General features: G+C 37.1%; 3 protein-coding genes across 5 annotated transcripts; 1 reads left to right on the top strand and 2 right to left on the bottom strand.

Annotated features, from left to right (window-relative positions):
• Positions 1-1,406: 1,406 nt before the first annotated feature.
• Positions 1,407-26,859, top strand: LOC109008414 (beta-galactosidase 9). The gene is made up of 19 exons (XM_035691386.1): positions 1,407-1,699; positions 3,127-3,222; positions 3,330-3,442; positions 9,461-9,527; positions 11,184-11,276; positions 11,775-11,918; positions 13,150-13,238; positions 14,991-15,096; positions 15,652-15,739; positions 15,979-16,100; positions 17,200-17,403; positions 18,308-18,540; positions 19,423-19,538; positions 21,338-21,435; positions 22,699-22,809; positions 23,166-23,276; positions 24,571-24,779; positions 25,014-25,362; positions 26,268-26,859. The coding sequence occupies exons 1-19, from the start codon at positions 1,514-1,516 to the stop codon at positions 26,409-26,411; spliced, it is 2,679 nt and encodes an 892-aa protein (XP_035547279.1). The 5' UTR covers positions 1,407-1,513; the 3' UTR covers positions 26,412-26,859.
• A 794-nt stretch (positions 26,860-27,653) lies between these two features.
• On the bottom strand, positions 27,654-32,825 carry LOC109008453 (RPM1-interacting protein 4-like). Of its 3 annotated transcripts, XM_035691456.1 has the most exons (5): positions 32,558-32,804; positions 30,621-30,700; positions 30,084-30,224; positions 28,483-28,674; positions 27,654-28,238 (listed from the first exon to the last, which is right to left on the bottom strand). In XM_035691456.1, the coding sequence occupies exons 2-5, from the start codon at positions 30,669-30,671 to the stop codon at positions 28,206-28,208; spliced, it is 417 nt and encodes a 138-aa protein (XP_035547349.1). In that variant the 5' UTR covers positions 30,672-30,700; positions 32,558-32,804; the 3' UTR covers positions 27,654-28,205. The 3 variants fall into 3 exon arrangements, with proteins under 3 accessions (XP_035547349.1, XP_035547351.1, XP_035547350.1); XM_035691458.1 differs by lacking the exon at positions 30,621-30,700 and having other exon boundaries at positions 32,558-32,825; XM_035691457.1 differs by lacking the exon at positions 30,621-30,700 and having other exon boundaries at positions 30,084-30,257; positions 32,558-32,803.
• Positions 32,826-33,748: 923 nt separating this feature from the next.
• On the bottom strand, positions 33,749-55,289 carry LOC109008452 (eEF1A lysine and N-terminal methyltransferase-like). The gene is made up of 16 exons (XM_018988547.2): positions 54,786-55,289; positions 51,673-51,774; positions 51,476-51,542; positions 51,031-51,212; positions 50,527-50,778; positions 49,471-49,554; positions 49,302-49,349; positions 48,976-49,040; positions 48,336-48,384; positions 47,209-47,461; positions 39,897-40,018; positions 39,059-39,139; positions 38,883-38,957; positions 34,912-35,117; positions 34,645-34,795; positions 33,749-34,182 (listed from the first exon to the last, which is right to left on the bottom strand). The coding sequence occupies exons 1-16, from the start codon at positions 55,176-55,178 to the stop codon at positions 33,985-33,987; spliced, it is 2,328 nt and encodes a 775-aa protein (XP_018844092.2). The 5' UTR covers positions 55,179-55,289; the 3' UTR covers positions 33,749-33,984.
• Positions 55,290-60,948: the final 5,659 nt, after the last annotated feature.

The raw sequence follows: 60,948 nt of genomic DNA, 5'->3' as shown, positions 1-60,948 counted from the left end.
TTGCCAACATTGAGAGAAGTGTAGCCATGGTGAGCGGAAGAAGGAGATGTGGTATACTGCCTAAGGTTCATAATGGCTCTTGATACCAAGAAAGAGAAATAAAATAGAGGAAATAACAAAGGATAATTTGAATAAAAATGGTATCTTATTTTTAATGAATGGCAACGTGAACCCTTAGGCTATACAAGATGAGTATTTAAGCTAAGTAATACAATGATATCCCATATTCAAAATTAAAATGAATCCCATAAAATCTGGTATGTTGACATATGATCCTCAGATTTTGTAGTTGGTGTATATCTCTGATTTTCTGCAGTTAGTGTTGACCTCATATAGGATTTCCTGCAGTTGGCATTGATCTCGGATCCTTTTGTTATTGACAACTTTATATTAGGATCTCCCTTATTAGCCGAAATTGATAAATCTTCAAGTTGATCTGATTCTTCCTTATTTTTAAGACTTGCTGGATCATCACTTTGGTTTGAACTTGTTGCCATTAGAGCTCCAATACCTCTCAACGTCTCTCCACTTATTTCGGCAATATTGTGAGCGTCTTCCCCCTTTTTTTCTCTAGGAATCTCGTGCTTCCTTATTACTCCATAGACTCTCACTGTTGTTGAGTGTACTGAGCTGTGGTATACTGCTAATAATGATGTGATCAAGCTATGATTAGTTTCCATTAATATTAACTAATCAATGCCAAAAAATGCTGATCAAGACATCATGAAAGTCAAGGTAGAAATACTACATTAAGAATTTATCTTAATTATACTTTTTTAATCCTATAAAAAAAAGGGTTCTTAAACTAGGCTGAACAGAATATTCATTTCCTTTTCGAAAAATGATAAAGATGCAACTATTGTATATGACTTTTTTAAATAAAAAATATTTTTTATAAAAGATAATTTTAAAAGTATCATTATTTCACAAAGTAGAGTCTTGAAGTGGACTACATCATGTAATTAATTTTTCGAAATTTTCTTATTTTCAATTTAAATATCTTTTCATCAAAATAATTTCAACCATTAAAATACCTTTACCTCAATTTTGGTAAAATTTAAATAAATAATAAAAAAAAACAACTTTACAAAACTTAAAACGACCTCTCATAAATTTTTTTTCTAAAATATTTTCTCCATCTAGACATATTTTTAATGAGCACAACCATTTTCACAAAGCCTTTTAAAATTTTCTCAAAAATCAAAAAAAAATTAAGAAACAAATATAGGTTCCCCCATCCGCCAAATCCAAAAAACTCTGGAAAGGATCTGCTTGTCCTCCACAAGTTGGTTCTATCAAACCGGTAGTTTGATATACAAAAAACCCGGTTCACCATCCCGACCAAATGTCTTCTGCAGGCCGGTAGATGAACTGTCGTCTTCCTCGTAAGTACGATATTTTATCTCATAAAATAATAGGAAATAAATAAATAAAACAAGCTCTCTCTCTCTCTCTCTCTCTCTCGCCAGTTTTCTTCGCTCTCTTTTCCGCTTTGGGATCATACTCTGCGAGAATGGGTGTGAGCAGAGCTTTGCTTCGTTTTCTGGTGTCATTGTCTTTGATCATCCAAGCAGCAGTGACCACTGCCAACTTCTTCAAGCCATTCAACGTGAGCTACGATCACAGGGCGCTCATCATCGATGGCAAGCGCCGCATGCTTATCTCCGCCGGTTTCCACTACCCCCGCGCCACTCCTGAGGTTCGCTCCTCATATTCAATTATGCCTATGGCTCCCTTACCGTTTCAGATTTAAGTACTTTCTCATGCTCCGTTTGTTTGCCGAAGAAAACGTTTTTCTTAGCTTCTATTTTTTCCAACTCAACTGGGCCTGCTGTAACAGTATTTGTTTTAGTTTAGTTCATGCTCTGTTTTTTCCATTTTTTGCGCCTTATCAGCGATATTAGATTCTTTAGCTTCTACCAAAAAGAGAAGAATGGTGTTTGCTAAATTTGCAATCCATGAATCCCTAAATAAATAGAACACCAAGCTATGCAACTCTCAAGGAGTCAAGCGCAAAATAGTGCAATAAAGATTGGTTGCTGACTCCATAGGGAGTGTTTAATCAAATAGTTGAGAATTTTATTGGGCATGTTTGGTTTCAAAAAAAATTTCAGAATTTTTAGAAAAGTTTTCCATTTTTTTATCCAAACATCATACATCAAAAGTAATTTTCATCCATCATAAAAATTGTTTCTTCTAATCATTTGCCTAAGTTTTAACTTATAACAAACTCACAAAAATTTATAACTTTGATAAAAACCCACAAAACTTATATCAGAAAAATTGATCCAATTACATTTTACAATTCTACTTACGCACTTTTAGAAACTTAAATACAAAACACATCTCAAATTTTTTTTATACAAAAAACTTTTCATTCTACCTACACATTTTCTTAAAATCCAATACGAAACACATCCAAAACTTTTTCAAGAATTCTAAAAGATTTGAGAAATTTTCACTTATCAAACGTGTTCCGAGGAATAGCAGCATTTGGCCCCAAAATGCCATCCAAGGAGTTTGTTGGGACCCTGTTAGATGACGCTCTCCGACACACCTCATATTCGTTTTCTTGGATTAGCACATTTCATCCTCATTTTCAATTGCCCTCAACCCCATGTAGAGAAGCCTGGCATTAATGCCCACTCTTGTAGTTCAGATGTATTCAGTGATTTTCACATTGTAATTTTTTTGGGACAGTTTTTACCTATAAAAAAAAATGGGGACAAATTGTAATTGCCCTTTACTATGGAATAATGAAGTAGGTGGGCACAATATCGGGCAAAGAGACACCCACTAAGGACGATTTGACTTCATAGAAACACTACAGCTCACACATTTGAGCTTCCGATAGTTAGGACTATAAACACTTTAGCCAAGCCACAACTTGGTTAGGCTACACTGTGTTCAACTTACAGGCACAAGCTACTTTTAATTTCATCTCTAATGTTGCACTATAGTCAGCTTCTCTCTCTCGTTCTTTCATTTGTTCCTGATCTGATTTTAATGCTTCTAGAATGTTTATTGACCATTTTGCTTATAAAAGCAGATCCTTTAGCTTCCCCTGCCATGTTTGCTTTCTCTGTCATTTGATAGGCAGTTATTGCTTTTCTCACATGATGTCAGATGTGGCCTGATCTGATTGCAAAGAGCAAGAAAGGAGGAGCAGATGTGATCCAAACTTATGTCTTTTGGAATGGGCATGAGCCAGTGAGAGGACAGGTGAAATAAATACTTTTTATGGCTTTCTGGTAGCCTTGTGTTGTTTCCCTATACTGGATATATTTGTTTCTCAAAGAGTTAACTTTCTTTCTTGACTATTTGTTCAGTATTACTTTGAGGGGAGATATGATATCATCAAGTTCGTGAAGCTCGTGGGAGCCAATGGACTCTATCTCCATCTTCGTATAGGACCTTATGTTTGCGCTGAGTGGAATTTTGGGTCTAACCTTCTGCCCCCTTATACTTTAAAGTTGTTTTTTCACCCTAACAGTACTTGTTGCATTTTCTGCTTATAACTCAATTCATATAACATGATGGCCCTTCATCCTGTCAAAGTTTACCACAGTGCTGCATGATTGAGAAAGGTTTTGATTCTGTTAGGAAGTGAGCCAACCATGTTTGTGCATCTCCTGAATGTTTAATTGTTCTTTCCACCATCTGCTAAGTGCTTGCATGATATTACTGGTCTATGCGATTAAAATGCATGCTTGTATCATTGGGCATGGAAACCATTTTTCCATCCCCTTATACAGGAACATAAGACAATACCATTTATTATTTTAGGGTATAAGGTATCCGTACATGAGTGAGTTATGGATTCTAATAGTTTTTTATTTTTATTTTTATTTTATATATATATAAGTAAATGATTATATTGATGTGAATAAGCATAACCCAAGTACACAAAATGGTATACAAAAGGTAACACCTATTTAGGAAGAGGAAATATAAACTAGAAAATCATGAAAATCGAGGCCACGAAAATCCACAGCTGTGGCCCATAGAAATAGAGTGCTGACAAAAAATAATCTAAGTTCTGCCAAAGAACGCTCCTTGTCTTTAAATGTCCGGTCATTTCGCTCCTTCCATAGGCACCACAGAATACATATCGAAACCATTTTCCACACAATTGAGATTTGTGGGAGACCTCGTAAATTGGTCTAGCTGGCTATGAGCTCAATGATTGTGGCAGGCATCACCCAAGCAAGATCTAGCCTGTTGAACACTTCATTCCATAACGTTCTAGCGACCTCACAATGCAACAACAAGTGATCCATAGTTTCACCATTTTTCCTACACATGCAACACCACACTACTATGATCACCCTTCGTTTCCATAAATTGTCCAAAGTCAAGATCTTACCCAATGTTGTTGCCCATACAAAAAATGCCGCTTTAGGAGGCACCTTATTTCGCCAAATCCTTCTCCATGGAAACTTAGTGGTCTGTGATTGTGTGGGGTCTTATAAAAAGAGCGAATTGAGAATATACCTCTACTGGTGGGTATCCACCATATCGTGTCAGCGCCTTGTGTGCTCGGTATCTTTGTGTATAGAAGACCAAAAAACTCCTCAATGCTGCCAACTTCTCAATCTTGGGTTGCTTTGGTGAAATTCACGTTCCATTGGACTAGGTCCCCAAAGAACTCCATACAATCAACCACTGATGCAACTTTCTCACGTGCAATTCTAAAAGTTGAAGGGAAAGAATCCTTTAGAGCATGATCTCCACACCACCAGCCAGTCCAAAATTTTATTCTAGACCCATGACCCAACACCAACCGAGTGTGCCTAACATACCCAACCCACTGGAGGAGATTGGAGAGCAAACCTTATCCCACTTGACTAGGTGAAACTTGAATTCATCTCCTAACCCACTCCCCAGAAAATTCCGATGAAGTTTCTCGATGCGTTTCGCCACACTTGTTGGGATTGGGAATACAGATAAAAAGTAAGTTGGCAGATTAGAAATAGTACTTTTAATTAGAGTGATCCTGCCACCTTTCGAAAGATACAATCTTTTCCAACTTGCCAGTCTGCGTTCAATCTTATCAATCACTATATATAGAGAATTTGGTGGAATAAGGCTGATAGAAAAATTGAATTCTCATGCTAAAATTATTCTAAATTAAAATTGAGTCAAACGGAAAAAGGGATTGAGGATGAGTTAAAGAAAAGAAAAACTGAAACTGCTTTCTTTGGTGTGCTTTGCCTACTTTCATGTTTTGAGATGGAAATTGAACCTTTTCTATATGAGTTAGGTTCTACATATTGGGATTTCCAAGAAACCATATTTTGAGTTTTCTTCTGTCATTGTTACCTTCAAAAAAATTCTTTTGTACATTCATACTTGCTATCAAAAGTAATATTAAAAAACTAATATTCTAATAATATTTTATTTAACTTTCAACTTTTATCTCATCTCATCTATGTAACCAAACAAGACTAGAATCAAAAGTTTTTTCATTGTCAAAGGATGGGAGTTTTATGCTCATAACGGAGAGGAGCAAGAAGGTGGTGAATGAGTTGAGGCTCGGGTTGTCCACGGTGCAATGTTTCGCCAAATCTTTGGTGGACTATCTAAAGGGTGACAAGAAGGAATTTTACACCACAGCAAGGGAAGGAAACCGCAGCTTCATTGCACAAAGGTGTTCAAATGGCTGTGTCAATACATGGTGTTAGTGGAGTACGGTGGTGGTCGCAGACGTGGCTTTATCTTCATACTAGAAGAACTGGAAGGTAATAGCTGGAGAAGGATGGCAGAGGCGTGTTATGGGAGTTTGCAAAAGATGGTTGTAACAGAGGAGGGACATCTTTGAGGGCATTGGTGGCGGTTAGTCAACCACAACATCGATCATACTGGGAGGCCTTGTTGCAGACAACGGAGCCGACGCAGTCACGTGGGTGGAAGAGGGGTGGAGATGTTACTGTTAAGGCAGATTAGAGAGACAACATTGTAAGGCATGGTAACGGCCATGAAACCGGCAAGGCCCCTCAGACCACAGGTACAGTAAGTGCTCAATGGAAGGGAGGCGGTAGCAGGCTTGCTTTCGGGCTGGCAGAGGAAGGCGTGTGCAGTACATTGCTGGACTTGAAGGCACAACTGAAAGTGAGACAAAAGGCAGAAAATCCTTTGGGCCGCTCCAGTAGGCCTCAACTCGTGAGGCAAAATAGAGGAAAGGAAAAGATCGAGATCCATCTTGTATGGAGAATTTGAGAGGGTGGTGAGGCAAGGCCTTTTGCCAACCGGACTTTGTCAATCTCTTTGGAAAATGTTCCGTTTGGCTTGCGACCGGCTGGGTAACCCTTGATGGAGGCTTAGATGGCAATGTCGAGATTTGACAACAGCAGAATCAGAAAGGGTTTCTGACGTATCCTCACCGCTGAGCGTTGAATCTCTGGCGCAGCTCAAATAGACAATATTGATGATGACTTGCAGGGACATGAATTCTCTTGTTTCTCCTGTGGTATCCCTTCTAGTAACGACTTCTCAGTAGGTGGTGCTCGTGGATCCGGTGTTGCATATCTATGGCGAAGTTCTCAGTTTTGGTGAATGGCAGTCTAGTTGGCCTTTTTAACAACTCTTGTGGTCTAAGAAAAGGGGATCCTTTGTCCCCACTCCTTTTTGTCATAGTTGTGGAGGCACTCAGTAGAATGATCTCTGCCTTGGGTAACAGTGGCTTTGTGACTGGATTTTCGGTTGGTGACACTAATAGGGGTACCCTTAATATCTTCCATTTGTTGTTTACAAATGACACTTTGATTTTTGTGAGGCAGAACAAAACCATATTTGGGCATTGAGGGCACTTTTACTCTGTTTTGAAGCTGTATCCAGATTGAAAGGGAACTTAGCCCAATCATAATTGGTTCCAGTTGGTAATGTTTGCAATATCCGAAGGTTGGCTAGTTCTCTTGGATGTAAAGTTTCCTCTCTTCCCATGAATTACCTTGGTCTTCCTTCGGGGGCCGCCTCAAGGGCTATATCTATATGGGATACAATAATTGAGAAGATTGAACGAAGATTGGCTGGTTGGAAGATATTATATTTGTTGAAAGGTGGAAGGATCACCTTAATCAAAAGCACTCTGTCTAATCTACCAACTTATTTCTTATCTTATTCCTAATTCCAGCAAGTGTGGCGACCTATATTGAGAAACTCCATTGTGATTTCCTCTGTAGTGGACTAGGAGATGAATTCAAATTCCATCTGGTAAAGTGGGATAAGATATGCTCCTCAATCTCATCTAGTGTGTTGGGTATTAGAAACTTGAGGGTTTTCAATTGGGCCCTTTTTGGGAAATGGTTGTGGCAATATAATATGGAACCGGAAGCTTTATGGAAGTCGGTGATTGACTTCAAGTATGGAGGCTTGTGGGAGAGGTGGAGCACTAGGGAGGTATAGGGGGTGTATGGAGTGGGAGTCTGGAAGCATATTAGACAAGGGTGGGGGGTTTTTACTCGTCACACTAGACTTGTCCTGGGAGATGGCTCTAGAATCGAATTCTGGTATGACATATGGTGTGGAGATAATACCCTCAAGGACTTGTACCCTTCAATTTTTAGGCTTGCATGTGAGAAAGAAGTTTCAGTGGCTGATCTCATGGGGATTGATGGTGACCTAGTCCAATGGAATGTGAGCTTTTCCAAGGCGGCCCAAGATTGGGAAGTTGACAGCTTTTGAGGATTTCTTTAGACTCTTGTACTCTATTCATCCAAGCGCTCAAGGCTCCTACACATTGTGGTGGGTACCTACAGGAAAATGTACATTCTCGGTTTGCTCTTTCTATAAGTATCTCACACAATTGCAGAATAATCACTTTTCGTGCAGAAGGATTTGGAGAAATAAAGCGCCTCCCAAAGCGGCGTTCTTTGCTTGGACAGCTTCTCTGGGAAAGATTTTGACGACGAATAACCTACGGAAACGTAGGGTGATTATAGTCGACTGATGTCGTATGTGCAAAAAAAAGTGGTGAGACTATGGATCATCTTCTACTGCATTGCGAGGTTGCTAGAGCTTTATGGGAAGATGTATTCAGACGGTTAGAGCTAACTTGGGTTATGCCTGCCATTGTGGTTGAACTTCTGGCCAGTTGGACAATTCTAGGCAGTATTCTACAAATCACTGCTGTGTGGAAGATGGTTCTTATTTGTATTATGTGGTGCTTATGGCCGGAGCGCAATGACCGGATGTTCGAAGACAAGGAGCGCTCTTTAGTAGAGCTTAGACTATCTTTTTTTAGAACCTTATATCTTTGGGCCAAAGCTATTGATTTCAATGGCCTTGATTTTTGTGATTTCCTTATTTCCATTTCTTCTTCCTAGATGGGTGTTGACTATTGTATACCATCTTGTGTACTTAGGCTATGCCTATTTTATTAATATAATCGTTTACCTGTAAAAAAAAATGAGTTTTGCTACACAACCTCCACCACACTATATTTTTTTAAATTTTTTTAAATTTTCATATTTGTTTTAAAATTTTTTTTGAGTTTATTCTTTTTAAATTATTTCAAATTTTCTATTCATTATTCATATAATAAATATTTGATAAAAGAAAAAAATAATAAAAATTACAAATAATGTGGAGTGTGGAGTGTTAGGAGGTTGTGAAGATTTATTTTTTGGTAAATTCCACCAACTACCAAGTTCTCTTCTTATGAGTTGCACCTTTCTTCACTCATATAGCTTGCTTCCAACTTGTAGAATCTTTACCAAAAATAGCTTCTTGATATGTGGTTGGCCCTTCATCCTTAGTAATCAAAATTCTCATGATGCTAGGATGAACACAATTTTGAAGGCGTGTTGGTAAGCTCAAGAATTTCATCCTATATCTTGCTGCAATGAAGTGTATCGTATTTCCAAGATTTTTGTCAAACTATTTGAGTAATGTGCTTCCCTACAGTCTCACCAAACTGCTTTCATCAGGGAGGAGAATAGAGATAACATCCTGTTGCACAAGAGCTGTTGAGGAACTACCATAGGAATAGAGGCATGCCCCGCTGCACCCTTAAAAGCAGTATTGATAAATTCCTACATGTTGTGGCGAATGCTAAAATACCTTGCAGGATTTGCAAATAGTGGGAATACAGTCATACTCCTCATAAATAGCCAACCAATCCCCATTCTCACCCGCCAACTCGAACTCTTACTAGATCCTCCGCTACATTTACCTCCACAAAAACCCTAGCATAGCTGATTATGTGCCTTGATGCTGTCATATTGTCTGTGTACATCGGTCTTACCACCCCACTAGCTATATGACAAAGGCTAGTTGTTGTGCAATACTAATACTCTGAATGAATGCGATAAAGTTATACATAAAGGAGAATATTGCTATATATTCTTCACTTTTCTCAATCGAAGTTATAGTTTGATTTTACCTCTTGATGAGACCAATGGATATCCTTGTGAAACATCATTTGAAATTTTTTATCTGATTCTAACTAATAATCTTGCAGGGGCTTTCCAGTGTGGCTGCGGGATGTCCCTGGCATCGAATTTCGAACAGATAATGTACCTTTCAAGGTATAATGCACCTTTGGTCATTTATACATACACATTTCTCTTGCTTGTTCACAGATATTGTTTCATATATGTATATAGATATTATTATCTTTGCCATATTTTATTTGAGTTTTCATTGCATAAAATGTTTAAAGCCAGGGTCAAAGATCCACCAGTGGGCACCTTCCACTAGGAGCACAGGTTAATGTCAGTGCACACGAGAAATCAATTTATATGACAATTGTCGATGCAAACTCTTTTTTCTTTCTATGGCATTATTTTTTCAATTACTGTTCCTATACCTATATTTTTATATAATTTTTTTTATAGAGTAACACTATTCATCATCCTCCCACCATTCCATGATGTGATACTAAATGATTGTAAACTATTTGTTATGTTTTACTTATAGGCCAATCATTTCATGCCAAATCAGGGGATACTGAGAGGATGATGATAAATAGAAATTTTCTTTTTTATAACACGTATGACTGTGTTGGTGTTTAGTTACCTATATTTCTTGCTCCCTTCCTGTTCTTGCTCTCCCTCTCTTTCAAGCCTTGGCCGAAGGGATATGTAATTGTTGAAGCATAGAAATGAAATTTCATTCTCTCTCATCATTACTGTGTACCCAAAAATGTAAACTTCTAGTTCAAAAGTTTGGAAATGTAACCAGACTTGTATCTTTGGCTTTTCATGGTTATTTAAGCTGCAATATGTACATATAAAAAATATATGCTGCAATGTTTATCATATATTTTCTGCTTGATAGTGAGCATTAGAAGAAACATTGATTATGTCAAGAGGCACGCCACAAATAATTTTGGTTATTTGTTGCGATTACTTGGACTAATGTATTCTCCCTATTCTTTTTTCCCCAATAAGTAGTTGAAATTTTGTTCAAGCTAAAAGATGGTGATATCCAAGTACGCATGAAGTATACATAAAGATACGCATAAACGTTAAAAGGGAAAAGATGAAAATCTTGAAAGATAGAAACGGTATCACAAATCTGAGAGGCCACCAAAGATTGGGGGTTTTATTTCCTTAAAGTCTCTTGAATCTCTCCCACTGATTTCTCACAATATTCAAAACTCTGGTCGTTTCTTTATCTCCATATACAGCACACTAATCAAGGCAGAATCAATTTTCACAAAACTTCACAATTATCGCAACCAAACTGTTCTTTATAACATGCATTACCCAATACTTTACTCTTATGTCATTACCCAATCCACACCAAATGATGTAATACTTTAATACCTCAAAAGCTTTTAAATGGAAACATAGTTGTTTAGAACATGCTGAAACACTTTGTAAAGCCTTTGATTTGATAGAATTAATTGGTTGATGGAAAATCTTTCAAAATTTGCTTTAAGGTCTTGTTTGAGTTTGGCGAGTAAAAGAAAATGGGAAATGTTTAACTTAATTCTTCATCATGGTTTTGCTCAGTTGTTTTGTTGGTTTCTCTCAAAGTGCTTTTATATTTCTGAGGTTGCTGCATGAATCTTGCTTAGGTGTTGGGTGTGCTGTGTTGCTCATATTAACAAGTGAACCTCACATTACTTATAAAAAAAAAAAACAAGTGAACCTCTCATTATTGATCTGAACACCAGCTGTGGATTTGAAGTTTAAATTATTGTGTGGTTATTATTAACACTATTTCATCTTTTCTAGGAGGAGATGGAACGGTTTGTTAAAAAGATTGTGAAGCTAATGCGAGAGGAAATGCTATTTTCTTGGCAAGGTGGTCCAATCATTATGTTGCAGGTTGTACGTGAACTTTGAAGTTTGATTTGAGTATAAGATATGTTAGCTGGCTTAATTAATTTAAATTATTTCGCTTGCAAAAACTGGGATTTGATATCTCATATCACATTCTAAGTCTGCAATCCTTTTTTTCTTTTCTTTGCTTTTTCTATTTTTGCCAGAATCCTGTGATTGGGACTTGTTGTTGGGAAAATTATTTCATGCGAGGAACAAGGGAATTTTTCCAAATTGTGGATGTCATTTCTCCTGTGTTTGAGCTTCTATTTCCAATTTCATGCATAGGAGGAAGAGCTTTGGTCATTCTTTCCAACCAATAAACTTTATTTTTGGTACCATGGGCAGTAGCATACGCTGAAGAGCTATGGCTAAATCAGTTTTGGTGGTCAAATTTATTTTCATTGTTTGGAGGTTACTATATAACCCTTTATCTTCGATGAGGCTCTTCCAATTGTACTCTTTCTAACTGTATATTCAAAAATTGAAATGGATTTTTATCAGATTGAGAACGAATATGGAAACATAGAAAGCGAATATCACCAGGGAGGGAAGGAATATGTTAAATGGGCTGCTCAGATGGCTCTAGATCTTGGTGCTGGGGTTCCATGGGTCATGTGCAGGCAATCAGATGCTCCAGATAATATTGTAATGCTTCTCACCTTTGTATTATATGCTTATTTGTTCTGCAACTAGCATTTATTTTTATTGTTTTGAGATAGATAATCTGTAAATGAGCAAAAAGGCATATCCAAGTATACAGCAGAGCACCTCACTAGAAAGAAAAAAAATCAATAAAATCCTGAAAACTAAAGCTGGAAGAACATATGCATGCTGACATTTAATGATAAAGAATCATTAAGAAGAAATCCTTTAGCTCTCACGGACTTCTCACAATACTAAAAGTTTTGGTCATTTCTTTCCCTCCATACACACCGCATTAGGGAAATCGGTATCATTTTCCACAAATATTCACTTTGTTGATTGTCAAACTGATCTTTCTAACACATGAAACGGTCCTCCTGCACATGCATGACCAATTTATCACTAAAATATGTCACCTCTTTGAATTATCCCATGGAAGGATTTCCCTAACGCTACCACCAAGCAGAGAATGCCATTCCCAAGGAGCTTTACTCCAAATATCCTTCTGTGGGATAAGAGAGCTTTCATGGGGAGTCAACATATGGTAAAGTGTTTTCGCTTCAAATAACCCTTTCTTGGAGGGGACCCAACACACCCGATTCTCTCCCGACTCTCAATCTAACCAAGTGCAGCTGGACATAAAATGAAACAAAGAGGTCCATCTTCCAATCATTATAATCTGTTTATTAATATTAGATAACACTGAATACTATGGAATGACTTCTTTGCTAGAGTGGGGTTAGCTTGGGTGATGCTAAGAGGGGTGGTTGATTTTCTAGCAAATTGGAGAGGCTTTGATGGTAATTGACAAACTGCAGCAATTTGGAAGGTGGTATCGATATACCTAATGGTGGTGTCTAGGGAGGGACAGGAATGCAAAAAGTTTTGAAGATTGTGATTTGTCAATGGATGAGCTTAGAATGTTCTTTTTTAACACTTTATTCCACTGGTCAATTGTAATTGATAATGGCTTGAACACTCCTGACTTTTTTGTATCACTTGATAATCATGCATAGTTGGCGCTCTTGTATATATCATGTGTACTTGGGCTATGCCTATTATTTTTTCAAATTGTTTACTGATAAATAAAAAGTTGAAAAGCAAGCAGACATGATGTTTAGGTTTTATTATAAGAAACGAACTGCATTTCTTAGGAAATTCTAATATTTAACACTCTGAAATAAGGATCATTGAAATGCCTGTCTTCTATACGTTCTATTTTTGTCTGTCACAGATAAATTCCTGCAATGCATACTATTGTGATGGTTTTAAGCCAAATTCCCATAACAAGCCAATATTTTGGACAGAGGACTGGGATGGATGGTATGATGATGCCTTTCTGTCTCTTGTGGTTTTTGAATGTTGATGCTTCTGGTTCTTTTCCAATTACTTGAACAATTCCAATTTAAAAACCAAGAATATATTCTCAAAATCATTTACATAGAAATAATCAAATTATTGAAAAATGGGATGAAACTTGAAAGATGCTAATTCAACTTAGTGGAAACTTGAAAGACATGCAGGGTCTGATATCGAATGTCATAAATGACTTGAGTAGTCTTTCTTAATATCAATTGGTTTTAGGTGTATTGGCAACTCACAGGCCAACAAGTGGTATCAAAACTAGAGGTCATGGGTTTAAGTCATGGGGGAATCATCATTAGATAGCGATTGTTGGTTGGGGTGTGTCAACAATGCCATTCCTTGCAACCACCCTAAAAGCAGCCTGCAATGTGCAATGTCAAATGCCATGAAAGACTTAATTGTGTCTTCCATAGGGAACCAAATGTTTTTAGGCGAATTGGTAGCTTAAAGTCCAACACTATAACATATGACTTCTTTCTTTTGAAATCCATCTAACAAATAGCAAAGTATATCTAGTTTTCGGGATTATTGGAGAAAAATTGATGCTCTACTCCGAAATTTAAAAAATATATTATCAAAAATATTTTTCATAAAAAACCATCTTTAGTATAACTATAATCAAATTTGAGAGGCTGGTGCAGTGTTAATGGAAATTAATTTCCCCTCGGAAACCTGCCCTATAAGCTTGAGATGATTGTTCTCTCTCTCTTCGCTATCTAACAATAGATATTGAATCTCAAAAAGCTTCAAGATAGATGTGAGTGTGAGAAGAATAAAGGACAGTTTCTTGCTTGTAAAACTAATTTCGGGTCTAAGCTATGCCTATTCTTATAAATACAATTGGTTACTTATAAAAAAAAAAAAACTAATTTCGGGTCTATTGAACTAAAATATGAAGTTGTCAGGCATATTAGCTCTATCATCTATGTCAAATGAAACAACATTCCTGTCAATCATTTGTCATCCATACTACTCTGCAGAACTGCCTTACCACTCACAATCTTTCACTCTATATGATCCTACCCCCCAACTCTTATTTTTGATTGTTAATTATCTTTCTTCTTATTCCTGCTTTGCTTATGATCTCCCATTTCTTTTTATACTGTGTCCCCAAAATCATATGATCATACTATTCAATCATAGGAAAAATGAAATGGTAAAAGTTGTTTTCTGGTGTTGCATCTTTGATAATTTCTTCATTTTAATTTATGTCCTAGGCTTTAGTTTCCTTGTAAAATCCCATAGAAAAAGGCCATGAATTGATGCTGTTGAATCCTGGATGTATAAATCGGTTTCCACTTGTGACCAATTTGGAATTTCTTATATATAAGGCATCTTTTCTTTCTCTCTTGTTAGTACCTGATGCTTGAACAGTGCCATCTGTTTTTCTAATATATCATAATTTCACCTCACTAAGAAATCCTCTTCTTTGTCTCTCGGTATCGGCATGCTTTTATTCTTAATTCTGATTACTAGAATGACATTCTTCTGTTTTTTCTTTTTCTTTTGACTTTAATAATTTTATTTCATCACTAAGGTGTCTTCAATGAATGCATTTTTGTGGTTTAATTATTGCACGCTTTCATTTTTAAGATTTGTATATAATGTCTTATTTTCTAACAAGTATTTGAATGGCTGCACCTACAAAAGTCTGAGGAGAGAGTTCTATTATTATTAGTATTATTTTATTTTTGAGTTGATATTTTGAAGGTATACAAAATGGGGTGGAAGATTGCCTCATAGACCTGCTGAAGACCTTGCATTTGCGGTTGCACGCTTTTTCGAACGTGGAGGAAGCTTTCAAAACTATTATATGGTATGATAGATAATTGAATTAGGATGCTGTGGTCAACCTGTTTCATTTGCTTCTACGTTTTTTTTTTTTTTGGGGAAGTAAGATTTTATTGGAACTCAGAAAATGGTGCCAATCAAGTACACTGGAAATATACAAGAGAGACACTTAAAAATAAAAAGGAAAAAGAAGAAAATCCTGAAAATTAGATACATTAACCAGAATATAAGCAGCCACCCAGAGATATAGGGCTTTGAGGAAAAAGTCCTTAAGCCCTCCCACAGATTTCTCACAATATTCAAAGCTTTGATAATTTGTTTCTCCAAATACATCAAAATATGACTAGTTCCGTGTGTAATTGATTATGAAAGATCCAAAGGGATGGGCTAGAGTTTGATATTGAATACTCAAGTGAAATTAAAAATAGAAACGGAAGGAACTGATGAGCTCTTGTGTGCACATTGATATTGGTAGTTTTATGATCCTCATTCAATATGTAGGTTATATCAGATTCAATCAATATTTAGGTTGCCAAAATGTTCAAAGGTACATCTTGACAAGCTTGCTGCCTGGTTGCAGTATTTTGGTGGAACAAACTTCAACCGGACTTCTGGTGGCCCATTCTTAATTACTAGCTATGATTATGATGCTCCAATTGATGAATATGGTAAGTGAAACTGGCTCTAAATTATATAATTTGTTCCTGTTGGCAACTGTATTAGATTGAGGCATAAGTAAGCTGCTTAGGATAATGTATATCTTCAACGTCAACCATTCTAGTTGAGGCTTAAGCAAGAAGCAGGTTCCTTATATATGTATTATAATCTTCATTAAAAAGGTCAATAGAAGAAAAAAAAAAAAACTTAATAAAGCCTAATCCATAAATGCCATTTTTTTCTCCATTAGGTCTGCTGAGCGAGCCTAAATGGGGGCATCTGAAGGACCTGCACGCTGCTATAAAGCTTTGCGAACCTGCTCTAGTTGCTGCTGATTCACCTCAGTATATAAAATTGGGACCAAAGCAGGAGGTTTAGTTTTACACCCGAACTATTGTGTTATCCATGGTTTATTGCTCATGTATAGATTAATTAGTTCCTTGCAATGGTAGATTTCAAAGAACCAATTAATATTCAATGAGTGGATTGCTTTGATTGCAAATTATGATGTTTACTTTTGCTTAAAGTGGAAATAATTTTGACATGACATGTATATTGGAAGCTCTACGGTGGAACTTAAATTTGGGTGGTTCACTATATCTAAACTACCTAAGTTTGGAAAGCAACTTCTAGATTTATGCGACAGATCGGCAAACATTCAGGTTTTGATTTTTTATAGGAAAATGCTTGTATGCCCGAAGGTGGTGACCGAAGCATGTGACCGAACAGTGAATTTGGCTATTGTTATTTTTTTATATAATAAAAAGTAGCAGGACCCTTTTTTATGTGTGTTTGACTTCTTACTTTTATACCACAGTCCCCTTTTATATTTGTAACATAGAACCCGAAGGGGTTGTTGGCCCAAATGGTGAAGGCCTTGGTCTTGGGGTATCACTCCCTTCAAGGTCCAAGGTTCAACACCTCATGGGTGCAAACAATCCTTTGGGGCCACACATCCTAGTGAAAAGTCAGTGATTTAACCAGTTCTGTGTTTGGAAACTTCCAAGGGTGTGGTGCACGGGACCGGAGTTTACTCTGTAGGGGTGGATCCGAAGGGCCCTGCTTTGGAGAGGTTCCCCAATATCAAAAAAGAAAAAAATCTGTAACATAGCCAATGTTGTTGAAGCACCATCTCTTCTTGCTTGAAGTATATCTGAAACGAAAGAGTTTAATAAAACACTATGCACAATATATCCAGTTCATTAATTTGTTGTCAGACATCTTACAGCTCATTAGTTAATTAATCTAGTTAATGCTTGGTGTATGATAGATATAGATATATGCAACATTGGAATGTTATCTTAACTATTTATTGCTCCAGGCTTACTGGTGAAACTAAATCTTTTTTGCATGTGAATAATGGTCAGTACAAGCTAGTTTCAGTTTTAGGCTATTGTTTTTCACCTGAACACTCTAATGTTTTCTCTTGGTTCTCTTTTGATGTTCACATAGCTTGTATAACAATTTTCAGGCACATGTGTACCGTGTAGATACTAACACTGAAGGCCTGAACTTAACTCAGTATGGTAGCCAGAGCAGGTGCTCTGCATTTCTTGCAAACATTGATGAACGAAAAGCAGCTGTTGTAAGATTCCTTGGTCAAACGTATCATTTACCACCATGGTCAGTCAGTATTCTACCAGACTGCAGAAACACGGTGTTCAATACTGCCAAGGTTTGGATTTATCATGTAGGACATTGTATCCAACAATGACTGAGGCATAGATACTTGTTGGCACCTCTACATGTGATGCAACCTCTTTGGGCACTCGTAAACCAGAAAATTCTGTCCTTTTTTTTTTTCTTCTTTGAACATGATCGTGCTAAACTCTGTAGCAAGAAAAAATTACTTGATGATGTGTTAAAGTTATTATATATTAACTTTCCAGTTTATGATGCATCACTTATTATGAAACGCATAACTTGATAGCTGGCAGAAAGTTGTTCTTACTATCTTATAATGTCTTACATGGGAATCGGGATGCACTTAGTGATACATGTACAAAAAGTGATACAAGCTTGTAAAAAGCTGAAAAATTCATGGTGCAAAACTGTCATCCTGCTAAACAAGTAAGTATGGGCATAAGCAGGCATATCTTTCAAAGTTGCTTCAATTATAGAAATTGATCCAACAACATATAAAAGGTATACTTTTTGAATAAAGTTCCATAAAACTGCAACAGAAAGATGAGATTGCAGTTTCCATGTGATACATTTTGTACAAACAATTATAGAATGGAGCTGAACAATTAATACACATCCTTCAAGTATATGTATCATTTGAACATGAACTGTTGCACCTGTCTAGTCCCCATCAGATGCACTTTCTGGAAACTTTAGTTTGTACCCTTGTGTTTGCTCTCTCTCCCCCCCCTCTCTTCTTTTTCCCTCCAAATTTTTGGATATTTAATCTTAGATTATTGATGTCCATTGTTTCATATTTTAATGAAGATGATAACAAGGTATAATAGTCCGAGTCATTCCAAATGCTCTATCTTTTACTTCTTGGACACGTGATGGAAATGTTTGAGATCATAATAATTCTTGGATTTCTTAGGCCAAATTACATGTTCACGCAGGTAGGGGCACAAACTTCAATCAAAATGGTAGAGTTTGAGTTGCCTCTTTTCTCAAATATTTCTGCACGCCAACAATTCACGGTTCATGATGAAGTTTCCTATTTCTCAAAATCCTGGATGACTGTAAAAGAGCCAATTGGTATTTGGAGCAAGAAAATCTTTTCTGTCCAAGCCATATTGGAGCATTTAAATGTGACAAAGGACCATTCTGATTATCTATGGTATATAACCAGGTAATTTGTTAGTATTGAAGGTGGAAATGGTAGGATCATATAGAGTTGGGACCTTCCTGTTTCCAACGATCATCTCTCATGTATACATGCTAGAAGATGAGGCAGCAATGGTCCATGAAGTTCTGGGCAATACTTACAAATATATATTTTGTCATTTTACCTTCAACGTTTGGGCCCTCCACTCATTCATACAGTTCCACTTCATCATTAACTAACACTCCCCTGGTTGTGGGAAAAAAATTACCCATCAAGGGATATAGGCAGAAAAATAATTTTTCTGAGCTGGATTTGTAAGGAAACTATCTCTCCAATCTTCCCTTTTGAAATATGCCCACAAAATGCATAAACTAGTGCCCCCCCCAACCCCCGGGCAGACAACTATAGGGAAACAAGTTTGAATCTAAAAACATATTTTTGGAGAATGGGAGAACAGAAGACATTCAAAACATATTTTTTTTTCATTCTATTTCCTTACTGGCAAGGCAAGGGCCATTGCATTTGCTTCGAAGCATTGAATGTGGTTCTTATGTTTCTTTACGACTAGGCGCCCATTAGCTTTGAGCCTTGTGACCTCCTCAAGATTTAGTAAAATGGATAATTTTTTTGTCATATCCTTAAGTGATTGTAAAATGAGAAAATATGTTATGATGTGCCTCTACTCAGTATCCAGACATCATTTTTGAAGTAATTAGAAGGAACCTCTAAGCAAATTGCAGACTTTCACTTTTTTATTACACGTGCCTTTAATTTCAAGCATGCCAATAAGATTGCTCACTTCAAATAACAATTTGACTCTTTATTGAGAAAACTAAGTAGTTTGATCAGTTATTTTAATATTTTCATTTGGTTTCTAACACCTGACTGCTGCAATTTGCAATCTAGAATCTATGTTTCTGATGATGACATCACATTCTGGGAGGAAAAGCAAGTGAGACCAACACTTACAATTGATAGTATGCGAGATGTGTTGCGTGTATTTATTAATGGCCAGCTTACAGGTAATTAGCATTATCGCACAACATTTCTTCCTCTCATCTCAACCTGATTTTCTCTGCGGAATTACTTCCTTGCTGCACGTTTACTATTTTTAATAAGTAAAATGAAAATTTTATTGATGCGAATGAAGTAGGCGAAGCCTGTGTACGCAAGAAGTATACGAAAGAACACCTAAATACATTCTAGGAACCAGAAATTAAAGACAAAAAATCATGAATACTAGTTCCATTAAGCATAATGGCTGAAAACCAAAGAAAGGAACAGTAGTATAATTTTGTGGTATTTTAAGAAGTGACGAGATTTTATACAATGATCAATATGTCAACACTGGCATAATTAGAACAAAAAGAAAGGAACGTAAAAACCCCAAATTGAGTCAAGTTGAGCAAATATTGAATGCCAAAGCTCTATTTCCTTTTTAGGTGAACAGAAGTTGAGCTCAAACTTATCATTTATTTTTTGAATGAGTATGAGCTTGTTTATGAGTTGCTTGATTAATTATTATTTTCTTGAATGAAACAAAATTCATTACTTGAATCTTAAAAATTTTCATAAATTTATAAGAATAATTGGTTTCTTAATTATGCTTTTGATTTAATTATGTTAAGATTTTCATTTAAATTAGTTAGATAAAACCCTAGGGGTTGGCTCAAGTGGTAAAGCCCTTGGTCTTGGTGGTATGCTCCCTCAAGGTCTAAGGTTCAAACTCTCAAGTGCAAACAATTTCTAGAGTCCACATCCCGTTGTTGAAAAGCCGATGATTTACCTAATCCATGTGATGGGGACACAATAGATGAATTGGGAGGTTTCATTGGGCAAAAGACATGTTGTGTTTGTATGGTCTCCTGGATTCCTCGTCATTAAAAAAGAACAGTTAGATAAGGTATAGACATGAACTTGTAAAAGTTAAATTGTTAAATCTTGCATTTATAATAAACTATATTTGATTCCTTATCACAAAGTAGGTCATTTATATTATATTTTTTTCTTTAGATACAAAATCGACAAACAAGTTTATATAAATATCTTTATATCTATATCGAGACACATATTCATAATAATTTAAATTACATATATTGTATTATGAGCATGATTCACTTTTATCTTCTTAATTTCATTCTAAAGTTAAAAATAATTATGAATTTATAGGAATTTATACGAGCTTATGCAAGTTGGGCCAAGTTTATACAAGTTTGGCTTGGTTAATAAACGTGCCTAAATTTAGCTTGGTTCATTTATTAAATAGACCTTGGGATGACTTTATACGAGTCCAAGCTGAGCTGTTCATGAACAACTCAGTACGTTTACATTCCTAGTAGCAAGGAAGGCATATGCAACCAAAAAACAACAGGAAAGACTACATTGGTTTAGTATTTATAAATGCTGATTTATAAAACGCTGGCTCTCTTTTGTGGAGAAACAATAATCGTCCTTAGTATCAATATCTTTATACACTATGATGAACTTGTTCCTACAGTAAAAGGAGAGAAGCACAAAATTTCTAAAATTTGACTACCAAATGGTCAGTTCTCTTTTAATATGCATGATTCCCTTTCACTTACCAAGATTGATGAACAAACACCACAATTGTTGAAATTCTTTCTTTTCTTTATGAGTATGTGGTAAGTCGTCGGTATTCAATTAAGAGCGCTATATTTCCAGTCTTAATTACAGAAATCAAGACAGAATCAGTAGAAACCTTCCACCAATACTCAACTGATTGTTGACTTTACATGATTTTATATGCATCTTTTCAATTATTTCTCTAACACGTAGAGTAATTTGTCTTTTGTAAATGAAGGCAGTGTGATTGGTCACTGGGTCAAGGTGGTCCAGCCTGTTCGGTTTCTCCAAGGATACAATGATTTGGTGTTATTATCTGAGACGGTGGGTTTACAGGTAAAAGTTTAGTTTGTTTCATGTCATTGTTAGAATGTCTTCTTCACATAGCCTTTTAATCCTACAGTAACACTTGTCAGCCCCCACCTTTTATCTGAGTTGCTGAACTTATTTCTGGAAAGGGGAAGGGGCCAAACAGTTGAGAAATTTTCCAAATGTGGGCTTTGGCTTGAAATTAAAAATAAAAAATAAAAAATTCTATGTTCCTATCTTCTTTTTTAAGTTATATCCTTTCTTGGGCCAGTTAGACTCTCTCTCTCTCTCTCTCTCTCTCTCTCTCAGATTCTCTAGTTCACATTTCATTTTTTTTCCCATTTTTTCTTTCTTAATTGTTATATTTTTTTTTTTCAGAATTTTGTTGTTCTGTGTATTGAATCTGTTATGGAGTGCTATATTTATACTTTCCATAAATCCTTTTCATATTTCTTAATGTATGTACGTATAAAGTACAACACAGTTTGAAAGCATGATTCTCTCTCTCTCTCTCTCTCAATTTTAGTGATAGCTTTGTATTCAAAGAGAATTTATTTGGATGTGTGCATTACTCTTCTGGCATTGATTCTTCCAAATAAATAGCACAAATCTCTGGAAACTCTATATTTTCTTTTCATGGGATTATGAACATCCTATGCTATGGTAGGATTGAATATTTTCTTGATTTTAAATTATTGACAAATTTATTTTGGGGACAAGCATTTTTGGGGTTTTAGGAAAAATGTGTGATCCATGCAAAAATTGGGTTTAGAAAGTTTTGAGATATTTTTACTGGGTTTGTGGAAGTAGTGCGACCCACTGAAATATGTTTGGGAGTAAAGTTTTTGTAAGAAGTTTTTTTTTTTTTTTTTTAAGGCAATTTTGGTTTTGTGTTTTTTGTCATTGAAACTGAGGCAAATGATTAGAAGATTTCTTGTTAGATGTGAAATTGTTACCTAAAAGATGTTTGGTTGAAGGTAAAAGAAAAGCTTAAAGTTTTTCTAACCAAACAGGGCCTTAATACTTTTAAATAATAGCATTTGTAACAGGAATTAACCTGATCTCCTATGATCAGATTCTTGCATTAGTTTCTTTGTGAAAAGTGCACAATACAGTTATGCTAGCTTTTATTTGTTTGTAATGGCTCTCGTTGGGCCTGTTTCATTCGTCTAGGTTGGTTGTTAATATTTTTTTTCACTGTAATTAGCTATCTATTTCTTTGTGTCCACAAAGAGAGTGGTGACTATTGATTGTAGAAACTGTGTCATCTAATTTGAATTAATGATACAGAACTATGGCGCCTTCTTGGAGAAAGATGGGGCAGGATTTAGAGGCCAAATAAAGCTTACTGGATTTAAGAATGGAGATATAGACCTCTCGACGTTGTCATGGACCTACCAGGTATCTATTTGTCAATTTCGGCTTTTTCGTAGAAATTTTAATATGAAAGTGCAGCTTCTTTGAGAGGGAGAGGCTTATTCTGTCGCACAAAAAGTTATCTGGATAGAAATATCATAGATTCCAAACTATTGATACCATATAAAATGCATCAGCTGGCTTATATATGAAATTATAATCATATGTTCATCACTGATTTCGATGTACATGTGAGTTGAGACTACATATAGTTAATGGTACACTTTACCAATGTCACATCTGATTGGCTTTACTATCTTATAAGATTTTACACTTAATGGACCTGACCTAGAGGTACAAAATAGTGAAGTGAATAATGAAGTATTTCATTGTGATTTTAGGTTGGGCTTAAGGGTGAGTTCTCGAGTATATATACAGTGGAAGAAAATGAAAAGGCAGGATGGAGTGATTTGATGGTTGATGCTATCCCAGCCACATTTACCTGGTACAAGGTATATTTATCTCTGAACATGGGTTGATGCTATCCCAGCCACATTTACCTGGTACAAAGGTATATTTGTCTCTGAATATAAATATCCATGGAGATCATTACGTGGGCTGTGCTAATTAGATATGATGGGTAGTTGTCTCATCTTACCGTAGTGGAAAACTCTTATATGATCATATTATTAGCTGGCTCGGCCTTAAAAGTGTGTAATCTTCCAATCCAAATGCTTTTCTCCCCAATTCTAGATTATGGCTTTTCTGTTTTTTTTCCTCTTACTGACTTACTTTTGTTTTATTCTTTTATTATCATATTATTTTTCCATGTAGGAATTTCTAGTGTACCATGGAGACCAAGTTTCCATCAATATCATGCCTAAGTCGGTTAAAAACAAAGTTGCTCTAATAATTGTTGAACATTTATCACTGTTAATGTCAGTCATTTTCTTACAAAAACTAGAGTGACTTATTTCAAGTTGATGTTAGTGTAGCAATATTAACACAACCAGTGCTAGTGCTACTCTTGGTTCTTGAAAAGCGGGGGAGAAAAGAAGGTAATGGGATGGGAAGAAAACCCAAATTACTTATCACATTATTGAAGAATTTTACATCTTATGGTGTGTACCGTTTTGCTTTATATTTTATGGTTTTTTTCTTTTTTAGTTTCTTTCAGCTAAAAAGATTTTTGGTCTCTCCAAGCCTGGGTTCACTATCCATTTGCTGTTTGAAATTTAAATTTGTTCAATTTGATCTCTGAAGTTTGTATTTGTTGTCAATATAGCCCATTTTTCCAAATCGTTAACCTTGCTTTGTTAAATTGTTAAATATCATGCACATGACAAATTATCAAAGGCTAAATTGATAGTAAAACCAGACTTGGAAAGACCAAAATACATTTTAGCCTTTTTTTTCCTCTCACGTTCATGACAAACAATTTTCCTTTATTTGCCACTATATTGACTACAAATATCTTAATCCTGATGGTGTTTCCTTTAAGGATTGAGATATAATTTCTTTTATATTCCCTCCCTCTTATCTATGTTATTGACAGCTTTGGTGGAGAAGCAATCTGGAAATCTGAAATGGCCAGTTTATCTTAAATTTGAATAACTAATTGCAAACTCAGTTCTGCAATCTCATTATCTTCTATCAAGAGATGTATATTGTTTAGTCTGTCCAAGTATGTAATCTTGAATTTTCTTGTGATACCAAGACCTTCTCTTATTGCACTATCTGAGTATATCCTCTCTTGCTCATTAGTTAGGGAGATATTCACAAATACGTTTTCCTTAATTCAACCAGACTTACTTCAATGCCCCTGATGGCACGGACCCAGTTGCTCTTGATTTGGGAAGCATGGGAAAGGGGCAAGCATGGGTCAACGGTCACCACATAGGAAGATACTGGACTCTGGTTGCTCCAAAAGATGGATGCCAGAGAACATGTGATTATCGTGGGCCATACAACTCGGACAAGTGCACAACAAACTGTGGGAAGCCTACTCAAACCCGGTGCAATTCTATCTCAAAATATATATTTAAAAAATTACAAAGAACTATCTAAAATATATTTTCCCAATTGCAAAAGACATTAGCTCCTTATTAGAGGTTGATTATGGGAAAGTCAATCTGTGTGAGATTCGTTCTTGCTTAAATTACTATACACTCCATCCAAAATGGTATAATCTGAATTAAAAATTATAGCTTAATTAACATTTGCTGATCGCTTTTTTTGTCAATCTCAAGGTACCACGTACCGCGGTCATGGCTAAAGGCATCAGATAATTTACTTGTCATCTTTGAAGAAACTGGTGGGAATCCGTTTGATATTTCAATTGAGTTACATTCTGTCCGAATCATCTGCGGTCAAGTGTCAGAGTCCCACTATCCACCTCTCTGGAAGTGGTCCCTGCCAGATTTTTCTGATGGAAGTATATCCATTAACAACACAACACCAGAACTTCACTTGCGGTGTGATGATGAGCATGTAATTGCCTCCATAGAATTTGCTAGCTATGGAACTCCTCAAGGTAGCTGCCAAAAGTTTTCTAAAGGCAACTGCCATGCTCCCAGTTCGTTGTCTGTAGTCTCTGAGGTATCATTTTTGTTTTGCTCAAGTAGTTCCAGAGTCATCATGTTTGAATTGCATGGTATCTCCTTCATGATTGGCTTTGACTCTTTATGCTACAACTTGGAATTTGTGCACCATTCGGCCCTTCCCTTCTCTTTGCTGGCGTATAGGGGTAGCTCACAAGTTTAGTCTCAGCGGGCACTCCTAGTTTCATGTTAGCATAGGAGTTTTGAAGCAAATGTGATTACTGTAATTTAGTGGTGAAGTGTGAAGTCCAGGCTTTCTTAAAGAGATTTATTCAATATATCTATAAAAATCATTTAGCCATAAACAAACACACACACAAAAGTTGTTAGACAGATCTTAACCAAGATTTTTGAAAATCGTCATGATTGCCATATTAATCACAGCCCATGGTACTGCAGAAAGAGGAATTTAAGTGATGGTAAATGTTTTACGTGTTGAAAATTTACGGCAGTTCTCCTAGGTTTTTTTTTTTTTTTTTTTTAATAACATCAGTTCTCCTAGTTAGAGTAACTGTAAAGTTATTAAATTCATCATTTTTCAGCTGCTTAGGCTTTTCAAGTAAGTGGTATCAGAGCGACGGTATTGAATTTGAATCATGACTTACTCTAACTCATCTACAATTAATAAATTCAACAAATTAAGTCATACTCATTATGGAAGAGTCTGGACTGACATTAGAGGAAATGCAAGAGTAATAGTTCAGTAGTTAAATTCTTTGCGATAATTGGTAATTTATCAGCTCTTATTGTGAATTTGTAATGAGGCTTCTAACATTGGCCTACTTGAAAAGACTATAACTTTAGTGTCAGCCAAGAGGTCCCCCCCCAAAAAAAAATAAAAAAGAAAAAAGAAAAGAAAAAATCTAACATTGGCCTTCAATTTAACATTTTTCTCTATTACAGGCTTGCCTGGGAAGAAAGAGCTGTTTTGTTGGAATTTCAAACTCTGTATTCAGTGGTGACCCATGCCATGGTGTTGTTAAGACTTTGGCTGTTGAGGCAAGATGTGCGTCATCACCAAATACTCTTGGTGCCTCTAAGCTTTGAAGTAAGAAGCAGGAGCAACATTTTGCAACCTCAGAACCACGAGCAAGTATCTCATTAGAGAAACTGCCAAAATCTTGGGAAGTCTAATGATTTTGATATGATTGTTGTGCTGGAATCTGTTCAGCTTTATCCTCCAGATCTGGGGCTTTGCATATAACTTGAGATTTAAGTCTAATAATCATTGTACGTAAAATAAGAAGCCTAGAGCAACAAACCATTAATCACAACCAAATGGACTTGCTCTGCATGGATTCTTCAATGTCTGTGAGTGTGTGTTTGTGTGTATAATTCAGAGGACCAAGGTATAAAATAATTACAACCTTGGTCTTATTGATGGAAGGAGTTGTAGAAGAGACAATGTAATTATCTCCCATTCCATGTCATAACCATGAATTAATAGACACTGAAAACTTGAAATAAACATTTGAATTAGTTGTGGTTGGGTCTACATTATCGTCTTGTTAATGATGAAATCTGATGGCTTTCTATTAGTACAGACATCATTTTTTTTTTTAAATAAAAAAAAAAAAAAGGAATTTGTCAACATGTTGCTTTGACATGTTAGGTTGACAAGATAACAGATAAGTTAGGTCTAACTAGTGATGAGTCTTTGGCCTCGTTTTGTTTTCGCAGATTTGTTTTCGCAGATCAGATCAAATGAGTTAAAATTAAAATTAAAATTAAAGTTAAAAGTTGAATAAAATATTATTAAAATATATTTTTTTAATATTAATTTTGTTTTAAAATTTGAAAACTAGCAGCTTCTCCAAGATTTTGAAAAACCATAGTTTATGGGCCTTTTCTTTTATCGTTTTAGTCATGGTCCAAACAAAAAAAACATTGTCTAGACTTTGATTCCTCGTCCAAGGCTCTAGCTATTGAGCCTCTTTTTCTTTTCAAAACAAAAGTCGACAGTGTCATTGTTTGCACAATAGCTAGAGAATTGTGATTGACCTAATAATTAGTAGATTAGGAACCTAATGAATCAGTGAAGGCCTCAACGCTTCAAAGACATCTATTCGACAGGAAAAATCCTTTCACTAACAGGTCATAGAACCGTCCCTCAAGTTTAATTGTGCATTAAAATTCAATTGCTCTATTTCATTTCTGCAGGTATGCAGTAAATAAACATGCCTGAAATTCCCAGCAATCAAGCCCAAAAGACAAATTTCATGAAAATCATAGTTGTCTTTGTTACAACGACCCTCTTTCCAGGTTTCTTTCTTCTCTTCAGATACAGAATGATAAATCACAGCAGAATAAGTAACTATTGAACTAGAGATCACATATTCATTTGAAGAAGAATTGGAGATCAACATGGCGGCAATTTAAGCACCAAGTAGGCCTAAAGATATATGATAAAATGAACATACAACAACATAGGATTTAGGGCGAAAGCCAGAAATATGAAGAGATGTTTCCACCTCCCCCCCCCCCTCTTTTCTTTTTCCTGGGCAATGCGAAGTTATCCCGTCAAAAAAATGAATTCATCATACTTTTAACCATTATCCTTTTGTCATCCCCCAATGTGGCATCAAATGACTGGCATTTAAGTAAAAGATAACAAATAGTTTTTCAATCATTTAATGTAACAATGGGGGGTGATGAAAAAATAATGATTAAAAGGATGGTGAATAACACTTCTCTTTCGTTTGACTTTCTCTTTTTTTTTTTTTTGAAAGTAACAAGTGAAAGAATGCACTTAATAAAACACTACTCTATACTAAAAGGTCACCCAAGCAATACAAGTTTACACCACAAACGCTTTCTACTCCTCTCCACATATAATAAATATCATTTGCTCGCCCATGGAAAGCAGCAACGGCTCTGTAAAAAACAGAGAGAGAGCTCAGAAACTTTTGCCAACGTAACAAACAAGATGAGATACAAACACAGAATTGAAATCCTCATAATTGTTGCAATTGAGAACTTGAATCATACATGCCTCAATTTTTAACTGAAACCACAGAAACATTTATGTTGACCATTAGTCAGTCTCTGTAACGACAGCAGCTGTCAATTGCAACAATAAAAAAGGTGCCATATATATTATTGGAAGAGCATCGCGTACCTTGGAATTTTTATTATCAGGTTGCTTGTAGCCATTTGAATGTGAGTTTTCACCTGCCGCAACTGGTACCTTACCAGCCTCAACTTGCTTCTCTTGTTGCATTATGTTGAAAATCTCAGTGTAACCTACAGCTGGCACAGGGTTGCTCTCATCCCACTCACCAAATTTTGGAATAGCAGCACTGTGATCAGGCTGCCAAATCAGAACTAAAATTATACTCCTTCAAACAAAGACATAAAAAGGTATATGATCTCAAGGGTAATAATTTGAGAAAAGTAATTTTTTAGAATAATTGTATTTGTTCATGCCCTTACCTCGTTACAAGGAAACAAAAACTCATACAAATAGGAAGAATAAGAAAAAAGGAAATACAAGGAAAAATCAAAAGCCACTCGATAGAATTTGATGAGCTTCTTTGAAAGTACCAGTGACTTCTGTCCAGCCTTGTGCACTTTTTTTCTTTTGCAAGTTATCATTTGATTGCTAAACAATGCAAGAAATGATATGTAGAACTTAGATTTTTAAAGCTGGCAGATCTTGGAGTGGCCAATGGCTCTCTCTTTATAGGATTGCAAGGGATCAAAATGCTGCTGTGGCAGATTATCTTCAATGTACAGATAATAATATTCTGTAGAATGTTGACTTTATTAGAGATGCAAATGACTGCGAAGTGAATGTTGTTTCAGATTTTTTGGGAAGAGTTTATAATTCAAAAGTGATGCAGGGAAGAGAGGACAGGCTACTGTGGGACCATGCTAGAAATTCCAGGTTTTCAGTTAGTTCTTTTTATAAGGTGCTTAATTGTCATTCTGGCTGTGTATTCCCTTGGAAAAGCATTTGAAGGGTGAAGGCACCTACTAAGTTGGCATTCTTCAGTTGGGTGGTTGCTCTAGGGAAAATATTGAACACGGACAACCTTAAAAAACATGGTTTGCGTATAGCTGATTGGTGTGTCATGTGCAAGAAGGATGGTGAATCTGTAAATCAGCTCTTTCTACATTGTGAGGTGGCAAAGTCTTTGTGGAATGAGGCTTTTGGTTGGACAGGTTTATATTGGGTGATGCCTGAGGAAGTTGTGGATCTTCTAGCATGTTGGCGTGGTTTTGAGGAAGGAAATGTGTAGCTGCCAAATGGAGAATGGTTCCTTTGTGTTTAATGTGGTGTCTTTGGCTGGAAGGAATATGAGATGTTTTGAAGATAGAGCGTTCTTTTGAAGATCTTCAGAATTTTTTCTTTTCTACTTTGTGTTTGTGGGCTAAGATCTTTGCAAGGAATGATGATAATGTACTGAATCTGTTTTAGTTTTTCTGCTTTCTAGAGTGTAGTAGGTATTTTCTTTGTATACTTCCTGTGTACTTGGGTTGTGCCTATTCTTGGTAATAAAATTTCTTATTAATTAAAAAAAAAAAAAAAAGGTGTTGGAGTGGCCAAGTTGAGATTCTGATTTTTCCTTTTGCATTTCCTATGACTGCCGAAGAGAATCTTTATGATCTTTATGATATCACTTCCACTTAAGTAATCTCTAGGAGAGAGAAGTATAGAAAGCTGTGGTCCTGCAATTTTGAGTATGCAGAAAAGGAGAAATCAAGATTAGAAATTACACTTTCATTGCCCCGAGCAACTGATCTTGGTTGAGACCTTCCTGGAGTCAATGGAGCTAAGTTATGGCTACTACCTTGAGATGAACCCTTCCTTTCCCATGAGGAAGAAGACACTCCACTGCCTTTGCCTCCATTCCTTGCCTGGTAATGATGGTCCAGAGGTGAGTGCCCAAGCTATTAAATTGAATGCCAAGGGACAGCTTAATCAGAAACCAACAAAAGTGCATTCCCTTTTAGCCATGTAAATGGCATGGCCACTTTCTAGAGTGGAAAAATGTCCATATTTCACAAAAAATGCTTGCCAATATTTCTGATACGCCTTTGGTCTTGAGAAAATGCGCTTTGAGATACAGCCTTTCAATTTAGAAATACAGATTACACTTGTTATTCCCAGTCTATGTCATGAGTGTGACATTGAGTATTTCAAGTTTTGGTGATACTATATGGCATAACTGAGCTGGGGAAGAACCAAAATTTATGCAATCCTCTTCACTCTATTTGTAGACAAGTTTGTATCCCATGCTGTCAATAATATACCTTTTCAATATAAGTAGCCAAGACTGTACAACTGGTAGCCACATTTTGCATAGCGTTTGTCAATAAAACAAAATTTTCACCTGTATTATTTTGATTAGGCTAAGGAACTAATAGCACAAACCATGCGATAGTAATCATAAATCATCCATCTCAAGTGGAGCCATGGAGGATATTGTTAGTATGAAGGTACTATATAATAAATAATCTACCAATTCACACAATCCTTTTCGTGCTGCTTTTCAATTTCTAGTTGGGTGTTCCTCAAGTATACTTCTTGTGTAGTTGGGCTATGCCTTTTGCATTTTTTAATAAAAATTTCGATTACTCATGTGCGTTCTCCAGTGCAACAAACTTACTGAACAATGTGTCCATGCAATAAACATTATCTTACTTGGCCTAGCTGAGATTCATGCCTTCTTACATCAGTTTTACGAGCTCGGTCTATTAAAAGTTCAATTAAGGCTAGTGACTCTTGTACATCAGGATTCTTTTAACACAGGAAGCATCATCATGTAACACCCACAAGGGGCTGACTAAAGGTTGCTTCTCAGAGGCAATGAGTAAAAAAATTAAATTATTCTCCTAGTCACACCTCACAAAGAAAGACCATATATTTGAAAAGATTCCCCATCTTCCTAGACAAATGTTTTCACCATCTGCCACAGAATTTGAGATGGTTTAGAAAAACGTTGCAGATAGAAACATGAAGACAACCAACCAGGCTCTTTAGTGTGTAAACATATTGCACTGGCTCAAGACAGAAAAAGAAGGTAAAATTTGCTCCACCTTTTTCATAACCCAAACAACCGTTTCAATGTCCATTATACCAGAGTGTAATAGTGTGGTACTTCTTAGAAGGTTCTCAAGAGACAAGGTAGACCTAACCTAGTTGTGCTTGTAATTATTTGAAGCGGGCTTGTTTGCCACGGTCCCAGAATAGCAATGGTCTGCCCACGTTTGGGGGCTCTCTTCCATATTCAATTTGGCACCCTAAGGTACCCTGGGCTTAGTCGGTAGGATGGATACAGATTCTACCAATGATAACACAAAATGAGAAAGATGACTACAACGGTAAAAAAAGAATATACAGTGGGGAAAAGGGGAAAAAACATTGCAGTATGATCTATTTCTTTAGACTCAATGATATATCAACTAAACCAGAAGGCTGAATGATACAGAGAACTTATAATCTATTATAATTGCTTATAACGTTGAAGGCCCTTATATTTTTTTAGATCTAGGCACTGAACAGTCACAAACAAGTAAATTGCGAGTCACATAAGCATATAAAACCACGTAATGAATGCATAAGTCGTACACTTCTCACACGAATGATATTACACAAGATCATCACCCAAAACATCTATCACTGATTTCCAAGTTAGACTCAAACTAAAATGCAGCATGGCCAATGGAAACTTTACGCACCCTGGATCCCAAGATTATCCAAATCCAAGCATCAATTTCCAGGATAATTCCAGGGATATAGTAAAGAAATAAAACCCATAATGATTAGCAGATATTATGTAGTCAATCACAAAAATAAAATGTAATCTATCTAAAAGGTTATATTCTCAACCGAACTTCTCACGAACACTCCAAAGTCCAACCCCTTGGTTGCTTAGGAATTAAAAAAAATATAATATGACAAAAATATCACCCCTATCATCCAACAACCTAATAATCAATTCTCTTTTATTGTTCTGTTCCAATATAGGACTGGCAAAAAGAGACCCAAAACAAAACTTACCTGAATAACTAAACCAAACTTTACGATGCCATTTTTCTCTAACTGACAAAAACATCAAAGGTTTGAGTCGAAACAATTTCCACGAGTAGAATGGTACACATGCGACTCAAAACCCATCTAGAAAAAGGAGAAAGGAACCATGTATAAAATAAATAGAAAGAAGATCAAGAAATGCAAACAAACTCACTGCCATTAGCCTTCGAACAAGCACTTTACAGACAAATCCCGAGTAGAGAAGAACTTCCCAGCAGACGGGGTAATCAAACTGGTCCTTCGTTGACCAACTTCATAGAAAGTTATCGTATAGATGCCGGCAAAGCTACAGCCGAAAGAAAATCGAAAAATTTTAAAAATAAAATGACTGCCCCGATCAAATCAACCCCAACAGCGTTACAGCGGTTGACCTCTGTCGAGTCCTTCTTTCGACAAAATCAAAAGGAAGTGTCTTTTATTTTCCCAAAAGAGTAAACTAATTAATATTTATTTTAAATTAACAATTGTATCGAGTTGAATTGAGTTGAGATAATAAAATATTATTTTTTAATATTTTTATTATTTTAAAATTTGAAAAAATTAAATTATTTATTATATTTTATATTAAATTTTAAAAAAATTATAATAATGAATTTATAAAATAAACGAAGCTTAAATGTTTTATTTTCTCAAATTTTTCCATTTTATTTGACACATTATTTAAAACAAAATTATATAAAAAAGTTGTAAAAAATATTGTATTTCTAACATTTTCCTTATTTTTATTAAGTAGTTATTGGTCTCTATCTTCACTCCATCAAAATTTGTCAAATCTGAATTACTCAAAACTAAAATTCTGGAAAAAAATTATTTAATTAATATAATATTTTTTATTTAATTAATTTTGTTACTTTTTGCGCATGCACAACATGTTCACGATTAGTTAATTTTTCAAATCCAAATCCTTTCATAGGACCATTTCATTTTGGCAAGACACATTTAATTAAATTTAAAACAGCTGTGTTATTTGAGTCGAACGCAAAATCGCGTGAAGATTGGTTGCTTTTGGATTTTAATATTTCGATAGTTTTTGTATTGGCAGCCTGGGGTGGACCTCCAGGCTACAGCAAACCTTGGAGCCCCCAAAAGATTTTAAAAATTCAAAAATTATATATAATATTTAAATATATATATATATATATATATATATATATTAGTGTCTTTTATAGGATAAGTTCTCAAAACTATGCAGAGACAGAGAAGCAAACAGAATACTTCTTTCTACTTTGATTAAACCTCGAACCCATGTAACGCACCAAACTGACACTGCTACATGAACCCACAACAACCGCCTTCATCCCCACCCCCCCAGCATGCATGCCATGTCTAAACAAGCATCCCCATCTCAGCAGAAGTACTAGTTTACATTAAACTTGACTGTTTTCCTCTTCGGTTTTTCGTTTTCGGCTATTTTTTCTTGTCATTTCCCACAAGGCAAATCGGAATTGGTAAACATTCCACTTCTTACCAATCACCACAACAATTTGAAGCAGCAATTTTCTGTAACAAAACTTTATACAACAACTCAATTCAACTTAATACAAGTATTGAATTCCCAAGAAAGTATCGATTAGCTGTATTTCACTTGAGACATCTGACCTTCTTTGCAGCCTCTAAAATGCTTTGGTTCATCTCTGGGTGTTTGAACTTCAACAATTTCTCAAGCTTTAGAGCAGCTTCAGGGAAGGAATACTCCTTGATGCAAAACTCAGAAGGCAGAGCGAAAAGGACTTCATTGACGTCCTCCTCAAGCTGAAGGGAAAACAGGTGGCTAAAGACCTAGAGATGGACGTCATAAAGTGCAAATTAGAATTAAGTAACAGCAGGTATTAGATAACGTGGATAATCAAATAGGACAAAATAATAAATACAAGTTGTAACAAAATTATCTTTTGCATTGTAATTTCACAAGCAAACATATTCATTAAGATGACAGAAAACAGATTCACCACATTTTCTTGCACCACAAACAACTTGAGAAATTATGCACAACATTGTGCAGCTTAGGCAGACAATACTAAACTCATGGCTATAATTGCAAAAGATCCCACTGGGGCCAAAAAATTATGTATATATCAAACATGGCCCTCCAAATTCTATATATATATATATATATATATATATATTTATTTATTTATAAACATGCTCCAATCCCCCACCCACCCCAAAGCCCCAGAATCCTAGTTCTGCCAGGAATTCTCTCTAATGAGTCATAATGAGATGTGAGTCCTCTTATCTCACCGTTTTCATCCTTGAAACAATCTCGCCTTTGATGGCTGAGGACCTTGAGACCAAATTAATAACAAAGAGACCGTGCTCAGAAAGTCTATCTTTCACAGTCTGAAGAAAGGACTCTTCCACAAAATCTGCAGCAGGGCAGGTCAGCCCAGAGCTGTTCATACAAAACATAATCAATATATATAATTCATTAAGACAAAATCCTGCATATTAAGAAGCTGTAACTGGCCAACAATGGTAAATTTAGTTACATGAAGTATTTAGGTTCACCTCGAGTCTGAAGAGTCCACATCAATAATAATTATGTCAACCTTGGTAGGTCCTCTACCTTCTATGTGATATGCCAGGCAATTTTCCTTCGAAGGAGACTTTGAACTGCCACAAGTATTCACATTTCCATCAAAAACAGGCACTTCAGTGCTGTCTGAAGAATTAGCGAGCTCTCCAACATACTGGATTCCATCGGCAATATGCACCTGCAATGTCAAAAGAATGAAAAAGGCAATGAAATTGGTAAATACAAAAGAATAAAGATAGAAAGGATGCCAAAAGTAGGGATATCATTCTAACATTTTTATGGACTTTGAATGCATCATCATTTCTTAAGATTTGTTTTACCCCTCAACTATTGTTGTTTATTTAGACTAGTATGTAGTATATGGTATCAAGCACCCAAAAGTTTGGAAGCCATGTCCTTCAAATATATTATACCCACAAGTTTTTAAATGATGCAGCAGCCATTGGCAAGCAAGATAACCAGATCATAATCAAGTCTGTTTAGGCAGAAATCTTTTATGCAAGAAGACCCATGTAAAAGCTACGCCCTATTGAATGTTACAGGTTAATTATTCTGGTCTCCCCTTAATCAGCATATTACGCATTAGAGAGCAGAATGTGTCTCCATTTGCACCGATTGAACACAGTATGTTTCAAGGTACTTTGCGTTTGAAACAAACTGTCTATTGCTATTAAAACAAACAGTCTGTTCTCTTGTTAATAAAAAATAAAATGGCTGATTCTTGCCATTTAGAACACACAATTTTCCACTTCTCCAACCTTTTTTAAGTAACTTTACCATGTTTCCAACTTCTTAATCCGTCAAAAATCTTCACCATATAGTTAAAGCAAAAAATATACTATTAACTATTTTACACATTCTAACATATTTATAATTAATATTTTTTCAATAAGAAGAAATTTTTGCTAATTCATCCAAGGTCATACGACCCTAATTCTTTTTTTCATGGACTAGAAGATTTTATTTTAAAAAAAAAAAATCATAAAGCACAAGTACATAGGCAATATACAAGAGGAGCACCTAATCAGGAATAGAAAAAGAGAGAAGAAAATTATGAAAACTCTACCCATTTAAATCTATAGAGGCTATCCAACAGAGTATACCCATCATGCATTTTTCCTCCTCAAATTATCTTTCAGTTTTCCCCTCCAGACATACCATATATACTAGACATATAGGGACCATTTTCCATTCTGTTCCAATTTATGGGTTCCATATAAACCTCTCCAATTGGCAAAGAGGTCTACTATCCTTATGAACATAACGCAAGCCAACCAAACTTGGCCAACGAAGTCATTCCATGAGGCACTAGCAATCTCTCAATGGAGCAAGAGATGGTGTATTGATTTCCTGCTCTGACTGCACATATAACACCAGTCTATCACAATGATATGATGTTTCCTTAGGTCATCCACGTTGAGTATTTTCCCTAAGGATGTTGTCTAAGCAAAAAGCAGCACTAGAGGGCTACTTAGCATGCCAAATACTTCTCCAAGGGAAGGAATTATTTGCCTTTCTTGGAAGGAGCCAAACAATCTTACCTGCATCACCAGGCTCAATCTAGCAGAGTATAAGCGACTGGAGAACTCTGTGAAGGTGCTAATCTCCCAGCAATAATGTGATACCTCATATGATAAGCAAGTGTAGGTGGTGTATGGGATCCCACATTGCTTGGGAATGAGAAGTTCTTGCTCTTCACAATGTTCCAATGGAGCTCCAATTGAATCATTGACTAGTCCTTTTGGAGTATAGGCCACGTGGCTTAGGCCTTCCATTGGGGCATTACAAATGAGCTACTCTAATAGAGCTAACATTCCATATGGCCCTAATTTTGCCTATGTTAGAAAGTTGCCCGGGGATGAGTTGGCTAAATTAGTAAGCTGGTGGAACTTTGCTTCAATGTATTGGTGAAGATTTCCATATTAACCCAATTCCCTAGCAAGAGGTCAGGTGCAACAAGTTATCAGCCTGTTATGGGGGAGTTTTCTGACTTTATATTTGAGCAAGACCTTATTGATCTCCCTTTGGCACACGAGAGGGAGGAACACATGCAAACATGGGTGTGCAGAAATAAAACAGAGAGTTTGTGTGTTTGTGTGTGTGTGTGCGCGCGCGCGCGCGTGTGCGAGCATGTTCTCTTTGTATTCATGTTAACCAGGTTGCAAAACACTAATCTTGTAGTCACTAGGTAGACTATTACGAATGCTGTAGACTCGGGTCTTGCCATCAATCATTCCACCATAAGAAGAAATAGCCTTCCTTGAGATGAAAACTAAACATTAATTGTGCAGTCATGTGCTAGACCATTACAAATGTTGTCGACCCAGGGGCCCTGATCTCCTAATCAAACTAGATAATAGGGGTGTACAAGAACCGAGTAAACCGGCTGGAAACCGATCAGACCGGTTGCCGGAGCACGGAACCGGCCGAAACCGGCAAGGAACCGGTCGGCCGGCGGTGGAAAATAAGAAGAACCGATCTCTGTCGGTTCGGTCGCGGTTTGATCCAGTGAAAAACCGCTGAACCGACCGACCGGTTCTATCTTCTTCTTTTTTTCATTTTATACTTATATAAAAACGGCGCCGTTTCACTCATTTAAGTGAAACGGCGTCGTTTTTCTACCCCACAGTTGAAAAAAATAAAACAAACGACGCCGTTTGGTAGTTGAAAAAAATAAAACAAACGTTTCTTGATTAGGTTAATCTCTCTCTCTCTCAGGCTTTTCGATGTCTTCGATCCATTGCCGGTTTCATTGGGTTCTTCTCATCTCAACTCCATCCATTTGCGCCGTTTCATGATTCGTCCATTTGCACCGTTTCAAGTATTTGAATCTTTGACATTTGTTGTGATATTTCATATTTGTTGTGATATTTCATATTTTTTGTGAACCTGTGATGGGCGTTTCGAGTGTTTGTAAGTTTGTTTGTGCCACCGACGACGCCGGCGAACCGACCGGAAGAAAACCGAGACCGACGTCGACGGTTTTCTTCCCCTTCACCGGCCGGTTTCGGTCGAGATATACACATTTTCAGCTTGTCGGTGCAGTTTCGGTTTTGGACCAAAACCACACCGACACCTTCGGTTTTCACCCCTACTAGATAATGCAAACAAGAAACAATGGATATGGTCCCTAAGTCCACACGATAATTTTTTTGTTATAGGTAAGTACACATGATAATTACAATGCATACTGAGTAGCCTTGAGCCACAAGAAAGCAAATAGGAGCTGGAAAAAATAATGCTGTTGGACGTACATAATTATATCACTACATAAAACAAAACAACATAACTGCATAAGAATAATCGTAAGTGCTTCTCCACTGAATTCATGCAGCAGGATAAGACTTTGCATGCATGTGTCCTCAGCGATTACACACACCATTTGTGAAGGTCAAATGATTACAGATAGTAGACCCATGAAGGGTAATGAGCCTTCTTTGATATGCTTCAGAACAGAAGAGAATCTCCTTTGCAGGATAATGAGCCTTACTATGGTTTTGACAGAGGAGAGCAGAATTTCTAAGCAAAAAATGTTTAACTACAGTCCACTCTAGAAGCATACATGTGAAGTTCTACCAACTGCTTCCCTGTTGATCTAAGCCCAGTACAAACCCTCCTTTGCTAGAGGTAGAAATGTAGAAGGAAACAGAGACCAGAAAAGAAGTAAAGTTGCCAACTATGGCTGATCAAGAAAAGAGCAAGGTTGGAAAGAAGACTTCAACAACATCTATTAGCAAATCATGGCATACAACCAAGACTGAAATGAGGAAGGACTTCTTTACCAGATGATAATCTTAGTCATGCGTCTCTATCAAACACAAAATCATAAACTACTGTATTTTAGTAAGTGATACTAGTTTACATAGGAATGAACAATAGAAAAGATTTTGAATTAAAAATAATGACAATATGAAAAGAAGCTAATAAGAATATAGTGAACTACCTTCAAACATTTATCTTCAGTAAAACCAAAGAAGTTCCTTGCAAGATTGAGGATCACAGGATCTAACTCCACCACCTGTTTGAATGAAGATCTATCAGACTGGTTCCCATAAAGTGATAACCAAATGACATCCTTTCTTTTCAAGAGAGGGCACAAGCATTGAAAATTTGAATCACCTCAATATGTAAAAAGGGCATGCATTCATGAAGGAACATGGGAAGTAAACCTGCTCCAAGACCGATAACAACAGCTTTAACCTGAGAAAGATCACTTGGGAAATCTCAGCATACAGAATAAAGCAACCACAATATGGGCCATGTCAAGGTAAAACTAAAAACATATACAAAGGGTTTTTGACATTTAAACTTGCAAGGGGCCCAGGCCGGTTAAATGGGGTCATGTCTTATAGGTGAGAGAATGCCCCCCAAAGCAAAGCTGTCCTCTGTGTGCATAAAATAGTGACAGGCCTACAATTTTACTTAGATCAAACATTTATCATTAACAACGGTTATCCTTGTTTATCCTTGTTAATTTTTTTTATAGATAATCAAGAAGTTCAATTCATAATCATAGGCATAGCCAAGTACACAGGACGTATACATGATCCTTGTTAAAATATAACCTGAAACCGTTTTCCTTGTCAAAATAAAATCCAAACCAAAAAATTTCACAACTTCAAAAAAAATAATTTATTGGCACCGAGTGCACGAGAACAAAGTCCCAATTAATACCAGGGTGCACGGCCCTAGGCAAGGAGTTTCCCGTAAGTGTATCTTGGATAATTCAAGAGATAACTCCCTTAGTCTGATGGCCCCAAGAAATTGTTTACACCCAAGAAGATTCAAATTTTAAACCTAGAGGGAGCATACCACCAAGACCAAGGCCCTTACAACTTGAGCCAACCCGTAGAGGTTACAAACTTCAATAATAAGAGCATGATAATGTATTCTCTTTTCTTTTGTTTACTACCAAGTAAAGCATATTTTGCAAAACATGGGAAGTAGCAATACTTACAGTTTTTCCAGTTGATACCACATTTTCCACATAAGAAGAGATCAAGTTAAAGCCAGAAATGATCCCTGTATGATAAGAACTAGCCAAATAGCTATGATCGACCTTAAGATCATTGCTTGCTTCTGTCAGATCAAGAAAAATATATCAAAATAAAAAAGATGGAAAGCAAGCATCAAAACAGGATGCACTTTTATGATAAACAGCACTTTCACAAATCCTTCCGCACAAGTTTTGTTCATGAGTTGACATGTCATACATCAAGTCTTCCCACATGTCATACAGCCTCATTTGGCACACAAAATTGTGCAACCAGTTGCTGACAGATCCTTGTGCACAAGACTTGTACAAATAGGACACCTCCAGTTCCATTGAGTTTTAACTGATTTTCGGAACTTAAAGCTTTTCTTTATTAGGGATAGCCATTCAAGTTCAAATGCTTATAAAAATGTTCTTTATTGATATTTAGATAAAAAAATATTAATCGTTTCTGATATGCATCTTTCCCTCACTCTAAACTATATCAATTACATTCAATCCAGCAATAAGATCCAAGCTCTACACCTATCTAAATTTTTCCCTTTCCTCCTTTGTCAATTAGCAGTACTGTTGGGATCCTCTCCCCACCTCCTCTCTGTCCCGTAGAGACAGAGAACAACAAGTTTACAACCAAGCAGACCAATTACTGTAGTCACAATCATAATAAAAAATCTGCTATATTATATTGAAATTGCAAAAAATAATTATCTAATAAAATCTTGTGATGCAAAATATCAAGAAGAAAATTGTATGTATAAAAGATTGAGGTCAAAATATAATTCTGGTTCTAAAAGTACGTGTCAGATTTCTATTTAATCCACAAACTATTATTATTTCAATTTGGTCTTTCAAATTTTAAAAATACCTAAAAAATGGTACTCTTACCATACCTTATTGTTCCTGAATGGATAGCAACTCCTCACACAGTGGATAATTTTTGTACACGTGTCCTTCAATGATTATGCAAAACCTCAGATGACATGTTGGTCCCAAAAATCACTTTAGGGTACCACAATATCTTCTTTTTTTTTATAAGTATATGTACAAATTAAATCATATTTTAGTGCCATAATATCTCCTACAAAGTAAAATGTAAAAATGAAAGTGGTATTATTACTTAAAAGAATTGATAATCTTTATCAAAGGATTGTTAATTTTCTCTCCGTACAACCAAAATCAGACGATGGAAAATAAACATTTTTCTCCCCGATGAGGTTGGGTGGTATGTGACAGTGGGTTTACGACCGAGTTTTGAGGTGTTGGTGTGATCCGGATTGGGTTCTCAAAAGATTTAGTTAGTGATAGAATCGAAAGTTTTTCCACTTGAGAAAGGTGGAGGTTTCTTGTTTATCACAGAGAGAAGCTAGAAGGTGATGACTAAGTTGACACTGGGGTTCTCTACGGTGCAATGGTTGGCTAAGGCATTGGAAGACTGTCTGAAGGGAGAAAAGAATGATTTTTACACCACGGTCAGGAAAGGCAACCGCAACTTCATAGTGCAACAGTGAACCAATGCTCGAGGCCGTTACATGGCGTTGGTGGAATACGGTGGCGGTGAAACTTTATATTCATACATGAAGAAAAGGAGAGTAGTGAATGGAGAAAGATGGGGGAGGCCTTGTGGGAGTTTATTTACGAAGGGAGAAGCACCTACAGAAGACCATTGGCGGTGGTGATTCAGCCGCAAAAAGGCTCATATAGGGAGGCGTTGATGCCGAAGCAACCCCGTGAAACAAGAAAAGGGGACAGCGACATGGAAGCTCAGAGAGGAGCCGCTGCAAGAAAGGACAACGGACATGGTCCTGGCAGAGTTCCTCATAGGCTCATACTACACAATGGCGGGTTGGCGGTGGCAGGCCTACTGTCAGCATGGCAATGGGGGACATACATAGGACGTTGATGGACATGAAGGACAGTTGGTAGGCCTTCAGTTTAAAGTAGATTGGTTGATATGGTGTGTAGAGGATAAAGGAGAATCGAGGGTGGGCCTAAGAGAGGAGAAAGCTGGCTTAATTGAAACATCAAATGGGTAGGGTAAAAAGGGCTTGGGCCCGGAAGTCGTTGGACCTAGCAAAGCTTCAGCAGCCAATGCGGTGGGACAGAGCAGCTCATGTGGGCCTAGCAAGGTGGGTCAATCATCTGGGCCTCAACCATTAGGGCACAATGCGGGAAAGGAGAAACTGGGGGCCCAGCCCGTGTGGAGAATCCAAAAAGGGGGTGACCCACGGCCCCCTACCGGCAGGAGCCTCACATCCTCATCAGAAGCATTAGAGGGAGCCCTGCAACCAGCTGAGGAACCCTTGACGGAGGTCCAAAGGGTGCCCGCGACGCTGGAGGAGCCGACGACAATAGTTCTCGAAAGAGAGCTGGACTTTTCTGTACCACCATGTGTCAGGACTCCAACATATTGTGGCCCAGACGCTGCCGACGAACAACAAGGAAGCTCTATCCCTTCCGACAAAGGCTCTACAGCAACCTGAGGAGAATATCAAGACACTGGCAGCAAGGAAATCTCATGATGATGCTTTTCCCCTCTCTAGAAATGACGAGGGAGATGTTAATGGGCCATCACAAATGCTTATTCCGATGCAAGGCTATTCTGAGTGGGAGTGTATAAACCTCTTCGCGGAGGAGGCGATGGGGACGACATTGGACTCACAGTGGGTTACTAGAGAGGGGGAGCCCTTCCCCCTGAACTGAATGTTATCAAATGAGTCTAGTGTGTCTGATTGGGTTTTGCTTAAGGTGAAGGAAATTCAACATTGTGTGGGGATGGAGTGTGAGGGCTTTGAGGACAGTTTATGGCTTTACTTACTGCCATAGAGGTGGGTCACACTCAGCTTGAGAAATTTGGGTCTAAGAAACAGAGGGAGCTAAAGAGACTTACGTGGTTGTTGAATTATGAGGGCAGCTCAAGCCAAGATAGATCCAAAGGGAAGGGAATAGTATCTTTTATATGAAACCCAAAATTGTGTCTTGAAATGTCCGCTGGCTAAACCAGGCCAACAAGCGTCTTCGTAAAAGAAATTTGCTTCGTGAGTGGAAGGTGGACATAGTATGCTTACAAGAAACCAAGCTGAAATTTATTTCAAGAAGAATTGTGAGAAGTATTTGGAGCTGTCCATATGTGAATTGGGTGTATCTTGCATCAAATGGTGCTTCAAGAAGAGTTAGTAATATGGATAGAAGGGTGGTGGAGAAAATGTAGGACTTCATAGGGGAGTATACAGTGGCATGTTTCTTTAAAGAGTGTGGAAGATAATTTCTTGTGGGCTTTTGCAAGTATCTATGGGCCGAACTTAAACAAGTACTAGAAGATTATTATGGGAAGAATTAGCTGGAGTACACAGTTGGTGGGACCTTCAATGGTGCATAGGTGATGATTTATGTTATAAGGTTCCCAAGCGAACATTCTGGTCCGTGGAGACATTAGGCTGTGACCAGCAATAACAGAATTTCCAAAGTGTATTTTCAACTTGAATCTGGTGGACCTTCCTCTCATGGGGGGTACTTTCACATGGTCTAATACTCAGACTTGGTCTCAATTAGACAGATTCTTAGTCTCATTGGAATGGGGAATGCATTATCCGGATGTTTGTCAAAAGCAGTTGCCTCGCATTTGTTCAAACCATGTCCCCATCTTTCTGGATTGTGGTAGAATCCAAGAAGGACGTTGGTATTTTAAGTTCGAAAATATGTGGCTGAAAATTGAAGACTTTGTGGACAAGGTAAGGCAATAGTGGTCCTCATACCAGATTCATGGCACCCCTAGTTTCATTCTTGCAGGTAAATTAAAAGCTTTAAAGCACGATTTAAAGCTTTGGGATACTCAATCCTTTGGAGACATAGGGGAACGTAAGAAAATCATGTTGGAGGAGATACAAGAGTTAGAGAGGATACACGAGGATAGGGTTCTTTCACTAGAAAAGATATCTCGGAAGACAGTTGGTTTTAGAATTAGAGAGGGTAATCTCTTTGGAGGAGATCTCTTGGAGCCAAAAATCAATAGCATTGTGGTTGAAAGAAGGGGACCGAAGTATGAAGTTCTTTCATAGAGTAGCTAACTCTCATAGGAGAACTTTATTTTTCTTTTTTCTTTTTTTGTGACAGGTAAAAGTAAAACTTTATTGAAATAAAGACATTGTTGAAGTACACCAGAAGTCTACAAGGAGCATGTCTAATTATATCTAGGTACTAGTGAGAGAAACAAACAGGTCATGAAAATTGTCCGTATTACAAATAATGGCCGAACCCAAAGAAAGTAAAGTATTGTAGAAGAATCGCTTCAGCTCATCCAAAGAATGCTCCATGTCTTCAAAACACCTCTTATTTCTCTCTAGCCACAAGCACCACATAATGCAGTGAGGGATCATTCTCCACACAGCAACTATTTATGCATTCCCCCTAATTCATGTCCAACACCCCAGAATATCCCTAACTCTTCTGGGCATGACCCAAACCACCCCTGTCATATTAAGAATCTCATTCCATAAACACCTGGCCACCTCACAATGTAACAAGATATAATCCACTGATTATCCATCACTCTTGGACAAAAAACACCAATTTGTTATGATACGACCACGTTTTCTCAAATTGTCCGACATGAGGATCTGCCCAAGAGATGCAATCCATACAAAAAAAGCAATCTTAGAATGTACTTTACAATGCCATATAGCCTGAGAGAACTAATGCCATTGAGATGCTAAATATCAATGGTGTGGATTGTATGGAGGCTCCCGTGATTGTGAACATGTTGCTGATTTTTTAGAACATTTACTTACAGAGCAAGAGGGGTGGAGGCCAAAACTTGATAGACTAGCTTTTGAGTCTATTGAGCCTCAAAATGCCTCTTGGTTGGGAGGCCTTTTAAGGAGGCAGAGGTTTATGGTGTGGTAAGAAGAATGGTCAAAGACAAAGCACCAGGTCTGGACAACTTTTCTATGGGATTCTTCCAAACATGTTGGCAGATAGTGAAGGAGGATCCAATGAAGGTGTTCCAAGAGCTGTTCTCAGATGGAAATTTTGAGAAAATTCTAAATGCCACTTTAATTGCATTGATTCCTAAGAAGATTGGGGCATCAGAAGTAAAGGATTATAGGCCCATTAGCCTTGTCAATGGGGTGTACAAGATCATCTTCAAGGTGCTTGCAAATCGCTTCGGGAAGGTATTGGGGAAGATCATTATGAAACCACAAAATGCATTTGTAAGAGTAGGCAAATTTTGAACTCAGTTCTCAATTCCAATGAATGCCTGGATAGCCAACTAAAATCTGGTTCTACAGGGATTCTATGTAAGCTGGATATGGAGAAGGTCTATGATCATATAAATTGGGACTTTCTACTTTACTTACTGGGGAGGTGCGGATTTGGGAAAAGATGGTGTTCGTGGATCAGATGGTGCATTTCAAAGGCGAGATTTTCAGTTTTGATTAATGGCAGCCCAGTTGGTATTTTTAGCAGTTCGCGAGGCCCAAGACAAGGGGATCCGTTGTCTCTACTCTTCTTAGTCATTATTATGGAGGCACTTAGCAAGATGATATCGGCTTTGGTTATGAATGGCTTTGTGGCAAGCTTCTCGGTTGGTGACCCCAATAGGAGTATTATTAACATCTATCACTTATTATTTATAGATGACACACTAATTTTTTTGAGGCAGACCAAAACCAGCTCCGGGCACTGAAGGCACTTCTACTATGTTTTGAAGCAGCATCAGGTTTGAAAGTGAACTTTGATAAATCAGAGTTAGTGCTACTTGGTAGTGTTGGCAACATTGGACAATTGGCTAGTACACTTGGATGTAAGGTTTCCTCTCCTCCATGGATTACCTTGGACTTCTGTTAGGGGCTACCTCAAGGGCTATATCAATATGGGACACCGGATCAAGAAGATAGAATGTAGATTGGCAAGGTGGAAGCGGTTGTACTTGTTGAAAGGTAGCTGGATTACCTTAATCAAGAGTACTCTTTCTAGCTTACCAACATATTTCTTGTCTCTTTTCCCAATTCCAGCTAGTGTGGCGGCCCAGATTGAAAAACTTCACCATAATTTCTTTTGGAGTGGTGTGAGGGATGAATTCAAATTTCATCTAGTCAGTTGAGACAAGGTATGCACTCCAATCTCCTTTGGTGGGTTGTGAATTAAAAATATGAGAATTTTCAATAAGGCCTTACTTGGAAAATGGTTGTGAAGATACAATATGGAACCGGAAGCCCTATGGAAGTCGGTAGTTGATTACAAATATGGCAATTTGTGTGGGGGCTGGTGTACTAGAGAGGTGAGTGGGGCTTATGGAGTGGGAGTTTGGAAGCACATTAGACGAGGGTGGGGGTTTTTATTTGCCATACCAAACTGATGTTGAGAGTGGGCTCTAGAATAAAATTTTGGAGTGACATATGGTGTGGAAATAATGCCCTAAAGGACTCATTGAGGAAGCGCAAGGTGATTATACTAGATTGGTGCTACATGTGTAAGAAATCCAGCGAGACTATGGATCATCTCTTACTATATTGCAAGATTGCTAGAGCATTGTGGAATGAAGTGTTCACTCGAGAAGAGTTAGCTTGGGTAATGCCCACCTCAGTGGTTGAGTTTTTGGCCAGCTGGACACATCCAGGAGGTATTCCACAAATCAAAGCCGTGTGGAAGATGCTACCTATCTGTATTATGTGGTGCCTGTGGTAGGAGCGAAACGACCGGATGTTTGAAGATGAGCATTCTTGTTTCTAATGCTACGATCTAGATAGGTCTTATCTATCTATGGGCTATAGCTATAGACTTTAATGGCCCTGATTTTCATGACTTTCTTGTTTCTATTGCGGTAACCTAGATAGGTCTTATCTCTTGTATACCATCTTGTGTACTTACACTATGCCTATCATCATTAATACAATCATTTACTTATCAAAAAAAAAAATTGATAAGTATTAATTTCTATTTCCTAACTATATTATGCCTATTTCTATAGCAATAAAATATATTATTACTTATTAAAAAAAATCTAAATTAGCTAAGGACATGTGTGCATCTACAATATCAGCAAATGCTACTTGCATAATGACAATAAGGCAGGTCAAAAATAAATGAGGGAGGCTTGTTAAAATCCACCGACTAAAACAAAAAAGTTGATAGTTCTAGGGCAAAATATAAATCTAACTGGAACTTCTACGACCAGAATCATAATTTTCCCAAGATTTAAGAGTCAAGCAGAACCATGCAAACAAAAAGTGTAATTTGATCACTAACAGCCACATCTAACAATTGGATCAATCAATACCAATTTGTTTCTGAGCTCCCTTTCTCTTAGATTTGGAGGACGAACGGGTTTTCTTCCTCTCAACTTCATTAACTTCATGAGAAGATCCTTCCTTCATTAGCAGAGCTTCTGATTGCACCAGACTCTCAGTTCTTTCAAAAATAAGGCGTCGGAATATCAAATCTTTGGATGGAAAAAGACGACTAACAGCAGCATCAATGTTTTCATAAACCACGTCTTCAACAACTATTGGCCCACTTAATGAAGATGAGACCTACAAAACAAAGGCAGGTGTGAGGGATGATGTGATTGTTATGTTTAAAATTTTCACAGAAAAAACATATAGCTCCAGGATGATCAAATTAACAGTCAAATAATAGGTTCGCACTGCAAATCAGGGACAGCTGGAAGATGGGAAGTCAGCTCCCTAGTGGAGGCCAAGAAATCACTAGTGTCATTTCAAGAGATGATAAATTTCACAGCCAATGATGAGATAGTGAGTGCTATTATCATTTCCCACTCTATGATCTCTGATTGAAAGAAACAGAGAAATGCCAGTCATGTACATTTTATGACCACCACTTCTTTTTGTTCTTTTTGGGCACTTGCATTCAGAAATGTTTTTGAATAGATCCGAGGTAATCAGACTACCCTACTTGCAAAGTTAAACAATGGATGAGTGTATATAATACACAGCCATTACTAATACTGAAAGGTTGGACATCAACAGTTGATCAAAATTCTTGATCACCGCCAATATTTCTATGATGAGGAAAAGGGGTAGAAGGTGCATACAGAGTCCCAAGCTACTAGGAATTTTTGAAATCAGGCAGAGGGTATAACCAGACAAACATAACAGCTGCTTATACTAGGTTAAGCATTGGTTTACAGGATGGATGCTAATTTAAATTCATCAAAGCTTGCCAAATTTGCAAATGGTAAGCAAGAATAACAGAAATATGTATAACTAACTTCAGGTCCATACTTGTTCAAAGAAATTCAAGATTAGCTAGCACACATTATAAAAGCTCAGAGATGTTTGCCTCTTCTTGAAGGTGAATAACTAACAGTAATGGCTTTCGAATTTTTCTTCAGGGCATGCAGAACAAGCTACAAATAAAACAGAATAATCAAAAGAGTTTTAACACCTTGTTAATAACATTCCGCTGCTTGATCCCGTCGCTTGCCATCATGAACCTGCAGAAATAACCACCGAATGGAAACATATATGAAACAGGATGTATACAATAGGTCAACCACAAATGCGTATCAAAACCAGATTTCTTAGTCCTAGCAAGCATTTGTCTCAGAAAACACTTCATAAACTAAAGATTTCAAAAAACATCTGTAACAGAATTCATATTACTGGTAGTAATCATAGTACTAAATTAAGCAAGTTGCTGGGACAACGAAAACTAATTAGAGGTTTTCAAATCAAATGGAAACAATTACTATTAGTATGAGTGTATATGGCATGGAAGAAATGGCAGGAACTTTGAAGATAAGGAGCGTACATTGGAGGAACTTAGAAGATTATTTTTCAACACTATAGTTCTCTGGGCTATTGCATTAAACTTTGATGGGCTTAGCATTCATTATTTCCTTGTATCTATTTCTAACTCAGTGTTTTCTCTTGTATATATCTTGTGTACTTGGGTTACGTCTATTCCTCAACAAGTATTAATAAAATTTCTTTTACTTCTAAAAAGCAATTACTATTACAATCGGACATGCATCAAGACAACATCCTGGCAAAAAAGACGAATGCAAATTATGTAAGTAACCTACGGAATTTGAGCTCCATTGTCATCTTCTCCAGGTGCCAACCGTTTAACCAGTGGAGACAAATCCTTCTGGGGAGATAACAAACAATATATTAGTAAATAACTGCAATCAATAGTTATAATGCTGCAATGATAAGCCTCATCATATACAATGGAAGCAACATATTGATTTTAGTGGCATGAACTTTCATGAGTTTCTTGTATCACTAAACTAGCACTCACGGGCGCTGCTCTAATAAATGTCCAGTATACTTGGGCTCTTGCATATTCTTATGATCAATAAAATTGTGTTTAACAGCCAAAAGAAATACAATGGAAGCAACATATTACCTGAATGTCATCCATGCTGGCATTACTGTGGCTGGTGTCCAAAATAACCTTCATTTGGCACATAAAATTTCATTGAGACAAGTTACTTCAAATAATACACAAATGTTTTTAAAATAATATGCTATGAAAATGCAGATCAAACATAATATAATTGTTATGCAGAAAGTACCATTATAAGACGAGCTGCCTTTGAGCTTTCAACTACCATCCATTGTCCTTCTTCTGAAGAGAATAGCCATTCATGAGCCCGAGTCTGAAATCTAACATACAGTTACATACTTCAAAAAAGAACAACTACTGCCCCACCCCATTTGGGTTCACCTAAAAAAGTACAAGAGACCCATAAAGCAACAACTACAATAGTATCCATATAGGTTTAAAATGCACTGCCATATCCTTGCGTACTTGACCAAAAAAATAAACCAGAAACCAATGGCACAATAATGAAAATGAAAACAGATAAAGATAACGTCAATCATTTTTTTTATTGGCACCGGGTGTCCGGAAACAAAGTCCCAACCAATCCCCGGGGTGCACAAGCCCACGGCAATGAGTTTCCCGCGAGTGCAACTCAGGTAGTTCAAGGGGAAATTCCCCTAGTCCAATGGCTCCTAGAAATTGTTTGCACCCAAGAGGGTTCGAACCTTAGACCTAGAATGAGCATACCACCAAGACCAAGACCCTTACCACTTGAGCCAACCCATGGGGGTTGACATAAAGCAATATATGTTGACATAGTACAGCAATCAGATGTTAGACTAACAATAAATTCACACCAATTACACCTCCCAACAAGGCATAGTCAATTTGACAGATGAAAGTTTTGATAAGTAATGCAAATTTAATAAAAGCACATTGGGGCACAACCCAAGTACATAACAAGTATACAAAAGGAAACACCCAGCTAGCTAGAAGAAAAAAAAGAGCAGGAGTCTTTGCAAATTTTACAAAAAATAAAACCAATTGGGATATTAAATAGATAATGTTCCATGTTCCACAACACGTTGACAAAATTAATTTAAGTTTGACACTTCAGGGACTATCACTATAAATTTGTAGTTAGAATTTGGAACAGTTCACAAGAAACCAGGAAAACTAAAAGCTCAAATTAGGTGCTACTCAAAAAGGGCAACTGAGGGCATGAAGAAGAAAAAGAAGAAGATTTATGTGTGACAGTCTCACTCTTGTGAGTCATTAAACACCAACTAGATATGCCACAACAGACCTTAGGCACAATAAAAACCCCACAATGATAGACAAATGGACCAGACTGCTGCCGAGCATCCAGAAGTACGGCTCTATAACTGCTCCCTTTTCCACCCATAGTAAGCTCGAACCGACGACCTTGGCACAGTTTTGTAAGATCGCCTTTAACTCCAAGTTGCAGGTCTTCAAGTGAGTACAATAGATCAGAACCATTGGAGTATCCTCGTCGAACTTGGTTCTCATTTTCAAGAGCTTCATGAAGTCCACAAGCCTAAAACCAGATCCAGCAACTTTTATCAAGCTTTCAAGAAATTTTTTTCTCACATTCCAAAATAGACATTATGTTCAAGAGTATATTAAAAAATAGCTACCCCTACTACCATCAGGTTTAAAAGGGTTAACACAGGCCAAAACCTATTGTTGGACAACTGCTACACTCCACTGGGTAAGCAATTTTGCTATATGTTCATACATGACATCTAACTTTATCCTGCACAAGAGAAATGGAAGCCAGTTATTATACCTGATTCCCATTACAATCAAGAGAAGAATCATTGAACAATGATGATATCTCGAGCAACATAGTAGACATCTCTTTCTCAGCAACCACCATAAACGTTCGAAGGCTAGGCTTACTGGATGGTTTCTGAGGGATGGCCTCAACACTCATTTTCCACCCAAATCGCAATTTAGAGAAAAGCAAACCTGAAAAGGTTGGAATAAGCACTATTAATTTTGCAGAACAGTCACAACAAACTGAGTACATTCACCAAATATGCAACCAACATCAAAAGCAAGAGCTGCAAATAATTTTCCATTTCGAAGATTCATTTAAGGCCCATATTCAACTTAGGCAAGATGCATAAATATTACTATTCCCTTGAAGAGACCTAAAATGTTAAAGCAAGAATAAGCAAAATAATAATGAGTTTTTACTTTATTGCTAAAATAAAGCTCCAGAACAGTACCTAAAACATGGGATTCAGCCAAGGTAAGGCAAATAAATTTTCCCCCCGATTTCAGAATTCTCTTCACCTGAAAATGAAATCCTGATTGTATATCATAACAAAAGAATGGCTATCTTATTTCCAAATAAACTAAATTGCCAAATGCATACAATAGAAAAATATGTGACAAAAAATGATCCAAGCAAAGACCAGGATACCTCTGATAAATATTGATTCCCCAGCTTAGGGCCATGCTCTGGTTCCATCAAAGCATCCAATCCGCCTTTATCAAGAACAGCGTCAAAAGTCTCATCCATGAACTGTAAATTAGCAAGAAATTGAGGGAAAAAAAAAGGACAAGAAGAAGAATCTTATTGTCATAAAACATGGCAAGAATCTTATGAAAAATTATTCAATTAAGATGCAAAGTTTATGAAAATCATTTAGCCAATACAAACAGCCAAATAAAACCATCAAAGATGTGTTGTAGCAAGAAAGAAACCACTACAAAGGCAAACAACCATCTCTCTTGCAGCAGAAAACAATGGCTACCAACGTGGTTGGGCAAAATGTCTGAAAAACTGACCCTACCAACTGACGCCCTAGTTTCCAGCGTAGGTCGCTGAGTAAGAAATCAGACAAGTTAACTTGGTCAGTTAGGAAGGTGGGTGCGGAAAGCACCACTACAGACCCAAGTAATGGTGATTTTACCTATTTGATTTATCGGGTTTTGAGTTTTAGCCAGCCATGCTGTCATCTGTTGTCGCCCTTGATCTCCAAAGCTTCTTTCAATCCTCTCCATCCAAATGCACCACCATAGGCATATTGGGACCATCTTCCATATGGATGCAATTTGAGAGTTGCCCCGAATGCCTGACCAAGAAGCGAGGGGTCGCTTACCCTTCTCGGCATCACCCAAGCTAGTCCCAACCAAGTGAAGACTTCATTCCACAAAGTTATGGCAATCTCACAATGAAGTAGGAGATCGTCAACAAACTCTCCGCTCTTCTTGCACAGACAACATCAATCCATAACTATGATTCGACGTTTCCTCAAGTTATCTAGAGTGAGGATCTTACCCCAAAGAAGCCATCCATACAAAAAATGTTGCCTTTAGAGGTGCCTTGGTCTTCCAAATGCTCTTCCATGAAATGGATTTGTGTGGACATGTCAAGGTAGAAAGAGAGGGTTGTGAATGTCCCTTTCTTAGAGGGGCACCAAAAAGTCATGTCTTCCACTCCCCCCGACAAACGGATGGAATACACAGTGTCAAAGAACGCCGAAAAAACATCAACTTTCCAATCTTGTGCTTCTCTAAGGAATTTAACATTCCATTGGGGAACCCCATTGGAGATGATTAGTTGGTCCGCAATCGAGGCTTCTTTCATTCGTGCTAGAACATAAACTTGTTGATAACTTTCCTTGAGTGCCCTATCGCCGCACCATACATCATGCCAAAACTTGACCTTGGATCCATTACCCACAGTAAAGCGGATATTTCTTGCATATGTATCCCAGCCTCTTATTATATGCTTCCACAACCCCACTCCATAAGGCACACTCACCTATTTAGAACACCATCCTCCCCCATGGTTCTTCATGTTTCAATTCAATGACAGTTCTCAACAAGGCCCGTTCATAGTGATATCTCCATAACCATTTTCCAAGTAAGGCTTTTTGTAAAGATGTCAAGTTTCGAATACCCAATCCTCCTTTAATGGGAGAGCGTACTGTGACCCATTTCACCAACTGAAATGTAAACTCATCATTTATCCCACCCCATAAGAAGTCACGTTGGAGTTTCTCCATGCGATAAGCCACCTTGGCTGGGAGCGGAAATAATGAGAGGAAGTTGGCAAATTGGAGAGAGTGTTTTTGATAAGGGTAACCCTATCACCTTTGGATAAATACATCCTCTTCCAACTAGCTAATTTCATCTCCATTTTTTCTAGAACAACATTCCAAATAAATTTCAACTTGAACCTAGCACCCAACAGAAGGCCAAGATATTTTATGGGAGCTACGATATCTTGCATCCCAAATAAGAACACACGCTCTCCACATTAGGAACATCCCCCATCGACACTATTTCGGATTTGACCAAGTTCACCTTCAACCCTGATGGCTGATACAACTTCAAAACATAATAAGAGAGCCCTCAAAGCTCAAATTTGTTCATGGCTGGCCCCACAAAAGATTAAGGTATCATCGGCGAATAATAGATGAGATATGTTGAGAGAGCTAGTAATTGTCTCTCCCACTATGAATCTAGATATGAACCCACCCTCCACAACACCTAAAATCATCTTACTAAAAGCTTTCATCACAAAAAAAAAAAAAAGGGGGATTAGCAGAGAAAGAGAATCACCTTGTCTCAATCCTCGTGAACTTTTAAAGAAGCCTTTTGGTGTACCATTCACCAATATAGAGAAACAAGCCGTAGTAATGATGGATCCAAGTATACCATTTTGTACCAAAACCACATCTCTCGAGCATGTAGAGTAAGAATCTCCAGATGGCATGGTCATAGGCTTTTTCATGAATTCCTTGATTCACCAAATTAATACGCTTAGGCATTGCTCTTGTATATGTCTCGTATACTTGGGCTCTTGTGTGCTCTTTTGATCACTAAAACTTTGTTTACTGATCCAAAAAAATATGCTCTATAAGTTTTTTCCTTCTAATTTCGGGCTTTTTTCCATCCTTCTAATTGCTAATATTTAACCTCTCAAAAGGTCTTGTTTTTCCTTCTTCCTTTTTCTTTTTCATTAATCGAAAACCTTTCTTCCACGCATACAATTTATGGTTTGCAAAAGCACCTAATCAGTATGTCCTTTGAATTGCTTTGCCACCATAAAGTAACTCTCTCAACTCTAGGTACTGCCATGATATACAGGACTACATTATTAAGCCCTTTTAAACCTAAAATCTACACAAACAAGATTCTGCAACAACAGGCAAGCACATTTTCTGATACACTCAACTCATAATTCAATCATGCAAATTAGCATATAAGATTATAAAAACTCGTGCATTTTGAAGCTGAAATGTTCAAACAGGAACAAAAGGGCAAATAGATATTTTCGACACACACAGCCCATAATCACCAATTACTGAATTGGCATAAAGAACCATCGACCTAGATACCAACAGAGTACCCAAATCTACATATGCATCGACAACGAAACAAGCTATACAGGAACAAAGGCGCATTTTGATACATTCATCTAATATATCAACTAAATATAAAATTAGAAATAACCACGATCGTTCTTCAACATTAGCAACACAAATGCACAAAACGATTCAAATATACTCCTAGATACCGCACCTGCATGCTGGTCATGTCCATGACGCGCCACAGCATGCCGGGCCGTTCCCGCACATTGCGACGCAACATGTCGGAGATGACAACCTTGGAGAAGTCGATATTGGTGATGCCCTTAAACCCGGCATCGTAGAGGTGCTCGGAGAGGCGGGAGTTGCCGCAGCCAGGTACGAGTATCTGCGGGGAGGACGTAGCCACCGATGCGGCAGAAGACGGTGAATGTGCCTGGAGTTGGTCGAGGTGAGAGAGGAGTGGAGCTCTGAGCTCGGGCCACTCTGCGTACCACTCGAAGGAGTCGTCTCTACCTCTGATGGTGAAGAATTTGTCCCAGTTCTCCTTGCTGGTGAAGTCCCCCAGGGTTCCGACGAGGTCCTCCATTACGCTTTTCTTCCCCATTATTATTTTTTTTTTAATTTTTAATTTTTTTTTTAGCTACCTCAGAGTTCTGAGTTGAGGTCTTGTGTGTTTCTAGGGTTTTGGTAGGGTATACGAGAGAGAGGGGCTGAACTTCTCGACTCGTTTAGAACTTGGTGCTCGGGTTGGTTTTCGGGTCTAAGGTGGTGCCTTATTGAATAATATGGATAATTATTATCTTTTAACTCCGTTTGAATTTGGTGATTAATTGAGATAGCTTTAAACAAAATTAAATAAAATATTATTTTTTAATATTATTATTATTTTAAAATTTAAAAATATTGAATTTTTTATTATATTTTATATAGAAATTTAAAAAAATTATAATGATGAGATAAGATGAGTTAAATTGAGTTTCCAATCCAAACTTAGACTTATTCTTTCTACATGTGATAACCACAGCTTTTTAATAAAGAAATACATGTCAATTTTTTCGATTAGATTGTTGAAAAAAATCATGTACTTTTTTTTTTAAAACAGATATCTCATACTCATTCATTACTAACAGAATTACATAGTGGTTCTGATTGATACATGGTTTTAACCAGGCTGGGCTATCCTCTATCCATACAATCTCCTCTTCACATTTGAAGTGCAAACTTAGCTAGTTTATGTGCAACGATTTCACACTCTCTAGGATTGAATTGCAGTTGCCATCTCTACCTGTCTCTACATTTCAATTTTATGTCTTCAATGACTTGTCCATACCGAGCACAATTCTCCTCACTAGATTGCACTTCCTTTATAATCTTCATTGCATCTCCTTCCATAATAGCTGCCTGAATACCAATTTCCTCACAAAACATGATAGCTTTCCATAGAGCATTAGCTTCAGCCAAAACAGCAGATTTGACATTTTCCATGGCATACACATAGAAGTAATAACTTCCCCTTCACAGTCCCTAACAACTATACTAGCTCCCATCTTCAATGTGGACTCCTCGAAACCAACATCCTAATTTACTTTGTATGTTAACTGAGGTGAAGGTTTCCATTTAACATTTCTATTAACTGGTCTAGAAGCAGAGAAAACAATTATGTTGATACCCTTAGCCAAAGTATACTCCTCTTGACCTGTCTTAACAGCTTTTATCACCTCAGCTAGACTTTGAAAAGTGTTCTTAAAAACCCATCTATTTCTTCTTTGCCACAACTTCCTGAAAATAAAATCCATGCATTATAAATCAGTCTTATATAATTTCTGGTATAACTCAGCCGACGTGACAATAAAATCTTTATCTCTGCAATTACATTTCTGCACTTTACTCAATGTCTCAGTCCACACATCAGAACTTGATACACAGCTCCACAGCACATGCCCACTAGTTTCCTCTACCGGCTCACATATTGGACAAACCTCTGATTCTGTAAGTTTTCTTCTAAGCAAATTACCTTTTGTTGGCGAACAATCAGTGAGAGCTCTCCATAAAAATACCTTCATATAATTAGGGACATTAAGCTCCCATAAACTCTTCCATATCTGATTTTTCTCTATGATAACAGATTGCTCACCCCCAAGTTTTCTTTTAATTTCCATTACTACATAAAATGCACTCTTCACTATGAAGAGTCCATCTTTGGTAGATCCCCAATACAGCTTGTCCTCCACTCCCATTCTACTAACTGGTATAGCATGTACAATGTGTGCTTCTTCTGCACTGAAAGTTTCTCTAACCAGATTATGATTCCATGCCTCATTTTCCTCATCAATTAACTCAGCCACTATAACTTCCCTTCCTAGTTCTGATATTGAAGATTGAACATTATATGATGAAGGAGTTGGCAGCCATTTATATATCCATATTTTGATCTGCTTCCCATTACCTATTCTCCATCTCATTTCTTCTCGAACCAAATCTCTAGCTTCCCATAAACTTCCCCATATATATGAAAGACCATAGCTAAGTTTAGCATCCATAATTGAACCATGCCTGAAATATTTTTCCTTCGTGATAGTAGCTGCAAAAGAGTCAGTTCTGGTTGCTAACCTCCACACCTATTTTGCTAGCATGGCCTTATTAAAACACTCTATATCCCTAAACCCTATCCCCCTTTCACTTTTTGAACTGCTCATTCCACTCCATTTCTTCCATTGGATTCTATTATCATTTTTTAAGTGTCCTCACCAGAATTTTGATATGAGTGATGAGATTTCTTTACATGATACTTTAGGAAGCTTGAAAACACTCATAGAATAGGTTAGGAGTACTTGCAAAACAGATTTTATAAGAACCTCTTTCCCTGCTTGTGTCAAAAAACTGTTTTTCCAATTACTTATCTTTGCCCATACTCTCTCTTATAACTTGAAAAGATTTTTACTTGGATCTACCTACAACACTAGGTAAACCCAACTACTTCTCAAAATCATCACTACTCCTTGCTCCAATCACCCCTACCAGACAGTTTCTTAGTTGTTGTGGAGTATTTGAGCTAAAAAACACTAAAGTTTTCTGTTTATTTAGTTTCTGTCCTGAGGCAACTTCATAAGAGGCCAAAATAGTCTGTAGCTGTCTCCACTCATCTGTTTTTTACTTGCAAAAAGGATGCAATCAGCAGCAAACATTAGATGGCTAATAGGGGTTCCACCTCTTGCAACTTTATGTCCTTTCACCAATCCAGCTAACTCAGCATGTTTAATCAAAGAGCTCAACCCCTCAGCACACAAAATGAATAGGTAAGGAGACAATGGATTTTCTTGCCTAAGTCCTCTTGTTGGTATGATTTTATTTCCAGGTTGACCATTCACGAGCACAACATATTGTAACACACATTGCATAATCAGATTAACCCATCTGTCATGGAATCCTAGTTTTGGCATAACAGCCTTTAAGTACCCCCACTCCTCTTTATCATATGCGTTAGACATATCCAATTTAATTGTCATACTTCTATTCTTACCTTTCTGTCTATGCTTCATTATGTGAAGGGCCTCATAAGCAATAACTATGTTATCTGTTATCAGTCTTCCAGCAATGAATGCACTTTGGTTTTGAGAGATTATTTCAGATTGGACCAACTTCAGTCTATTTGCAAGAGTTTTGGCAATAAGTTTGTAAAACACATTATAAAGACTTATTGGCCTAAACTCTCCTACTGTCACAGGTTTCTTCACTTTTGGAATCAATGCTAAACAAGTGAAGTTACACTGCTGATCCAATTCTCCACCATTTAAGAAATGCAATGCATTAATACATACCTTTTCCCCTACAATATTCCAATACTCTTGATAAAAGGATGCCCCAAAACCATCTAGACCAGGAGATTTGAAAGGGGCCATCTGTTTCAAAGCTTCCTCCACTTCCTCTTTAGTATAAACCTGCAATAGATCATTATTCATTTCACCAGTCACCTTCTATTGTAGAGATTCCACCCCCTTTGTTATATCCTCCTCTGTGGGCTGAGTAGAATTATAAACTTCCAGAAAGTATTGCTGAAAAGCCTTTTGTATACCCCACTGATTTGTTCTTTGCACAAATTGATTGCCCTTAATCTCAACAATCCTATTTCTCTTATATCTTTGTGTTGCACAGGCATGAAAAAAACAAGTGTTTCTATCCCCACATGCATACCAATTTATATCCTCTTCCTCCAATAATAGACCCACCTCCTTCTATAAACTTTTTATTCTCTCACTACTATCACCACAACCCTCATCTTGAAGTCTTTTTAATAAAGCATATTTGTCTTTTGTCACCTTGTCTATCTGCCTATTATAATTTTTACTCCACTGCTGCAGTGACTTACAACACAGGTTCAAAAATACTTGTAATGAATTGGCTCCACTTCTCCAGTTTTCTGCTATCACCTCTCTACACTACTCTTCCTTACTCCACCATGCCTCAAATTGAAATAACTTATTCCTCACTGATTGCCCTCTCATATCTTCTCTAACAGACAAAAGTAAAGGTTTGTGATGAGAACATCTTGCCACTAATCCTTCCACTGATGCTTGACCATAAATCTCTTTCCATCTCTTATTTGCAAAGGCTCTATCCAGTCTTTCCTTTGTATAGCTACCTTATCCCTAATTATTACTTCAAGTAAATCTATCTCCCTTAAATCTCAGATCATATAGTTCATTAACTACTGCATTTCTAAAAGAAGCCATCTGATTTTTAGGTCTTGATCCCCCCCCCCCCCCTTCATTCTAAAATAAAATCTCATTGAAATCTCCAATAATACACCAAGGATTAGGCCCTTCATTAATTGTTGTCAATAAATCCCATGAATGCTGCCTCAGTCCCACTTCTGAATAACCATAGAAACCTGTCAACTTCCACTTCTAATTTGATCATCATATAACCACCCACTGATATGTCTATGTGAGTAGTTTATTAGTTCAAATTCTATAGAATCCCTCCACAAAATAGCTATGCCACCACTTCTCCCTACAGGATCCACACCAAAACATCCATCAAAACCAATTCTTCTTCTAACTGCATCTAGCTTATTTACTTTCAAGTAGGTTTCCATAAGGAAAATTACTTTTGGGCACTTATCTTTCACAAGCATGTAAAGGTCATGAACTGTCTGAGGGTTCCCAAGCCCTCGGCAGTTCCAACTTAAGATTTTCATGATTCTCGGCAGGGCTGCTTCACAACCTATATCGATATTAGTTGATAAGCTTCAGGCTTGTTCTTCCCAGCCCCTCTCAACTTCTTACTAGGAACCTGATTTTCCCCCTTATCAGAAAGAGATAATCATGCTCTTTTGCCTATCCCAAGACAACTGCCAGAATTTTCTATTGAAGCAGCCTTGCCTCTAGCTTGACTCTACCATTTCCCTTTAGGTTCACCAATTTATTCTTGCGAACTCCCTTCTCTACCTCAAGTGATACTTCCTCTTTCTTAATATTGTCCTTAGAAATAGGTACAGAATCCAAAATTCCTCCTATTCCTTCCTCTCTGTTAGAAAGTAATTGCATTTCTTTACTAGCCTGTAATTGGACCATTGTATTTTTTGAAGTTGACACATGACTATCCCTTCTTTTTATCTCATTTTCCACAGCTTCAATAAGCATATTAGCTATATTAGAAATACCTTCCTTTTCCATCTCGTTCCACCTTGCCTTAGCTATAACCTTATTCATATCAGTAGGCATAAAAGAACCTACTCTCTCAGTATCTTCACTAACCAACTCCACCATCCCATGCTGCTGCTCAGCCCCATATTCTAGTGACTCTTCAGGATAAACCTGTTGCTTCAATAACTTACCTCCCTCATCAATGGACCCCTTTCCTCTATCACTCGAGGTTTCACCAGAGTCAATTGTGGTTCTAAAACCTTTTCTTCGTGTACTCGACTCTGCTCTGAGCCATGAACCATACTGATTTTCATTCTTACTAAATATGTAGTTTCCATTACTATGTGAGCAACATTGAATACCATGATAAAACTTTCCACAGTTAAGACAAATTCTAGGTAGTTTTTCATATATAATAGGCACCCACATATTTTTAGAGCCAACCTTAATAGTTCTGCCTCGAGCCACTGTCCTCTGCAAGTCTAGGTTCACTCTAACCCTTAGGTATTCACCCCATTCCACATCATTATCCGAGACATCCACATCCACAACTTCCCCAAGTGTCCTACAATTAATTCTCCATACTTACGATTCATACAACAAAATGGTAAGTCATGAAATTGAATCCAGAAAAACTCAGAATTGAACTCCATGGAATGGGGTTGTATCAAGCTATCGAAAATCTTCAAAACAAAGAGGTTTGCATCAAATAACCAAGGCCTCCTAGCC

Source organism: Juglans regia, chromosome 7 (assembly GCF_001411555.2).
Source record: "Juglans regia cultivar Chandler chromosome 7, Walnut 2.0, whole genome shotgun sequence".
NCBI lineage: Eukaryota > Viridiplantae > Streptophyta > Magnoliopsida > Fagales > Juglandaceae > Juglans > Juglans regia.
The sequence above is the reverse complement of the archived record's forward strand: the minus strand, read 5'-3'. Positions and strand labels throughout refer to the sequence as shown.

Excerpts from the sequence above, each read along its gene's own strand:
- LOC109008414 (XM_035691386.1), top strand. The coding sequence starts at position 1,514 with ATGGGTGTGAGCAGAGCTTTGCTTCGTTTTCTGGTGTCATTGTCTTTG. Across the intron at positions 3,443-9,460 it reads TGCGCTGAGTGGAATTTTGG|GGGCTTTCCAGTGTGGCTGC; the intron begins GTCTAACCTTCT and ends ATAATCTTGCAG. Across the intron at positions 15,740-15,978 it reads TGCTCCAATTGATGAATATG|GTCTGCTGAGCGAGCCTAAA; the intron begins GTAAGTGAAACT and ends TTTCTCCATTAG.
- LOC109008453 (XM_035691456.1), bottom strand. The coding sequence starts at position 30,671 with ATGCAAAATGTGGCTACCAGTTGTACAGTCTTGGCTACTTATATTGAA. Across the intron at positions 30,225-30,620 it reads TGGCTACTTATATTGAAAAG|GCAAGGAATGGAGGCAAAGG; the intron begins GTATATTATTGA and ends CATCATTACCAG. Across the intron at positions 28,675-30,083 it reads TTGCTCGGGGCAATGAAAGT|CCTGATCACAGTGCTGCTAT; the intron begins GTAATTTCTAAT and ends CTGATTTGGCAG.
- LOC109008452 (XM_018988547.2), bottom strand. The coding sequence starts at position 55,178 with ATGGGGAAGAAAAGCGTAATGGAGGACCTCGTCGGAACCCTGGGGGAC. Across the intron at positions 39,140-39,896 it reads TGGTATCAACTGGAAAAACT|GTTAAAGCTGTTGTTATCGG; the intron begins GTAAGTATTGCT and ends GATCTTTCTCAG. Across the intron at positions 38,958-39,058 it reads TGCCCTTTTTACATATTGAG|GTGGTGGAGTTAGATCCTGT; the intron begins GTGATTCAAATT and ends TCATTCAAACAG.